Source organism: Amphiura filiformis, unplaced genomic scaffold, assembly GCF_039555335.1.
Source record: "Amphiura filiformis unplaced genomic scaffold, Afil_fr2py scaffold_116, whole genome shotgun sequence".
In the NCBI taxonomy this organism is placed as follows: domain Eukaryota; kingdom Metazoa; phylum Echinodermata; class Ophiuroidea; order Amphilepidida; family Amphiuridae; genus Amphiura; species Amphiura filiformis.
The window spans coordinates 81,405-153,493 of record NW_027305580.1 but is presented as its reverse complement, the minus strand read 5'-3'; the positions used below and the strand labels follow the sequence as shown (position 1 = coordinate 153,493).

Genomic DNA, 72,089 nt, shown 5'->3' with positions numbered 1-72,089 from the left:
ATGAACAATCAGATCCGGCCGCAGTTTCGGCATGCAAAAATTAGCATAATAACAAGTATTTTACAAAATGCCTTAAAATGCCTTTTTCTGGTAAATAAACCAGTCCAAATGGCCTAGAATTATCGCAATGACTGTAAAACATGTTATTAATAGTTATCAGGAAGAACTGGATTCACAATACTCTTTAAATTCTTTTATTTTGTTCAGGGGCCACAATTACCCCGCTTGGGGTAATTGTGGCCCCTAAAACATGTTAATTATTATGCAAATTGTAATATATTTTCCAATTATATTTATCACATCTTATAGGTACCCATTGCCTCTATCCACTCATGCAGAAATTTTACTTATCCAGTTCATACTTAAAGAATTACATGGTAAAATGCAAAAGGGGCCACAATTACCCCAGTTTCCCCTAAGCCTAAAACTAAAATTCGCGGCTCAGTTGGAAATCTGTAAAAAAATATGCTCCGAAAATAAGCAATAAACAGTTTTGATGTGTCCGGAGAATTAAAAGTCTGCAAAATGTCGTCGAGGGAGCAAAGTTATTCTGCAGCATTTAAGCTCAATTATGAAAAAGAGCAACATTTTTTTAGCATTCTCCGATTCCTCACGTTCACTAGAAAGAGTGTACCCCGAGCCCGCGATTTAATTCATAAATTGGATAGTAAAATTAGCTAGCTACAACCCTGTGATCATGCTGATTAGGCCTACTCGCAAAATTATTCCCGTTGCGCCAGTTCACGTTAACAATATCATTTGCGGCTGGGTTTTGAGACTAGGGAGTATGTGATTTATGAGACATCTTTGAATTATGATACTGTCAGGTGACTCGGCACTGAAGAGTCTTTGATATCAGAGACGTCTTTGAATTAGCAGTGCCCCCGAACTGATGTTATAAAACTTTTGCCCAAAAGCATGAGTGCAGTAGTTTCAGTGTATGGTCTTAGTGCACAATTTCATTGCCATTTCAGAGAAGTTTGGTGCAATTCCAGCACCTATACGAATTAATTTGGCTGAAATCAAGCGTGTTTAAGTTATACTTTTTCTTGTATTTTGCTGTGTGATGAAAGTTTTGCTGTGACGCAACAGATCTGTGTGTGTTGACATAAGCCATGAGTAATGCATGTCAATTCCTTTGTTCTTTTCAACCTAATTGCCAAAAGCATACATTGTATTGATTGCACAGCTGGAGTTCTGTTTATCTCAAAGTGTGTTTTTTTTATAAAAACAACTTGTGGATTTTTTGATGATGAAATGAAATATTTGTTAACTAGAATACTTTTCGGCCTTTGTGATTTTACTTAGTTGATTTCATCTCATGTTTAGACTTTAAAATATTGTGCCTTAGTCAGATGAAACTTACTTGTACCAGGCTTTGGTGTTTTATAATTCGAAGTGGTTTATGAGATTTTATTCTTCAGGTCTAGTATCTTAGTATGAATGGAGTTCAATTATAAATTTATTTGGGATATTTAGCATTGGTTATGCACGGGAGGGAATGAATGACTTTTGCTGTTAAATTAATAGGGAGGTGATCATGTGAAATTGGGCTGTCTTTCATTGGATTTGTTTCTTCATTAATATTTTTTTGGGATGATTGGGAACTCCGTTCATGCTAAGATATTTTGTAAATAATGTTTTATCATATTCAAATGTCTAAAACACTTGTGTGTTCATGCAACTTTTGTGATTCACAAATTAAAACACACTTTTGGAGGCTTTGCATTTGTTACAAACTCAGGTTTTGCAAGGTCTATCAGAGTTGTTAATAGTACATATTTCTTTATATTTATTTCCATATTTGGTATTTTTGTATTCAGACATGAGGCATTCCATTCGATAAACAAAAGCAGTATTATTATTTGTTAATTTATTTGAACCAAAGTGAAATCTTGCGTCAAGTGTGGATAGGATCTTTGGACATCATAAATTGTTTGATTTATGACAAAAACTTATTGATCTTGTTGACCAAGTAGGTATTCTTGCAGCTCAGAAACGTGTGCTTTCACATGCCAAATTGTGCCTTTTTATAGAAACTATTTTTTTGTATTCTGGACATATCTTTTATACTTTTATATTACAACAAACTGCCTCAGTATTCATTCCTGCCAAAGATTAGTGTGTTTATTCCAAACACTCAGTACTTGCCGCCTAGTATCTAGGACTGGTGTTTATTTATTATGGATGATTGGTATTGGTAAGTGTATGTTATTATGTGTTTTTATGTCTTTTCTTGATTACATGTACATTGCTTAAAACATGATACTGAGACTTCTATTTTTTAAAGTGGCAATGCTCTTCTTCCATGGTCAGTGTTAATAATGATATAAGCTGTGTGGTTAGTAACGATTTTCGCTGTGTGATGCGTTACATAACAATTGGAAGAAAACTTGTCAGGTGATCTGTGTGATGGGCCTGAACTTGATAATCGTAATAGAGAAACTGTGTGTGATGATTAATTGATAATGATGAGAGTATATATTGGAAGAAAACTTGTCAGGTGATCTAGCTGTGTGCATCAGGCCTGAGCTTGATAATATTAAATGATTATCGAAAACTGTGTGATTATTAATTGATGATGACGAGTATATATCATGGGTTGATATAAGCGACGGGATCTGTGTGTGTTGATTTATTAACCTATGTGGTTAATTTGAAAGAATGATGATCCCTGGATGTGAACATAGGCCTATTATGAATTCAATATCAAAACTGTGCAAGCGAGCGGAGTTTGTGTTTGTCACAATAAACTCAAAACGATATTGAATTAGTATAGGCCTGCAAAATTGCCATGTATTGTTGTGCAGCTGGTACCAGTGGCGTACCGTGGCCGCCCCAACCCCGGGGGCTGAAGAAGAAACAATTTTGCCGCCCCTTCCTTAACAGCCCGAAAAGGTTGACCCAATTTTTTCACGGTCGTTTGAAAAGTGAAGAGCAAAAAAAAAAAAAAAAAAAAAACGGTTTTAGGCGCTAGCGCCCTAAAAGCAACCTTTTTTAAAAATTTTTATGCTTTTTCAATTTTTGGCGCCCTTTTTTATTTGCTAATTCCTTTTGCCGCCCCATCGTTTTTGCTGCCCCTTCTTCTTCCGCCGCCCCTTCGTTTTTGCCGCCCCCTACTTTGACCCCGGGGGGCTGGCGCCCCCAAAGCCCCCCCCAAAATACGCGCATGGCTGGTACAGAAGTCTCAGTTAGTCATGTTTATTTAAAATTTATCATGTTTTGTCATTTTTTACAAGGTACTATTGATATTTTTCTCTGTGTTTTATTTCCACAGAGGTTTCGGTATTGATCGTTATTTATTGGCATTCTCGGGGTATTCTGTAGGCCCACAGTCTAGTATTATATTGCGATATTATTGATTGTGAAGAGTTTGTTGTGAGAAAAGGGGCCAAATAAAGCTACCAATTGAAATAGAAAAAATACATGTGTGAAATGTGTTGTTATCTCTAAGGTGTGTCAAGTCCACATGGTGTGTTCTGCCACACCAACGAACCTGTGGTGGTGATAAAACTAAACCAGTGGCCCGTACCAGTCTCCGGTCCCGCCACACAGGCATTCATGAAGAATTTTAAATATCTTTGATACCACATTTTCAGTTCCATATAATCATATTCTTTTCTAGATCATCAGTGAATGTGTGACGTTGTTATAGTGGTCAGTTTGTTACTGAATCATGTATTATGGGCTATTCCAGTTGAAAGCCATACACCCCCTATGACTGAACCCAAAAAATTTTGGACAGGCAGTTCTGATGAAAATGACTGTCAAATCCTTGAGCCCCTGCCATACAGCTGCATTCCTTTTTTCACTATACAGAATCAAATTGTGGATATCACAGATTTGGCTTTTTAAAAGCCATTCACTATGTGATTTCTAACCCAAGCTTAAAAAAAAAATCATTTTGCACATATTTTTTCTCTAGTTTAAAAGAACACTTCCTGTTATTTTCACACACATGGTACCATGGACAATTCAATTAGCTATTCCAGTTGAAATCCATACAACTATTATAGAAAACATGACCTTAATCATTCATACAGGGGGTGGGAACTTCAAATGGAGTTACCTGAATGAATGACTCCATTTGAATTCTACACCTCCCTGTGTGGGAGATTAAGTTCATACATGTATGCTCCATAGGGGGTGTATGGATTTCAACTGGCATAGCCCAATACACACAAGTTAAACAGCAGCATCTGTTTTGTTGATTAATGGCACATACTGTATTTTACATTTTTAGAGCAAACTGTTAAAACATTTCACTAACTACCAACTTCAATTCCAGCTCCAGTTACCTTTGGATGCATTATTACAAAATATAATTAGCATTTTACTTTTTAAAATCAATATAATGGGATGAAGTGCTAGTTTTCATGCCCTTCCAGTGAACATAAGCTTAATCCTACCCAAGAAAATATTCAAAATATGCACGAGGTGTTACTGGATTTGGAATAGAATTCGGGGTTCAAGACCAGATGACCATATCTGCAATAGCTGCAAGGTGTGATACTGTTTTGATGTATACAATATATTGCCAGGGTTGCCAAAACTTTTTAGCCCAAGTCGCGGGTATTAGCCGTGAAATGTCGCCCAAATAGCCAAAAAATCGCCCAAATTTTTAAAGTCGATTTAGGGGGTTCTACACCCCCGTTTTATTTTGAAATTTTGGAAAAATGTTAAATAAATTCTAAAAAAACAACAAAAACTGAAAAACTGAAAAAAAAAATAAAAAGAAAAAAAGCTGAAGAAAAATTTAAAGTCGATTTGAGGGGGTTCTACACCCCCTTTATTTTGGAATTTTGGGAAAAGCTGAAATAAATTATAAAAAACTAACAAAAATGAAAAAAGTTTTTTAAAAAAAAAAAATACAAAGACGGCTCAGGGGGGTTCTACACCTATCTTTCTATTTTTTTAATGCTGAAATAAATTATTTAAAAAATTAACAAAAACTGATTTTTTTTTTTTTAGGCCTAGGCCTACTGTAAGGAAAATTTATTTGTGAATTTTTGTGGAAATATTGAAATAAATTATAAACTAACAAAATTTAAAAAAAAATGTTTAAACTGCAAATTGAAATAATGAAAAACTAACAAACATTTTCAAAAATGTAAGAAAAAAATAAACTGCAAGGAAAATAAAATGTTGACTTTTGACGGGGTTCTGCACTATCTTTTTTGGGAAATGCTGAAACAAATTATAAACAAACAAACAAAATAATTATTTTAAAAAAATGCCAGGAAAACAAACACATGTATTAATAGACATGCCATTCATTGCCTACAAAAATTTGCCTTCAGCTGAGTGATAACTACATTAGCATGTACTATTTTTAATCAAATTCAAAACGGCCGGTACTTTTGGTCATGTCGTTTCAAAAGAAATGTGCGGTAGGTGTTTACACATTTTTATTTCAAAAGAACCGCCAACGAAAAAAACAACTTATGTTGAAGTAGAAACCTGGCACCCCGCTGACACTAAGAAGCTACTTAAGTCGTCTTAAACCACTTGTGAGTATTTAGATGGGAATATTCTAAGGATAATCCTCCAGCTCAAGTGGTCTTTAGCAACAACATGTGATGCGATTAACCAGCCCCCTCCCTGTGCGTCCCATTGTCATGGGAAGCACACTGACCACAGAGTGTTTTGTACCTTTTGCTTATTGAATTACCCGGTAGTTGTTTGGTGCTTTTGTTAATGACCATTGAAAGAATTGGCAATCATGATCAAAAATAAGATTTGAAGTCGGCTTTGTCACAAATCGCCCAACATTTAATAAATTTCATGGGTGAGATTTTCAAAGTAGCTCAAATGTCGCGAAATCTCGGGAGCACTTTCTTTGTCGCGGGACGGAAGTTGAAAATCGCCCAATTGGGCGCCCAAATCGCGGGTTTGGCAACCCTGTATATTGCCATAATGTCTATAGGGCAGCTCTTTCCCATAACCCTCAAACTGTCTTTCATACAGCCTTTACAATTGGTTCATTATGTGATGCATTTATCAGAGTGACCAATTGAAATACAGCTTCTAAATAATAAGCTCAATCCTCTTTCTTACATCATATCTGATTGGTTAATCATGTGATGCATTTATCTGAGTGACCAATTGAAATACAGCTTCTAAATAATAAGCTCCATCCTCTTTCTTACATCATATCTGATTGGTTAATCATGTGATATATTCATCTGAGTGACCAAATATGACTTCTAAATATAAAAGTACTGTGAAAGTGGACATTTCCATGCTAAATTTATTTTTGTGCTTTTTGCGTTCCAAGCTACTATTGTGGGGGCAGTGGCGGCACCAGTAAATTGCCGCAAAAAGCGGAAATTTACGTAATTTTGGGTGTTTTGCCTCATAACTGGGGGAAACTCGGGGGGGCAAGAAAATATTTGGGGTCAAGAAAAAAATGGGGGGGCAAATGCCCCCCCTTGCTCCCCCCAGCACTGCCACTGTGTGGGGGTTGGGAGATTGAACCCTCCCCAAATGAGTTAACACCCCTAAAGAAAATTTCAACTCCACAAACCACCCTGTCCAAAAGAAAATTCCAACCACAACCCCCCCCGCCAATAGTGCAAAATTGGAAATTGTCATGATAAAAAAAAAATTACACCTTAATATATTTGGCTAAAATAGTATACAATTGCAAAACATTTTTTTTTTGCCCCCTCAGACAACTGACCGTGGTACACCAATGAACATGTAAAATATTTAGACCTCCATAGGATTTTTACAAAGAACACACTGCAATACATGAATATATTCCTTTTGTTTATAGGTCAATGTAAAACTGCAAATTCAAAAACAAGGGAAACAGTTCAAAATTGGCAAAGCGCAGAAAATAGTTACACATAAATGTCCACTTTTACAGTAAATCACACACAAAAAAAACCATGAAAGTATTCTAATAAAGGCAACACTTGGCTATTCTAGTTGAAATACATAGAGTCCTGTCTGGAAGACAGGATATGATTATCTCACGCAGGAGTGTAGATTTCAAATGGATTCACCCATTCAGGTAACTCCATTTGAAATTCATACCCCTAATGTGGAAAATTAAGATCATGTATTCCATAGGGGGCATGTGGAGTTCAACTGGAATAGCCCATATGTGACACAATGATCTGACCCATTGGCAACAATGAAATTGAGATATAGGCAAAAAGGAGCAAAAAATCTGTTTACATAGATAAACACTTAAAGCCAGAAATAAAGAATCCAGTTTGTGTCATCCAGCCAATCAAACTCCCCACAGCCTGTGATTGGTTACTATCGCGTAACTAGGCCGGAAGGCATCGCCTTAGGTAGGTGATACTAATCAATCAGACAATGACAGGCTGTGCAGGAGTTTGATTGACAGAATCATCAGAAGCAAACTGGGTTTTTTTTCAACTTTTATTATAAAACTAATTTACACCTTTTTAACTGTTTCATATGGGTTTTGAAAACCTTTTAAACCAGTGAACCTACGTTTGAACACCCTTTGAACTGGCTTACATAGGTTTGAACACCTTTTAAACTGGTTTTACATGGGTTTGAACCCAAGTGAAATACACTACCATGTTTAACTTATCATAAGAATGCAAATACCACACACAAGTGCACATATGGAGTGTAATTATTATGCCTCATTTTTACAGCTATTTCGAAAATAACTAAACAAAAGTTTTTCTAAACAATATGATTATATTCAAGGAAACGCTCAGTAGACCTGAAATTGCAGTTATATTCCAACAGGTCATGCAATTCATTGGCTACCATACATAACAAATATGAATATCATATTAAAATCAGTATGAATACGGGTCAATCTACATAATAACATTAACTTGCAATGTTTGTAGAAAAAATAGCAAACCCTGATGAAAATGTGGCAGGTTTATCTTAATCTATTGGGCTATTCTTGCTGAAATCCATACACCCCCTATGGAAGTCATGACCTTAATCTCCCACACAGCTCGTGTGAACTTGAATGGATGAATCTGCAACCCCTTTATGGGAGATTAAGGTCATGTCTGCCATAGGTTGGTTGGTTGGTTGGTTGGTAGGATTTTCCGCCTTTAATACAGGCGCACCACAGTATACAGCTGTGTCTGTTTCAAAATGCAAATGTCCATTTAACATGAAGACACGAGAAGTGCACAAAAACGTCCGCCACCATCAGCATTGATCAGTCTTCTATCACAATAATAACTTGTCCATTCAAACACGTATCCACAAAGACAACAATTGTCAAAAGTTCATTTTCCCGTCACCGCAAAAAAATATACAAAAGTGCTCAATAGTGCTAAAAAAATGCCACACAAAATTTAAAGCATGCAAATATATATAAACATGCTGGGAAAAAAAATGCCACAATGCCAAAACTAGTTAAGGGTAGCCCACAGATTTTAAATGTTTTAAAATATATGGGTAGCCTTAAACTGAGACTAGTTAGGTATACTAGTCACATGCCTTAACCAATGTAGATGTTCAGAAGCGATGCTCTCTTCGCATGTAGACTGAAACATAAGCGCCTGGTCATAGGTTCAATGTCATCACCAGTGTGCTCAGTTGAGGAGAAATGGCATCATCAACAAGTGATTTGTGCGTACAGTCAAGAATGAACTGAAGTAGGGTCTGCTCATCACTCAATATGGCATCTACAATATCATCCTTGTATATCTTGTGGAGGTAGATCTTGATCTTCTTCATATGTACATCTCGACTGCCATCAAGATTCTTGCATCGAAGGATGAAGTGATGCCTGTCCTCTGGTTCTTCATATGCATAGGGGGTGTATGGATTTCAACTGGAATATCCCATTCTTCACATAATCATGCAAGAAATTAGCCTATTGTCAAGACTTGATTGAGGGATTAGACAGCTTTATTCCATAAGCTGTACCATCCATGTCTTGACTCTAGGCTAACTCTGAGTATGCATACATGAAGGTAATACCTTAATTTAGTACAATCGACAAATACAATGAAAGCCTCAACATGAATCAAGGTACATTTTTGAACACACAAATAACTACATTAAAAATTCACTGGCATTCATTATATACATAATGTTGAGTGGTAGGCATGAGTTGTTCATATCATTGACACAATTGCGCACAAATTTGGCACCAGATACGTGGTTTAATAAAGCATTAGGGCACAGCATCCAAATGGGTTCAATCTAGGAATCAACCATTTATGCATGATCAATCCCTCTAAAATGCTTAGATTTTAATTTATCACAGTGCACTGAGCAAATATCTGAAAATAATAATAATAACAATAATAATACTACTAATAATATTGAATGGGTATGTTTTTGTGCAATATCTTATATCTTGTGCAATATATTCATGTATCACATTCAAAAACAATTCAATATTATGAGTTGAAGAATATTTAGTAAATAAAAATATATATTTACTGATCAATACTTAATACCGCTACATATATTATGTAGTTACAATATATAGAAATATCAGTGTAAAACTTGAGTTGATAAAATGTATTGTCTTTTTTAAAGACAGATCTTGTCAGTTGTTGCGTGAGTTGATAGAGCACAATACAATTATAATACTATACGTGTTGCAAAAAAGTTAATGACCAATTACAGTGAATGGCCACATCAGAATCCACCTAAATTGATCTATTGGGCTATTTCTGTTGAATTCCATACACCCCCTTATGGAAACCATGACCTTAGTCTTTCACACAGGAGGTGTAGACAACTTCTAGTAAAGTCACCCATTCAGGTAATCCTATTTGATATTCACACTCCCTGTATGGGACAATGAAGTTGTCTTCCATAAGGGGTGTTTGGATTTCAACTGGAATAGCCTATTTGGTGTGTGAACATACTAAAATATTTAGCACTGAAATCTGATTGACTCCAAAAGGCCCTGAAAAAGAGAATATCTCAAAGCTTGTGAAGATTTATTAGAATCCAATACAGAATGCGGTGAAATATGAAATATTTTCACAAATGCTTTAGAAACATATTTTACCAATATCTTAATGTATTTTCATTTAAAAAAAGATGGGAGGAAGAATTTGCCAGTTTCTCTGAGAAAAATGGACACCGTAAAACATTTTTGCAATTTTGGATACCACAGAAATAATAAACATTTAAAAAAGCACCAGGATCCGCTGGAAGGTGCTTTCTTTGCAAGAACAACAAAAATATACAAAACACAAGTTTTTATATAAATAAAAGTACATTTTATGTGGCAAAGTCACACAAATAAGAGTTTGTTACAAAATGTATATGCATACAGAACAGGTGGGTCTTCAAGTTATTATGAAAGGGAAATAAACATGGGAATACATGTAACATTGGTTGGTTGGTTGGTTGGTTGGGTGGGTGGGTGGTTGGTTGTAACCATTATTGGTTATAAATATTATTGCAACTCTAAACCTGTCAGATATCCTGAAAATGTACATTTTGAAAAAAAAATCATGCAAGTGCACTTCAAGGAGATACTAACAAAGCTAGTTTAAGTTAAATTAGGATTCTTCTCTTCCAAAATTACAGAATTGATAATTTCAATGTGCCAATTCAAAACTCTTGGAACAGAGTTTCACATACAGCTTAAAACAAACATCATAATTAATCAAAATAATAACATTGCACTAAAATACTATAAAGCACCTGTCCTACTGCAAGAATATACATTACTATGAGCTGGCAGTTGAGTAAAATGATCATAAATGGGAAACAATATCTAACCTATATAATAGACCTATACATCACATAATACAGATCTTGTGCATGCATGTATGAACATCAACATTGTGAGAATATAAACTGTTTTACTGTCAAAATCCGGGTTCAAATTTGGCACTGAATCTTCATGAGATTGAAGATATATATTGGTAAAATCATTACGTTACTGTTCACAGGGTTTTCTTTCAGCTTTATCCCCCCAACACGAAAATCTGAACTTTTGTTGTCTTCAATATCATCATTGGGCACAAAAAACCTCTTATGTACTTGTGGCCCTTGAACATGTTTAAAACAAAACTGCCAAGAGCTTACATAGGAAGTTTTGCTTTAAACATATTCAAGGGCCAATGAATATCAAACATACTGTTAAGAATGGAAAATTTTGCCCATTCTGTTTCGTCAATTTTGAACTTTTTGGCTCGTTTTTAAATTTACAAGGCTACGCTTCCTTACATATTGGCTATAGATGTACAACAAGGAATATCATGCATTGGGCTATTCCAGTCGAAATCCATACACCCCCAGCCTGTGGAAGACATGAACTTAATCTTCTATTCAGGGAGTGTGAATTTCAAAAATGGTTAGCTGAATGAGTGATTATTTCAAATTCACACTCCCTATGTGGGGGATTTAGGTCATGTCTTCAATAAGGGGTGTATGGATTTCAACTGGAATAGTCCATTGTTATATTTGTGGGAGCTTCTTGGAATGTAGTAAATGTCCACTTTTATTGGATTGTCACAAATGGTGGCTAAAATTGTGATGTACCTCCGGCTCTTAGCAGGGAAGACCTGAAATCAAAAATGAGATGTATTGATGCATGTGCTGTTCCTGTTGAAATCCACACCCCCTATGGCAAATGGAGTTACCCATTGCAGGTAATCCAATTTGAAATTTGCTCTCCCTGTGTGGGAGATTAACGTCATGTCTTCCACAGGGGGTGTATGGATTTCAAGTGGAGCCCTGTGTAGTGCACACATGAAAGTGGCACCATGCATTCCACTTATAAATTCATGTTTTTCTGGCGCTATTGATGATATCCGTTGGTACACTTTTTCCTATCCATAGACTCAGTATACTGTGAGTATGACACACAAACATGGCGGCCATGTCAGAGCTCTTCTCCTCCTATCGGGACAATTCACAACATCACTTTACAAATATTAGACTATTCAATGTCTTGGTTTGGGTTTCACTATCATTTACAAACAAATAAATTTCGATACAAATCACTTGTCATAGAAAGTGACCATGATGTGAGTGGTACAATATGAGTTTTACAAAAGCACACACAAGTCCACATAGATCGACACCAATTTTACATTATCCACCTTTGTTGGTCTTTTATAAAAGGCATAATTGTTCACTATTTGAACCAAAATTACAATCACACAAATACATGTACCGTAATAATAAAATTATATACATGTGACCTTTCACATCACAACTTGGCAAACATCTTCAAACAATGATTGTTCCAATTAGACCAACAAAACGAAGGTTTGTCTCTCAAAAATGCGCACATAAGTATGTGGATATTAGTGTATTGGGCTTTACACTACAACTCTTAGGTGTTTTTTAAAGAACATAGTTTGAGAGGCAACCTTTTCTTTTGGCTTTAGGTCTAGCAAGCTGCAGAGCTGCTTGTAAACTGACCCTCCCAAATCAGTTGTAAGGTTATGATTTTATTTTACAATCAAGTACATACAGGGTGTGATTGACAATTTTAAAAAAATCCTGAAACCACTTTGTTACTATATATATCGAACCATATCAAAGAAAATAATTTCAATCGCTAACAGAGCAGAGCAACCATAGCAACGTGACTCACGGCAGGGGTTTTACGCTCCTGGGTTTTAGCCTATTTGAAGGCTCAAGGTGAGCTAATTTGGGCATGGATTTCATGAAATAAAAGTATTAATACACATTGCATCAAAAACTCCCTCACCTGAAGCACCAAATTAACATTAATTTTTTTTTTTTTTTTTTAAAAATCCGGGGAAAGTTTAAAAATCCCAAAATCCAGAAAAATCACACCCCTGCTTATAATTTTCTTTATTTTCCCACCCATTATACCAATTTTCATTAGTATCTACATGTAAATGCTTCCGATAACTGCTGTTTTGTTGTCATATGTCATGTTTTTAGTTCAGTGCTTCAAACCTCAAAATTGCACATTAATACTGCTATGGTGCTAATGTAGTTAAAACATTTTCCATTGTGACGTCAAAGCGTTGAGGCAGCTGTTTAGCGCGTGCATCTATGCAGCATCTTGAAGCCTGTGCATGTGTACTCCAGCGCTTTGAACGAACACTAATGATTTGTAGCTGCGCCCAATGAAATCTACACTAACGTCACTGCCACATCAGGGTTGAAAATGCTTTAGTCCGTTATTGAATAATTTGTTGGAATCCATGATATGCACCCCTATGGAAGGCAAGGAGTGTGAATTTCAAATTGGGTTACATGAATGGGTGACTCCATTTGAAATCTACATTCCCTATATGTAGGAGGAGATTAAGGTCATGTCTTCCATAGGGTGCATGGATTTTCAAAAACATGTATAGCCTACTCAGTGTTAGTATATGTCCCTGACATTATTATGAATACTGTAGTGTAGTATAAACACAACATCAAAACTAACCTTATAATAAGAAGTAAAAGATTAAAACTTTCAACTGCACTCACCAGGTTATTTTCCCAAATATTTCAGAACCAACTGGTTCCTTCCTCAGTGGGTGATGGTGTGTGAGATGTTGCTGAAATCAGTGTTTCTAGAAGATCTTCTACTAGAGTTGCCAGTTGGTTTCACTGATTTCAGCAAGCTGTTGTAAACTGGAGATAGTTTGTACCCCTGCGAGGTGTTGATTTTGGGCTACGGGTCTCTCTTAATGTGGATCGCTTCGCGAATTTTCCTTGTATCGTTCCTGCTGTCCTTTTCCAAAATAGTAACTCCGTCCCAGTCAATATTGTGACCGGACTTGGTATGAGCAGATACAGGAGAATAGGCGCTTGGAGCAACTGATTTATGCTCCTTAAGTCTGAACTTGAGTTTCCTTCCGGTTTCACCAATGTAAACAGAGCTACAATCCATGCATGGAATGTGGTATATAACTCCTGTTTGATCTTCTTTTTCAGTGCGGTCCTTAGGTGCTACCAGATTCTTACGCAGCGTGCTGCTGAAACACACATGCGAGTTTCAGCATACTGCTGAAACACACATGCGAGAAAGAAATCTCGCATGTGCAGTCCGCGCTCAGAATTGTGGATACGAAAGCGTTGGACATTTCACAAAGCTCATAAACCGAAAAAACAAACAGATAACTCTGCGGTGAATGCTAACACCAAATGCAAAGCTAATATCAACTTGCCATATGTCAAGGGTACCAGTGAGAAACTTCGCCGTGTGTTTCAGCAGTATGGGGTTTTTGCCACCTTTACACCCCTCACCACGCTACAAGAACCAAATCTCCAGTTTACAACAGCTTGCTGAAATCAGTGAAACCAACTGGCAACTCTAGTAGAAGATCTTCTAGAAACACTGATTTCAGCAACATCTCACACACCATCACCCACTGAGGAAGGAACCAGTTGGTTCTGAAATATTTGGGAAAATAACCTGGTGAGTGCAGTTGAAAGTTTTAATCTTTTGCTCCTTGTTTACTACCTGCACGTATGAACTTACACAACTGTATAACCTTATAATGTACATCGTGTGATTAGAATGTTACAAATGGTGGTATGGAATAATTATTAACAAGCAATCATTTCATTTGAAACTTAAATAAACTTAATTAAAAAAATTGGTGGGGTGTTTTTTTTCACTCTGTAAGAAGACTGGTCCCAAGGCAAAAATAAGGTTTGTATGTATTTGGTCCCATCTCAGGGGAAGTTGGACATGCAATGCAGTATCAGTGTATTTTTCTTCTGTTCTGTTCTTTCTTTTTTTCTCTTTTTTTTAAAGGATTTTTTAATTGTTTTGGGGACATTTTGCTGATTTTGCTGTATGATTTATTAAAAAAAGACACACAAAAGGTTATCTGCATGAATTCATGAATGTATGTGGCCCAGAGGCGAACCTATTTTTGTTTTAGCTAAATGTGAAACAATAAGGCATGAGCATTGCAAAGGCAGATTAAAACATTACTACTGCAGTCATATACATTACTAGTACTGCAGTCATATACATTGTACATTACTACTGCAGTCATTTACATTATTACTACTGCAGTCATTTACAGTGCTGCATTTTACTAAATATTATAAAATATCACAAACCTGTTATAAAGTTGGACTATTCCAGCTGAAATCCATGTGAATTTCAAATGGGGTTACCTGATGAATGTGTGACTCCATTTGAAATTTACACCCCCTGTGTGGGAGATGAAGGTCTTGTCTTCTGTAGGGGGTGTATGGATTTCAACTGGACTAGCCCATCCTGTGGTATTAAAATGTGAGTACAGGAATAAAAAAAATGCAGTGATAACAAATACATGATAATACATGTATTCTAGCTGCACATTTTATTATAGGAATTTGTTTGTAACACACACATGGTTGCATAAAACAAGTTACCCTGTATATCAGACAATTACAGAAAAAGTATCTTTTGATACTGGAAATCAAGTTGAATACATTTTGAGCATACAATAAAAACACAGTCATGCATATATGTGACCTGCAACAACGAAATGAGTATAGAGTATGCAAGTTGGTAATTTCAAGGCGTCCAGGCTGACTGAGTTGATGGCTTTGTTTGCTGCTTACCTGTTCAAGCCAAAAGTATGTCTGTATGTCCTCTGTGAATGGAGGCACAATGGGCCATTCACAAGGGAAACAAAGACTATCAACGCAGTAGCGTACCCAGTGGGGGGGGGGGCACCTGACAAAAAATGAAAGAAAAAAGTGCCCTTCCAACAAAAAATGAAAGAGAAAATTTGGAGGCCAAAGGAAAAGAAAAGGGACAAGGAGCCTCTTTTCCACTAGAATTCACCCTGATCATGGGCCAAAATAGTGTAAAATTTATGCGCACTCTTGCGACAACATTGTCACAATAAAGCCCTTTTCATCCTGATATTGGGTAGAAAATAGTGTCCTGAATAAACCCCGTTTTGAAAGCTCCAAGACATGTGTACAGTCTCTCTAAAAACAAAACCAGTATATGTATTGTATGATGCAACTGCAATTTTTTTTTTCGGCTGTGCCCCAAAATTTTATTTGCCCCCGACCAAGAAAGCTGGTTACGCCCTGCATCAATGCTCAATGCAGTAGCCAGGGCATTTCGAAACTACCAACTTGCGACTTCGCGCTCACTTCGGGTGGCAGGTCATGTGTATGCTATTGTACTTGTTGCGGTGATAGGCAATTGCTGGAACCATCTGCCTAAATGCTGCAAAATCGCAAGTGATTGGATTCAAGTCAAATTGATACACAAGTCAATGGCAATTTTGGCTGTGACTGACAATTGCTGGTAATATACAGGTAGCATTGCAAAGGTGGGTTACAGAGCCAATAAGAAGCAAATAGAACAAAAAACTCATTTTCTCTCCCCATAAGTAACAATCCAGCATGGCTGTGCTCACATAGCATAATAATACTAAGTACACCTTAATAATGATATTTGAACTATAATCTAGTCAACTGGACTTACTATTTTTGAGTGGGAAATTTTCACGTCCAATCCTGAACGCATCATCAGCCCTACTGATCATCTGGCGGTAAAAGTGCATTGACCTGTGCAACGGATGTTGAAATATCATAGGTCACCACCATTTACTACAACATCCGTTTCACAGGTCAATGAACTTTAACCGCCAGATGATCAGTAGGGCTGATGATGCGTTCAGGATTGGATGTGAAAATTTCCCACTCAAAAATAGTAAGTCCAGTTGACTAGATTACAGTTCAAATATCATTATTGTTTACTACCTGGATGAATAATACTCTTCACAAACCTAAGTACACCTCCTTTTCCAATGGCTCTGGATAAAGTACAAGTCATTTCTTGCAAATTTCAGTGGCATTTGAATGTATAAAACTTGAACATTAAATGCAACTCAAACATGTTCTCCACATTTGTGTGAGGCAAGAAAGTCATTTCTTGCAATTAAATTTTACATAAAGAACATACAAAATTAACTTGAACAATAAATGCAACTCAAACTTGTTCTATCACACACAAAATGGGTTATTAGATTTGAACCCCACACTCCCCCTGTGGAAGATCTTAAAAGCTTGAGTCTTCACAAAGGGAGTATGGATTTCAAAATAATTAACCCTAGCCAATTCCCTCTATGTAAGACTTCACTTAACTCCCTGAGCACTACCTGCCGATCTAACATTGCCTCAGATTGGTCAATTACGTGGAATCTTCACTTTAATCACCAATCAGAATGGAGCTTTGCAAATAATTCACCCCAATTTTTTGGTGTGGTGAAATGTTGCTGATTGGTCCAATTGATAATGAAAACTTCTTTTTGACCAATAGGCAGGTAGAGTTCTCACAGGGGTATGGCAGACTACATATGGAATTGCCATTGCAAGGTGAGACACATCATTTTCCAGTACAAATATTTGTAAAAAAATAGAAAATAACAATTAAGTACATCAGGAAAAAAAATTAAGACATCTTTGCGTTATTATATTACACAAACTTTGCATCAAAATTCAACCAGGTTTCTGACAATTTTTTTAAAAATTTATTGTATAAACACTTTCTGCTGAAAATAAAATGACATCAAACCTTTTGGCACAATATTTACTGGACAACAATTTCACAAAACTACATTTCATAAAACTTCCGAATTTTGATTGAGCTTTGCGTACTTGTAGTTGCTTTGAAGACCTGTTTTTTCACCGGTGCGACAAAACCATTGCACAACTCGACTTATTAATACTAATATGCCAGTCATCACTACTATTATAAGAATGATGCCGCCAGCGATCATCCCTAATAGTTTGGCAAGTCCGAATTCGTTCTCCATCTCTTTCCAACGTATAAGCTGCACAAACTCAATATCCGTTCTCACCAAATCATCACATATTTTGGGAGCGTTTTTCTTATGTGCAAATTTCGTCTCCCGATAATCACCCCATCCTTCCTTGTCCGTATCTATGCACATATGCAACATTTTTTGTTGGAGTTGACGAAATTCCTGCAGATCCGATTCAAAATCTGGCCCGTATTCGTTGACTTTCCTCCAAAAGGTCTTGTTGAAATGACGGTACAGCTGCACATCAGCTGCATTCCACTCCAATTTCTTGACTATTTGCGCCGACACACTGTAACGGTAAAAGGCGTCGTTTGAACTCCTTTGGGGAGGTATAGAATTTGTTCATAGCTCCAGCACATCAATTTCCGCAGCAAAATTAATGACTCATCAAAATATTCTGTGAGCATAACCAAGTCTAGTTCTTTATCTAGTTTAGTTATGTGTTTCGCTACTTTACTAGTGTCAGAGCAATAACTGTGATTCAAACCCAAGTCAAACAGCTGCCCATTCCAACTTTGCACTTTCATATGAAAACTTTTCTTATAATAATTGGCTGGATGCTTCAAGAAGACTGCAAGTGGATCAGGCTTCTTAGAGATACCTAAATTACTGGCCATTTCAAAATAGCCAAGCGCAGATTCAAATTGCCCAACGGGATCCCGAATAATCGTCACAAACTTTGCATGCGGTACAACAGCTTCCATTTCTTTGCGGTTAAACCGGCCGTGGTTTGTGATCATGTCAAAATGGTCATACCCTAAAAGTCATTACCATGTCTCGATTGAACAACTTATTCTCATCAAATATATGAGTAATCCACGGCAGAGCAAACATGAGGTTGTGACTATAGCCGTACCGTTCAAATATGGATGCTGCGGTGGTACTCGCCGTTTTGTGTGTTTTGATGAATACAGCTTTGTTTTGTGCTTGACATATATGTACTCTATCCATGGTCTTTGCATCTGTATGGATATGCTGGTGAGAGGAAGCATGGCTGATGGTGGGTTTTGTGTTGGTGGCAGGAAATTGAGCTTGGTCTGGTTCATTCTTTGATTGTTGCTGGAGAGACAGGATGACCCCAGCTGCCACACCGTTGGAGTCTACAAGGACTGGTGGTGATAGAGTCACTGGCAATTCTGTGGACCTGAAGAGAAAAATAAAATTGGGTTATTATTCAAATTGAAATACATACACCCTCTTATGGAAGATGTGACCTTAATCTTCATCACAGGGAGTATGAATTTCAAATTGAATCACCCAATCAGTGTCATATGCTCCAAAATGGGCTATTCCAGTTGAAATCTATACACCCCTATGGAAGACATGACCTTAATCTTCCTCAGAGTATGAATTTCAAATGGGACTCTTTGAATGGGTGATTCCATTTGAAATCTACACTCCCTGTATGGGATATTAAAGTCATGTCCTCCATAGGGGGTGTATGGATTTCACCTATAATAGCCAATAGCAAGGAGGAGATAGGCTAATGAGTGGCGACAAGGGAATCCAAACAACAAATATTGTTTATTGATGTAACACTCCAGATCAATAAGGGGTTGTGCAATAATTATCAGCCCTGGTGAGAGGGTAAAATTGGGGGAGGGAAGACATTTTTGGCAAGCCAAAGGGGGGAGGGGCAAGCAATTTTTGGCATACAATCATGAGGCACCTTTAAAAAAAAGGTCTTAAGGCTTAAGAAAACAGTACGGAAATATGCAAATTTTCCTGCCCACTGCACTCACAACATATATCTAGACCATTTAAGGTTTGCGGATTGGGATCCAAAATAAAAATATGCGCCAACAAGATCCCATCTTACTTTTTGGATGATTGGATAAAGGGGCTTATGTATAACTAATAACAAGTAAAAAAAGTGGGATCATGTGGCGCACTAATTCAATAGAGGTCAAAGTTCATACTTTGTGCCGAATTTTTTTTTCAATGGGGATCACCAGACATGTCTCATATAGAAACTTGTGTGAGTGCATTTCAGATGATGCTGATTCCATCATGGTAGTTGGTGAGAATAAAAAAAATTTTTGTCAAAATACTTTGATCCCACTTTTTTTTTACTTGTTATCAGTTATACATAAGCCCCTTTATCCAATCATCCAAAAAGTAAGATGGGATCTTGTTGGCGCACATTTTTATTGCGGGTCAAAGTTCCACTTTCGTGCTGCACATAGGCAAATATGCATCATTTTGGCACAAAGCGTGACCTTTGACCTCTTTTATATTATCTTTTATATTAGTGCGCCTACATGATCCCAATTAGCTGTTGCTTGTTTTTTGTCTACTGGTCGCCAAAGAAGCTAGACGATGAAAAATAAAATTGGGATCTTGTTGGCGCATCTTTTTGTGATGCAGTAAAAAGCCCACATTGTGCAGCTAAAATGAGGCTAATGAGTCAATTTTTAAAAAATCAGAAAAATATGAAGATCAAGAGATCCCAAGCTAATTTTTTCAGTTCTTGCAGAGAATTACCTCTTCTTTGATGAAATCCTATTAGGAGAGTCAGGTGACGTTGGCGCGCTTAATAATACAGGCGTGCAAAAATGTCGAAAAATAGGAAATTTTGACCTTTGACCTTTGACCTCTGTTAACTCTGTGCGCCAACGAAATCCCAAAAACTTTTTGCTGAAAAATGAAACTTGCCATGGAGGTCTTTAATTTCAAACTTGTTCGGACTTGGGATCTTGATGGCGCAGCCCGTTATGATGCTTTGAAGTTTGCACGAGGGTGCTTTTCATCAAATCATTGGATTTACTGATTTTGTGCGCCATCAAGATCCCAATTTTTTCTTGGTTTTTGTAATGTAACCATTTGGTACTTTAAAAAATGCAAAATGCAGGTTGGGATGATGATGGCGCACGATGTTATGCACCTCCAAAGTTTACCATTTGCAAGTAAGGCTCAGAGAGGCTGAAATTTCAATAATTTTTTCAAGCTGAACGAGGGCGCTGTGCATGCTCATATTTTACATGTGAGTTGTTGGTGCTAATATGTCAGGTAGTAAATTTAACTAAAATGACATAGTCTCCATAAAAGCTTCCACGGAATATAGAACAGAAATGGCAAAGACGCCATGGAAACTCCTACAGAAATAGCCAAGTCGCCACGAGAGTGATCACATGTATGAGGGCGGTATAACAAGTCCATTTTATTTTACGTTGTGGTGACTTTGTCATTTTTGTAAAAGTAGACACGGTAGTCTATTGACCCAGTCGCTTAAAACGTTTTAAAATCGTATTAATACTGGTTGCTCATTATAGTCTTCAACATTCAAGAAAATAATGTGTTATTAAAAAAATTGTCTGAAGATAAAAAATAATTTTTTAGAGACAAGTGGAACTTTGACCCGCAATAAAAATGTGCGCCAACAAGATCCCATCTTACTTTTTGGATGATTGGATAAAGGGGCTTATGTATAACTGATAACAAGTAAAAAAAAAGTGGGATCAAAGTATTTTGACAAAAATTTTTTTTATTCTCACCAACTACCATGATGGAATCAGCATCATCTGAAATGCACTCACACAATTGTTAGAGGCTCTTAAGCAAAGAACATTTTGAACTTCTGAGCTCTTCTCTGCTCCAACACATTTTGCACTTTATTAGCCAGAGGCATTTTTCAAAATTCAAAGCTCTCAATAAATTATGTGTGAAGTTCATCAAACTTTTTATGGTCTTATGAGAGAGGGTGGTGACCCAGTGATCTTGGCCTATTGTTGGTCCCACCCTCTAAATATCCCAAATACCTCATATATTTTTCTATCAATCACTACACAGTATTATTTCTTTGCTTAATGCAGTTTTCAGCCCAAAATTTCAGGCCTCTTAAGGGGACAGTTCTATAACCCCAAACATTTCGTACATTCATTGAACAACCTTTAATTTGAATGTGCTGGGTATGAAAACTTCTACTCCACAACAATCAGGTTTAATGTTGAGATATGATTGTTGAATAGAGGATAAATAGCCTGGGCTGTGCAATAATTATGAACCTGGGAGGGTAAAAAATTTTTGGCATTAAGCTATAAGGGAGGAGGGAAGTAATTTTTGGCAAGCCGAAAGGGGGAAAGCAATTTTTGGGACACATTCATTGGGCACCTTTTAAATAAAATGCTCTAAAAATGCTTAGGAAAACAATACAGAATTAGAAACGCTTAATGCAACTAAATAATTATTACACAGCCCCTAAACTGTGCATTTGTAAATGTGGAAATTAAGAGAATTGTTTTCCTTTTCTTTCAGAAATGTTGCCATATCCTGAAAAGATATTTAAATAGTTTCTTTACACTTCTAAACTGTATTAAAACAAGAATGAAGTTACAGTAATGAAAGATCCTAATTTAGTCTTTATTTATTTTCAAGTTAATTTTGGCTGTGATTGTAAAAAATAAATCTTTTTGCAAGGCAGATATTTATGCAGTTTGGAGCCAAAGTAACAATCCATAGGGTCTATGATATAGCAAAATGTTTAATTTTGTGGCTGCTTCATCACACCACATAAGGGACTGTTCAATATTTAAGCAGGGGTGGGTTTTTTAGGTCTTTGAGAGGGGAATCTGAGCTTTTACTTGAACTGTGAGGGGGAGAATGTTAAGTTTTAAAAGATTAAATCTGAACGACCGACCCTGTCTGCAACAAGGTAGTCAAGGACAACCAAGTCAACGTTATTTTTCTTGGCCCTAGCATTTACCCATTACTAAAATCCACAACATGCTCATCTATCAGGCCACATTTCTTTAACCCCAATACATTAGTACATTCATTGAATGACCTTTGAAATTTTGGGTACAACAACTCATACTCTTGCCCTACGATTGTTTCATTGAGTTATTGAACTATGTCATTGGGATAAGGCTATTGTTATTGTGGTCCATAGTGCATGTACTGGCCACTGGGTGATCAATCAGAATAAAATTCATAATATTTGTTCTTCAAGATGTCAGAATTGTGAATTGATTGTGATATATATCTCCACCTTTTCATTCTGTTTAGCTATACAAATATAAGTGAGGGTGTAGTGCAAGAAAGACATCTGCAATAGCTGCCAGGTATCGTGGTGTGATCAAGCAAAATCGGTCTGAAGTCAGTAATTTTCAGTCTCTAATTGGATTGTAACAGCTACATTTTGCAGAAATCCACATTGAAATTGGACAACCAACTCAAGAGATATGAGCAGTTATAGAGTTTCCAAAACAATAGGAAACGAGATCTGATTGCGTTCGCCTGTGACCGCGAGCATGCACAGCCAGCAGTGACAAATGAATCTGTGAGAACCGGAAGTGATCCCTTAATTACCTTTGACCCCATAAAAATATTACATAGTGCTTAGGATGTCATAAGGAATATTCTTGGTAAGGCTCTGAGTGAGTCCGGGAATTGAGTCCGCCCGATAATCCTATTACCGGGCAGGAAATTCCCTGCCGGTACCGAAATTAAAAAAAAAAAAAAAAAAAAGTTTTTCTGTTAGGTTTGCCTACTCCATAGAGTTGTACATAGAGAGTCATTACATGCGAAATCAACAATGTGTACAACTCTATGGAGTAGGCAAACCTAACTGATGTGTTAAAGACATCGAGTCCCAAAGCCAATATCTCTCAGAAATGTTGTCCATGGACATATTTTCAACATACCAGAAGTTGATGGTGGGGCATAATGTCTGACATTGGTTTTCAGGGGGGTCAAAATCTACAAAAAATGTACAATTGGGGTTTTGCATGGGTAATATCTCAGCTAATAGTATTCTAATAGGCTCAATATGGGATAAGAGTAAAGTCCCACCAAAGGGCTTTGACTGACCAAAAAATGGACAGTAAAATTATTTTTACTTTTGGAGTTCTGACCCCCCGAAGTTGGTCCTGGATGGATGAAGTTGCATTTTGAGAGCCCTATATCTTTTTAAGTAAAGGACTTACAAGTTTGCTGATGGCAGATTTGAATTCTACACAAAGAAGTACCCCAGGATACATATTTTAAAAGTTGTATGGGTTCCCTTTATACATTTATGGCCCTCCAAACATCGTCTTTCGCGTAGCGACACATTTTTTACGCTGACTCCCCTAAATTTCAACTTGCTAGGTACACGGGAAAACGAAATGGAGTATGAAGCTAACATTTTCAGCATTTTACTTTCTCACCAATATCTAGCACCACACAGAAAAAGAAAAAAATTGAAGAGGTGCTGCGGTGCACATCCCAGGAGTTGACATGGAATGGCTCAGTAGTCGAATAGGCAGCGTAAATATTCATTACACTTAATATTTAATGTGAATATATTTGGAAATGCGAATTAAACATCCACTAAACTGTCCAGAATTGATAAAATTGTAAAAAATTAACCCAGCGAAAATATCCCACTACTGTCCTGAAAGTGAATGTAAAGGCCAAAAAATTGGTGTTTCTTGTCCTCCACTACCAACACCAAATTTGACAACTGAATAATGCAAGTTATTACGGTACAAAAGAACACAGGTATTCTGGATTTTTTACAAGTTTTTAAAGCAGTTCATGTATTGCACATCCATATCAAAAGGATGCACTTGTCAGTGGCTTGTGTCTATTTTTACGTAGGGCGACGAAAAAACTCACCCTGTTCTACTAACCGACAGACATCTCAAGTAGGGTCAGTTGGTCGGGCATTTCTTTGTTTGTTTTTCCTGGAGGCTAAAATTACCCGAAATTTTCTCCAAAATCTGACAAATCTGAAAAACATTTTTGCAAACATATTTTCTAAACATTTTCAGCAAAAATTAATACATTTTGTCCCCTAAATGGCTGATTTTAAATGATTTTAACAAAATAAAAATAAAAATTCTCCAAACTGCAAATTCGGGGTCAGTCGGGCCCGTAGAAAATGTTTTTTTGTTTGTAGTCTAATAGCTAGGAATAAATACCATGGTTTAGGAATTATCTCTGTCTAAAACCATGTGAATTGGGCAGTGGTGGTGTTGGGGGGGGCAAGATATTTTTCTTGCCCCCCCCCCCCCACACACACACACTTTTGAGGCAAACCCCCAAAAAAATAATTACGTAAATTTCCACTTTTTGCGGCAATTTGGGGCAAAATTTGTTGATTCCCCACAAAAAAAAATCTTTGCCCCCCCCCCATGCCTCCCGAAAATAATTTCTGGTGCCGCCACTGGACTTGAGGATGATTCTAAGTGAACTCCACTTGAGATGAGTTTTGTAGTAATTCCTACATGTAGAAGACACATGCTACCGACAAGTACATCCTTCTGAACCAGCCCAACTTTACCTATTTGCTTGGAGGAGTAAGATAACATGTGGGCGTCCAAACTGCATAAGGCTGATGATGACGACGATGATCACCAGGAAAGGCAACACAACCTTCATCGGTATCTTGGATGTCATCATGCTCCACCTGCTGAAAAAGATAACATAAATTACACAATGGTTACCATGGTAACCGATGAATTTGATGCAGGAAGATTTGAGTACAATCAAACAAGAAACAGTGTACATGTAGACAGAAAATGTACAGCAAAAACTGTTGTCCCATGAATGGGCTATTCTAGTTGACATCCATACACCCCCTGTGGAAGACATGACATTAATTTCCCACAAAGGGAGGGTGAATTTCAAATGGTGGAGCACAGGTGGAGCTAAGTTATTGCGAGATTCCCCGCCCATGCCCTGAGACAGTGTGATCGAACCATGTCTTACATGGCATCATTATACAAATCCCTCAAAATCAATTTCTTAAATTACATTGTCACACTTTCTACATGTATTGTGCAATCACTATAAGAACATGCTTAGTACATGCACAAACATGCACAATTCTTAATATGAAAAAAAAATCAAACTTATAGGTTGCATTAATTTGGCAGGAATTGTTACACAAAATGGGTCAACATATGTTAAAATTATGTCAAAATGTAATGTAAACTCAAGTAGTGCAAGTAGTGCTACGCATAAAAGATGTGTTATAAATGTCCAACTCTGGAAACAATAATCAACTTTGATCCCGCCTGTGTATGAGATCTGTACGAGAATCAATTCAAAGATTCTAACATGAATTTTGGCCCTACATCTTAGGGCGGACTTACCTTGCAAAAGCACAACAAATTATGGTAGCTCAGCCTACATGTAGCTCTATCTTTAGCTTTTTCCATGCAATAACTTAAGTACAATAGTGGTAAGTTTCTCTAATGCACACTACACACTACTACACTAGTAAGGCTTCATGTAATTTTGCATGATTGTAAGGGCTCCTGAATTAATTTTCTTTCATCATTTAGGCCTACGAATGAAGGCATGCACTAGGATCCCCAACATGCTCATCTATCAGGGCAAAGTACTTTAACCCCAATACATTTGTACATTCATTGAATGACCTTTGAAAATTTGAGTACAAAAAACTCAATACTCTGCAACTTGAGGTCAAATTATGATTGTTTAATTGAGGTTATTGGACTATGCCATTGGGTTGAGGCCATTGTGGTCCATAGTGATGGGCATCGCCATTGTTTTCCATATATCGTGATATTGAGGGGGTAAAATATCGGGGGGGGGGGGGGTCGACTGCAGATGGCAAGTTTCAAATTTTTTTTTTTTTTAATTCAAAAAATTTCAGAATTGTTCATTTTCATGACCCTATTTGGAATCAGCATGAAAAATGCACTAAAATGAGTAAACAAGCGCAGTTTTGGTTCAGTGGTTCTTAAGATAGCTCTTGATTTTTTGAGAAAATATCTCAAAACTTGAGACTTTTATGTTGAAGCCTATGGCTAGCATGCCGAGCATTAATAATCAATGACATCCAATGATAACATAATAAACATCTCAAAAAAAGTAACTAACCCCCCTTAAATAATGACCATTATTCAAAAAGGGGCTATTGTATTTCAAATCTGTAAAATGCGTTGGAAGCAGAATTTATTTCTGCGCATTTTGACACCTCATTTGATACGATAGCCTAGAAAACAATAAAACACCGGCCAATTTAATGTAGTGAGGTCCAGATTTGAAAGTTGCACTTACATACAAATTTTTACAATACAAAAACACTCAGATATCATTACACAGATTTCCTTCCATTACACTGAATGCAAAATCAATAGAATTTACTGCAACTTTCAAATCTTGGGCTACATTGATTTAAATGTACGCTGTGACGTCAATATTTAGTCAATTGCTACAAATGAGGTGCCAAAATGTGCAGAGATACATTCTGCTTCCAACGCATTTTACAGATTTGTAATACAATCACCCGTTTTTGAATAATGGTCATTATTTAAGGGGGGTTAGTTACTTTTTTTGAGATGTTTAGTTCATGCCTGCCTGGTCACACAAAAAGTAGCTTCTTCACACTTTGCAGGGTTATCAGTTTAGTTGCATGGGAAGTCTAGATAAACATGATAAAAATATATCCATGAAGTTAAAGGTTTGAAAGAGTGTGTGTCAGTCAAGTCCAATTTTTCACTAAACAGTGCGTATGATGCAGACTACAAGGTGCTCAGGGAAAAAGGTTTGTGCTCAAAAGGGCAAGGCAGTTTTTTGCCTTTGGTTGCTTTCAAAAGGGCACCACCAAGGCAAAATGGATTTAATAAAAGGGCACCAAGGCAATTTCCTTCTCAAAGCTCTATGAATTTTTAGCCATGTTTTTAGGGAACATGAGAAATACTATCCTGAAACACCATCACCAGCGAGGGGTAGCATTAAGGCCAAAATGTAAGGGGTCCAAATTAATTAACCCTAACTGAACCAGGTCTCACCAAATCTCACTATTAAAACTACTGCTTGTGCATGCATTGTACGTGATCCAATGATGCAATCAGCCTAAGTCATATACCCAGGGAATCGTTTGCTGGGCCAACGTCACCCGTGTGGCTACAGGTTGCTGATCTTCTGTGTGGCATGCGAGGGGTCCAAGGTTCGAATCCCATGGGTACCAAGTGACTTCTTTGTTCATCTTCTCTCCTTTTTGTTTCTTCTTTCCCTTCCGATAGCAAAAAAAACCTTGTGTTCATTTAGAGATAATTATGCCATATTGTAATATTTCCATAAAAATAGATATTCTTTTCCATAACATGTTAGCTTTTATTGTCATATACGTCCCCTTTTAATTTTGAGCCGAACAACTGAGGTAAAGCAAAGAAAATTGGAATTTAATACCAACTCCAATGCTTGTTACTCCGGGATCGTTGGTTGTGCTATGGTACGGTCCATTGATGTGTGTGTATGACTGTCCCACACGCCATGTATGTACTGTGTTATGAACATCGCATACATGTTCAACTAATATTTCCATCGTATTGTAATAAACCATCTTGTTCAGACAGTTTTTTCAAAATTTTTCTCAATTTTTCCCCAAAAATAGCCCAATTTTGACTAACAATACTACTATTAGCCAAAATTTTCGAAATTTGCCAAAAAATTTGGCTATTTGCATTAAATTTAAACCATATTATTACAGCAACATTCAATTTTTTGCTAATTTGTGAACAGAAAGAAAAAATATTTGTGTGCATGAAAATTTCGCAAATCAACTGCATTATAAGTCTGTATATCTACCTCAAGTCACCGGCACTAGCTTTGAAGTTCAGCGTGTGCTGCGTTGGCTTAGTGTAGTTTCTTGCGTGTACATTATGCGGCACGTTGATCACACGCGTAAAAGTATGTACACACACCAAGTAACGCTAAGCTAACGCAGAACACGCTGAACTTCAAAGCTAGTGCCATAATGCAAGCATATCTGTACACTGACAGCTTACCGCAAAGTCAATTATATTTATGCACACACATTAAATTATAACAAATAATGAGCCTACAATGTATGGCTCATTAATTCACAATTCCCATGATGTAATTTAGGACATATCTAAAGGCTATGGAGAACGAGCTCTTAATACCTAAAAATTAGCAGAAAGTCTGACTAAAATCTTCAGGAGTCATACTGTATGCATGTGTGCAGTTCCAATATCATATCATACCATAACATTTAAGACACACACCTCATGATGACATAAGGTCTTTTTCATAGAATGTAGAAATTGTCAAATGTCTTTAGGGCAGCTATTTTAAAATTTTCTTTTACATTTGTGTAATCAGTTGAGTCAGTTGAATAGAAAACTATTCAACTGATTACAAAATTGAACAAAGAAAATTGTTATAATTCCAGCAACTATATCGCAAATGCATATCAGTCCGTTGATTTATCCCGTAGATATACACATGGATTAATCAGACGCTTATAACATAAAGAATGAACGTCCTATAGTCAATGATATTTGAAAAAACTAGAGCGGTTGTTGCATCGCAAAGCTGAACCATGCTAGGGGCTTCAAACGGCTTGGGCGGTTTGCACTTTTTAGGGGCAGCACCTATTATTTTAGGGGTGCCTATTATTTTAGGGGGCACTTTTGCACATATTTGGGGCATTTAGGGCCACTTATTAGGGGTACCTTATTATTAATTATTGATTGATTGATTGATTGATATTCATTTGGTTGGTTTGTTTGTTTGTTTATTTATTTATTTAAGATTATATTTACAAACTTGTTGCATATATTTTATCAGAACATGAAGCTAGTAAGCTTCATGGTTCATCAAAAATGAGTACTGAGTTGCTGATTGGAGTACTTGGCTACTGAAAAAGCTCTAGCATGCTAGTAATGCTATTCTAGTTAAAATCCATACACCTCCTGACCTTAATCTTCCACACAGTGAGTGTAAATTCCAAATAGGCACACTTGAATGGACCACTCCATTTGAAATCTACACCCCCTGTGTGAAAGATTACGGTCATGTCTTCTATAGGGGTGTATGGATTCTACTGGAATATCCCATTTGCAACCCTAGCATACATACAAATCAATCTCTGTATAACAGCGTTCAAGCTTTGACTTACGTTTGGCGGACAAACCGTGAAAAAAGTATTTAGGGGTGAAAACAGTCAAAATTCTTGATTACTTAAATGTTATTAGGGGTAAAATGTCACATATTTTCAGATTTTGGCACTTAAAACCCTTATTTTTCACTGATTTTGAGAAAAATTCATGTTTTGGTCCAATTTTGGCCGAAAATGGCCGTTTTGGGGTGACAAAAATTTTGACTTGCTAATTTCCTGTGAGTGTATGAACATGAAATCTATCAAATAGTGCCTAATTTTCTTTGCTAATGGTGTAACAAGGGTACAATTGTGATATTAAAAGCATTGAATGGGATCCATATATTTCTTCATTTTCGTAGCAGGGGTGACAATTGATTTGGAAAAAAGTATAATATTTGCCTCATTTTCGATTTGAAAATGCCATATCTCCACAATGGCATGAGCTATAGGGATGTTTTAAGTGTCTTTTTGCTCAGTATTTCAATAGCTAAATGGTGATATAACAAATAAGTAAGCTAGATTTACAGAAAAGAAAATAACTTGCAATATGCTACCCCCCACCCCTAAGAATTTTGAGGCGTGAAAAAAGTAATTGATTTTGTTAAAAAAATAAGTCCTTCAAAACTGGGAGGTGTAAGGCTAAACAAAGAACATGTTTTTTGTTTAGCCCTAAGCATCTCCATTTTGAAGGACTTATTTTTTTAACAAAAATTTTTGCTCAAATTTGACGATTTTGGGCAGAAATATATGCCTGTACAGTGCTATGGGGAAAATTTTCAAGTTGATAATTATGCATTTTTTATTTCAGATTCGGTTTCTACACAAAATTTCACCCTAGAAAAAGTTCTTTTAAGTAGGATATCTTTCACTTTAAGTTTCCTCCATTTTGTCCGCCAAACGCAAGTCAAAGCTTGAACGCTGTCGTATGTGATTTCATTGATTTCACTTTGATCTCTTGATTAATGAATGGATGTATGTTTTAATAATCAAGAAAATTGAACAGCTTGGATGTAGCATTTTGTCAAGCCTTTGCATTGTTTTTGATCAATTTGCCTGTGAACACAAGCTTTGCATGAGCATCCAGCGACCAGGCCTTTGATGCTTGCCCCCCCTTCGGGAAGATCTTTGTCAACTGCGAGAGTTCATTTTAAAAATTATTTAAGTTATTTACTCCCAATTCATAACTTTATATTCTCAAATTACAATTTCCCCAATGAAAAGTTCCTTCCTGTTTGCATTTTTCACACTAGTACTGGCGACTACCATCGGTTGGTTGACAGAATTCCCGCCTTTTTATCAGGCCCACCACTACTCATCAGTGTACCATACTTTTTGAAAATCAATTTTTAAATTCTAAATTAATCATAATGCGAATCTGATATTTTAGTGATGGTGTTTCTAGATAGAATATCTTTTTTCAATATTTGTAATTTTCAATTTTAAAATCATGAAAAAGAGTCCTGCTGAGCTCAAATTGAGTTCTGGTTCCGGCTTAATTCAGGTGAACCAAAACCGCATCCTATCCTGTATCATAACATCAACCTAACGAGTTCTCCAAAAAACAAATTGTAAATGGTTCTTTCCAAAAAAACACCCAATTTATGTGATTTTGGATGCATTTTCCAATAATTTGTCAAAATACCTCAAAATTGAAAATTTCTTGTTTTTCACAATTGTAAACAGTTTCACCCCTCCTAAAAATTATGGTGGGTCCAGGGTTGTACACAGCTAGCTCAAGTTGAGTGCCGGCTAATTTTACTATCCAGTTAGAGCGATGGCTTGGTGCACAATCTTTTTGTCAAACGTGAGGGATCAGAAAATAGGCTATAAGGGTATAAGCCCCTAAAATTGTTGGGTTTTCATTCGTTAAAAAAAAAAATTTTAATATAAATTTTTATTTTGAGTGCCAGTCGGTGCTGACCGGTGTTGCAACAAACCTGGGTGGGTCAACTCAAATACACTAATTATCCTTACCTTTCTGTTTCTACATGTAGCTGAGGTTTGAAACCATCTGCACATGAATAGCCTTGATTCATACAGCATTTCTTGCCACCATCCTGCAGTCTATTAGTAACATATCCCATCTTGTATAACCTCCATGCACCTAATGACTATCAGCATTTATGGTATGTAATGTGGTGATATATCGTTGCATAATCGTTAGCTATCTGTGATACATTATTAATGTATCGTCACAGCTGTTGCTCCTGAAAATTAATTGAGAAAAACAGAAATCATGGAATGAATGAGGTGATTGGAAAAAAGTTTATGATAAGAAAATTCTTCCACAGAGGGAGTATGTTTTTCAAATGAAATTGTCAAGGGTTAATAAACTCCACATATTACTACTTAGCTATATCTTCCACAACTGGAGTGAGTATTTCAAAAGGAAGTTACCCAATTGTCTATTCTATTTGAAACTCATACTCCCTCTGTGGAAGACTTGAGCTGAATCTTCAACAGGTGGAGTGTGTATTTCAAATGGAATAGTCCATTCCCACATAAAGACAAAGTATCCAGACATAGGATTTGTCATGCTGTATGGGGATTTCACAAAGACAAAGTATCCAGACATAGGATTTGTCATGCTGTATGGGGATTTCACAAAGACAAAGTATCCAGACATAGGATTTGTCATGCTGTATGGGGATTTCAAAGACAAAGTAAGACAAAGTATCCAGACATAGGATTTGTCATGCTGTATGGGGATTTCACAAAGACAAAGTATCCAGACATAGGATTTGTCATGCTGTATGGGGATTTCACAAAGACAAAGTATCCAGACATAGGATTTGTCATGCTGTATGGGGATTTCACAAAGACAAAGTATACAAAGACAAAGTATCCAGACATAGGATTTGTCGTGCTGTATGGGGATTTCACAAAGGCAAAGTATCCAGACATAGGATTTGTCATGCTGTATGGGGATTTCACAAAGACAAAGTATCCAGACATAGGATTTGTCGTGCTGTATGGGGATTTCACAAAGACAAAGTATCCAGACATAGGATTTGTCGTGCTGTATGGGGATTTCACAAAGACAAAGTATCCAGACATAGGATTTGTCGTGCTGTATGGGGATTTCACAAAGACAAAGTATCCAGACATAGGATTTGTCATGCTGTATGGGGATTTCACAAAGACAAAGTATCCAGACATAGGATTTGTCATGCTGTATGGGGATTTCACACAGACAAAGTATCCAGACATAGGATTTGTCATGCTGTATGGGGATTTCACAAAGACAAAGTATCCAGACATAGGATTTGTCATGCTGTATGGGGATTTCACAAAGACAAAGTATCCAGACATAGGATTTGTCATGCTGTATGGGGATTTCACAAAGACAAAGTATCCAGACATAGGATTTGTCGTGCTGTATGGGGATTTCACAAAGACAAAGTATCTAGACATAGGATTTGTCATGCTGTATGGGGATTTTACACAGACAAAGTATCCAGACATAGGATTTGTCATGCTGTATGGGGATTTCACAAAGACAAAGTATCCAGACATAGGATTTGTCATGCTGTATGGGGATTTCACACAGACAAAGTATCCAGACATAGGATTTGTCATGCTGTATGGGGATTTCACAAAGACAAAGTATCCAGACATAGGATTTGTCATGCTGTATGGGGATTTCACAAAGACAAAGTATCCAGACATAGGATTTGTCATGCTGTATGGGGATTTCACAAAGACAAAGTATCCAGACATAGGATTTGTCGTGCTGTATGGGGATTTCACACAGACAAAGTATCCAGACATAGGATTTGTCATGCTGTATGGGGATTTCACAAAGACAAAGTATCCAGACATAGGATTTGTCATGCTGTATGGGGATTTCACAAAGACAAAGTATCCAGACATAGGATTTGTCATGCTGTATGGGGATTTCACACAGACAAAGTATCCAGACATAGGATTTGTCATGCTGTATGGGGATTTCACAAAGACAAAGTATCCAGACATAGGATTTGTCATGCTGTATGGGGATTTCACACAGACAAAGTATCCAGACATAGGATTTGTCATGCTGTATGGGGATTTCACAAAGACAAAGTATCCAGACATAGGATTTGTCATGCTGTATGGGGATTTCACAAAGACAAAGTATCCAGACATAGGATTTGTCATGCTGTATGGGGATTTCACAAAGACAAAGTATCCAGACATAGGATTTGTCATGCTGTATGGGGATTTCATAAAGACAAAGTATCCAGAGATAGGATTTGTCATGCTGTATGGGGATTTCACAAAGACAAAGTATCCAGACATAGGATTTGTCGTGCTGTATGGGGATTTCACAAAGACAAAGTATCCAGACATAGGATTTGTCATGCTGTATGGGGATTTCACACAGACAAAGTATCCAGACATAGGATTTGTCATGCTGTATGGGGATTTCACAAAGACAAAGTATCCAGACATAGGATTTGTCATGCTGTATGGGGATTTCACAAAGACAAAGTATCCAGACATAGGATTTGTCATGCTGTATGGGGATTTCACACAGACAAAGTATCCAGACATAGGATTTGTCATGCTGTATGGGGATTTCACAAAGACAAAGTATCCAGACATAGGATTTGTCGTGCTGTATGGGGATTTCACAAAGACAAAGTATCCAGACATAGGATTTGTCATGCTGTATGGGGATTTCACAAAGACAAAGTATCCAGACATAGGATTTGTCATGCATGCTGTATGGGGATTTCACACAGACAAAGTATCCAGACATAGGATTTGTCATGCTGTATGGGGATTTCACACAGACAAAGTATCCAGACATAGGATTTGTCATGCTGTATGGGGATTTCACACAGACAAAGTATCCAGACATAGGATTTGTCATGCTGTATGGGGATTTCACAAAGACAAAGTATCCAGACATAGGATTTGTCATGCTGTATGGGGATTTCACAAAGACAAAGTATCCAGACATAGGATTTGTCATGCTGTATGGGGATTTCACACAGACAAAGTATCCAGACATAGGATTTGTCATGCTGTATGGGGATTTCACAAAGACAAAGTATCCAGACATAGGATTTGTCATGCTGTATGGGGATTTCACAAAGACAAAGTATCCAGACATAGGATTTGTCATGCTGTATGGGGATTTCACAAAGACAATGTATCCAGACATAGGATTTGTCATGCTGTATGGGGATTTCACAAAGACAAAGTATCCAGACATAGGATTTGTCATGCTGTATGGGGATTTCACAAAGACAAAGTATCCAGACATAGGATTTGTCATGCTGTATGGGGATTTCACACAGACAAAGTATCCAGACATAGGATTTGTCATGCTGTATGGGGATTTCACAAAGACAAAGTATCCAGACATAGGATTTGTCATGATGTATGGGGATTTCACAAAGACAAAGTATCCAGACATAGGATTTGTCATGCTGTATGGGGATTTCACAAAGACAAAGTATCCAGACATAGGATTTGTCATGCTGTATGGGGATTTCACAAAGACAAAGTATCCAGACATAGGATTTGTCATGCTGTATGGGGATTTCACACAGACAAAGTATCCAGACATAGGATTTGTCATGCTGTATGGGGATTTCACAAAGACAAAGTATCCAGACATAGGATTTGTCATGCTGTATGGGGATTTCACAAAGACAAAGTATCCAGACATAGGATTTGTCATGCTGTATGGGGATTTCACAAAGACAAAGTATCCAGACATAGGATTTGTCATGCTGTATGGGGATTTCACAAAGACAAAGTATCCAGACATAGGATTTGTCATGCTGTATGGGGATTTCACAAAGACAAAGTATCCAGACATAGGATTTGTCATGCTGTATGGGGATTTCACAAAGACAAAGTATCCAGACATAGGATTTGTCATGCTGTATGGGGATTTCACAAAGACAAAGTATCCAGACATAGGATTTGTCATGCTGTATGGGGATTTCACAAAGACAAAGTATCCAGACATAGGATTTGTCATGCTGTATGGGGATTTCACAAAGACAAAGTATCCAGACATAGGATTTGTCATGCTGTATGGGGATTTCACAAAGACAAAGTATCCAGACATAGGATTTGTCATGCTGTATGGGGATTTCACAAAGACAAAGTATCCAGACATAGGATTTGTCATGCTGTATGGGGATTTCACAAAGACAAAGTATCCAGACATAGGATTTGTCATGCTGTATGGGGATTTCACAAAGACAAAGTATCCAGACATAGGATTTGTCATGCTGTATGGGGATTTCACAAAGACAAAGTATCCAGACATAGGATTTGTCATGCTGTATGGGGATTTCACAAAGACAAAGTATCCAGACATAGGATTTGTCATGCTGTATGGGGATTTCACAAAGACAAAGTATCCAGACATAGGATTTGTCATGCTGTATGGGGATTTCACAAAGACAAAGTATCCAGACATAGGATTTGTCATGCTGTATGGGGATTTCACAAAGACAAAGTATCCAGACATAGGATTTGTCATGCTGTATGGGGATTTCACAAAGACAAAGTATCCAGACATAGGATTTGTCATGCTGTATGGGGATTTCACAAAGACAAAGTATCCAGACATAGGATTTGTCATGCTGTATGGGGATTTCACAAAGACAAAGTATCCAGACATAGGATTTGTCATGCTGTATGGGGATTTCACAAAGACAAAGTATCCAGACATAGGATTTGTCATGCTGTATGGGGATTTCACAAAGACAAAGTATCCAGACATAGGATTTGTCATGCTGTATGGGGATTTCACAAAGACAAAGTATCCAGACATAGGATTTGTCATGCTGTATGGGGATTTCACAAAGACAAAGTATCCAGACATAGGATTTGTCATGCTGTATGGGGATTTCACAAAGACAAAGTATCCAGACATAGGATTTGTCATGCTGTATGGGGATTTCACAAAGACAAAGTATCCAGACATAGGATTTGTCATGCTGTATGGGGATTTCACAAAGACAAAGTATCCAGACATAGGATTTGTCATGCTGTATGGGGATTTCACAAAGACAAAGTATCCAGACATAGGATTTGTCATGCTGTATGGGGATTTCACACAGACAAAGTATCCAGACATAGGATTTGTCATGCTGTATGGGGATTTCACAAAGACAAAGTATCCAGACATAGGATTTGTCATGCTGTATGGGGATTTCACAAAGACAAAGTATCCAGACATAGGATTTGTCATGCTGTATGGGGATTTCACAAGACAAAGTATCCAGACATAGGATTTGTCGTGCTGTATGGGGATTTCACAAAGACAAAGTATCCAGACATAGGATTTGTCATGCTGTATGGGGATTTCACAAAGACAAAGTATCCAGACATAGGATTTGTCATGCTGTATGGGGATTTCACAAAGACAAAGTATCCAGACATAGGATTTGTCATGTTGTATGGGGATTTCACAAAGACAAAGTATCCAGACATAGGATTTGTCATGCTGTATGGGATTTCACAAAGACAAAGTATCCAGACATAGGATTTGTCATGTTGTATGGGGATTTCACAAAGACAAAGTATCCAGACATAGGATTTGTCATGCTGTATGGGGATTTCACAAAGACAAAGTATCCAGACATAGGATTTGTCATGCTGTATGGGGATTTCACAAAGACAAAGTATCCAGACATAGGATTTGTCATGCTGTATGGGGATTTATCCAGACATAGGATTTGTCAAGATTTCACAAAGAAAGTATCCAGACATAGGATTTGTCATGCTGTATGGGGATTTCACAAAGACAAAGTATCCAGACATAGGATTTGTCATGCTGTATGGGGATTTCACAAAGACAAAGTATCCAGACATAGGATTTGTCATGCTGTATGGGGATTTCACAAAGACAAAGTATCCAGACATAGGATTTGTCATGCTGTATGGGGATTTCACAAAGACAAAGTATCCAGACATAGGATTTGTCATGCTGTATGGGGATTTCACAAAGACAAAGTATCCAGACATAGGATTTGTCATGCTGTATGGGGATTTCACAAAGACAAAGTATCCAGACATAGGATTTGTCATGCTGTATGGGGATTTCACAAAGACAAAGTATCCAGACATGGGATTTGTCATGCTGTATGGGGATTTCACAAACACAGAGTATCCAGACATAGGATTTGTCATGCTGTATGGGGATTTCACAAAGACAAAGTATCCAGACATAGGATTTGTCATGCTGTATGGGGATTTCACAAAGACAAAGTATCCAGAGATAGGATTTGTCATGCTGTATGGGGATTTCACAAAGACAAAGTATCCAGACATAGGATTTGTCGTGCTGTATGGGGATTTCACAAAGACAAAGTATCAAAGTATCCAGACATAGGATTTGTCATGCTGTATGGGGATTTCACAAAGACAAAGTATCCAGACATAGGATTTGTCATGCTGTATGGGGATTTCACACAGACAAAGTATCCAGAGATAGGATTTGTCATGCTGTATGGGGATTTCACAAAGACAAAGTATCCAGACATAGGATTTGTCGTGCTGTATGGGGATTTCACAAAGACAAAGTATCCAGACATAGGATTTGTCATGCTGTATGGGGATTTCACAAAGACAAAGTATCCAGACATAGGATTTGTCGTGCTGTATGGGGATTTCACAAAGACAAAGTATCCAGACATAGGATTTGTCATGCTGTATGGGGATTTCAATAGAATAAATGTCAACAATGTTTTGCATGCTCATGACTTAAAGCAATTGATTACTTTTCCCACCCGTGTTCATGCAATTTTAGATTTAATTATGACCAACATTAGTTCTTATTTTGAAAACCCACTTGATGTGAGTCCCATTGGTAAGAGTGATCACACATGCATTGTCTGGAAGCCTAATAAGATGTATCACCAAGATAAAACTAAGACTGTCACTAAAAGGTTCGTCCCATGAAAGACTCTCAAATTAGGGAGTTTGGAAGTTGTGACCATCTCTGGTCCCTGTGAAATTTATGAATGAACCTCTGTTCGTGGCCTCTGCAGCTCAATCAATCAATCAATCAATCAAATTTATTTCCATCAAAAATTAAAACATACAAATAACAAACATGATAAAAAAACGATGGAGGAGACACAACTAGAAGCAAAAGCCTGTAAAATGTTGTGCCCCTGAAACACTTAAAAGAAGGGCCTAAATATATAAACACAGATACACAAAATGAAAAATACAATATACCAAGCCTGAAAGGAAAAAAAAAAAGATAATACACTTAATTCTCACCTCACACTCACACCAGGCACACTCCACCACAAAAATATCATAGGCATGTAATAAAAAGGTATGCACATAAAAATAAATTTATATGTGTAATACATTTATTTATATCAAATTCAGTAGTATTAACCAAATGTTACCATATCATTGAATAAACATAATTCTACTTGTAAATATCAAAAACAGATTTCAAGTTTGACTTAAAATGGCCTAAGGTTGCTGACATTTTAACATTTTTTGGCAATGCATTCCAAACTTTTGGTCCAACCGTTAAGATACTGTTGATTTTGTGGATAGGTATTTTATAATCATTCCTATTCCGTGTATTATAGTTATGATTTTCTTTGTGAGTCTGGAAGAAATTTTCAAAAGATCTAGGTAACATTTTGTTATTATACTTAAACATAAATATAGCAACTTCCTTATTGAACATATCAAAAATATTTAATACCTTAAGGGATCTAAAATGAAGCGTTTATTGCGTTTCGACAGTATTTTTTGTGGGACATGAGAGCACCTCAGACCTATCGAATTGCATTCTGAATCTGAAGCATGTCTTTCTGATATCAAATAATTTTCATTTTTGAAAATCACAATATAATACAAATTTTATGACAAATTATAAAAATTTGATATTTTTCAAATTTTTGATATATAACAGTCCTCGAAGTAAATTATATAAATCTAATGATATATTCTTAAAGTGTATGTAGCAGGGAGGAAAAGCCGACGGTCAATTGAAAATTTTGACCTTTCATATTGAAGATATGGATTTTTCCCAAAAAACCTTATTTTTTTTGGTGTTTTGGGAAAAAAAAATCCATATCTTCAATACGAAAGGTCAACATTTTCAATTGATCGTCGGCTTTTTATCCTACTTACATACACTTTAAGTATAAATCATCAGATTTATAAAGTTTACTTCAAGTACTGTTAAATATCAAAAATATCAATTTTAATGATTTGCCATAAAATGTGTATTAAATTGCTAATTTCAAAAATCAAAATTATTTGATATCAGAATGACATTCTTCGTATTCAGAATGCAATTCGATATGTCTGATGTGCTCTAATGTCCCAAAATAAATACTGTCCAAACGTTCATACCACAGCCCTTAAATATTTTGAAAATTGGTTCAGTGTGACTAAGATAGTCACTATTGGAGATTACTCTCATGGCACGTTTTTGGAGGCGGTACATTTTATTCATGTGTTCTTTATTTGCATTTCCCCACAGTAATAAACCGTAATTAAGATAAGGTAATATTAGAGTACAATATAATTTATACATGGCGTCTCTTGGCAGGAACAATTTAACTTTGTTTAGTATACCAATATTTCTGGTACAAATTTTACCAATATTTTGAACATGTTTTTTCCAAGTCAAATGCTCATCTATAGTAATTCCTAGAAATTTTGCTTCACTAACTCTACTTAATTTACACCCATCCAAGATGATATCAAATTCTTTGTTATTTATTACACTACTAGTCTGTGCACGGGTACCAAGATACATTAAATTTGTTTTCTTTGCATTTAATGACAATTTATTTGCTTTGAACCAATTTGAAACCTCTTGAATTTCTGTGTTTACACGTTTACATAATACAGATACATCTTTATGAGAATAAAAACCGTGGTATCATCAGCAAACAAAATTGTATTTAAGATCTGTGATGTGTTGCTGATGTCATTCATATACAAAATGAATAAAAGAGGACCTAGTATTGACCCTTGTGGAACACCGCAAGAAACCATTTCATGAGGAGATTTGCTGTAGTTATATAGAACATATTGTTTTCTATTAGAAAGATAATTTCGAAACCAGTCATTAGATACTCCCCTAAAACCATAGTGATACAATTTATGCAATAAAATGTCATGATCAATCGTGTCAAAGGCTTTTGATAAATCCATGAAGATACCTAAGGTCTTCATGCCTTCATCACTGGCCTTAGTAACATCATTTAAAAAATCTAAAACCGCCATATATGTTGAATGATTAGTTCTGAAACCATATTGTTTTTTATACAGAATATTATACTTTTCTAAGAAGTCATATGACCTATTATATATTATACGTTCAAGAATTTTTGACAGGCATGGTAGAACCGATACAGGTCTATAGTTACCAAAATCTTCTGGATTATCTTTTTTATATATTGGCACAACTTTTGCGATCTTTAATTCGTCGGGTACAACACCTGAGTAAATTGATTGGTTAAAAATAAGCATGAGTGGATAAGCTATTTATTTGCAACTTGCTTTACTATATCAGATTTCATACCATCATAACCAGGACTTTTACCACTTCCAAGTTTGGTGATAATTTTTACAATTTCATCTTCATTAGTAGGTTTAAAAAAACAAGTCTTATCATTTGCCTTCTTAAGATATGATGAATAATCATTTGCCGATTGCTTAATTGTAGATGCTAAAGAAGGACCTATATTCGCAAAATATTTGTTCAATTCAGTTGCAATCGCTGATGGGCATGTATAGGAACTATTTTTTGATACAAACTTTTCAGAACATTTATTGGTTTTATTACGAATAATTGAATTTAGTACTTTCCATGTATTTTTAGTATTATTTCTCTCACGATCAAGAATTTCACAATAATAGTTTTGCTTAGCCAACCGCAAAAGTGACTTTAGCTTATTTCTATACTTTTTATATTTTTCAATATTGTTTTCTGTGGGCTTTTTTAAAGATTTTTTGTATAAAACATTTTTTCTTCTAATACTTTTTAACAAGGCAAATGAAATCCAGGGCGATTCTGGTTTCTTCACTTTTGTGTGTACTCTTTTCCTTTTCTTTGGGATGCATTTATCATAAATTTCATTATATTTAGAAATGAATTTTGAGTATGTCTCATTAACATCATCAGAATTACAAACAGAATTCCAATTGACCTTATCTAATTCCCTTTTAAAATAATCCATATTCTCATGTGTATGATCACATATTTCGATTTCATCATTTTCCTTCTTAGGTCTGTATACATTAAGATCAGTGGTAATAAAAATGGGTAAATGATCACTTATATCAGTAATAATAATACCAGAAGTTTGATCAAATTTTGAATTCGTAAAAATGTTATCAATAAGCGTTGCTGATTTTGATGTGATTCTAGTCGGTTTATTTATACTCGGATACAATGAATGAGAAGTTAAAATATCGACAAAGTCATTAGTGTGTGAATGAATATCCTCATTCAACAGATTGATATTGAAATCGCCCATGAGATAAACAAGCTTTTGATTCTTTGTAGCATGAGTCATTAATGTGTCTATAAACTTGTTAAAAACTTTCATATCTTGATCCGGCGGTCGATACATTACACCAATTATAATATTTTTGGAACCAGTTTTCTCAATTTCAATAAACAGACTTTCGACATTTTCAGGATGGTGAATTTGAGCCAGATCATCTCGCACACGATATTTTATGTCATTTCTGATATATAGACACACGCCGCCACCCTTTTTTTTGTATTCTGTTTTTGAGTTCCAAATCATAGCCCTGTAGTTTAAAATAATCATGGGGTATATCTTTCATCCAAGTTTCATCAAGTCCAATTAAATCAAACTCCATGTTGGAGCAGTGAAGAAAATCTCTGAACGAATCAAAATTTTTATTTGAACTTCTTATATTTAAATTCAGAATTGACATACCAGTCTTTGTTTTTTTCTGTAAATTGTTAATATCAATCTCAGTGAAATAAGAAGAATCACTCATATCATTTACATCAGTTAGAAATACAGTTGGATCAAAAGAACAATTTTCATATTTATTTTTGAAATTAGTATCTAAAACAGTTCTATTTTCAAAGAAACGATATAATTCTAAAAGATATTAATTCTCAATGCATATATGATTAAAAGGTAGGTTTACCTCTTCATTGCATGATTTACAATGCCAATATTTGGTATTCAAGTTTCCTTTAAATTCCTTATTTGTAAGATTACTACACTTTTTGTGGTTATACTTATTACATACAGTACATTTTAATTTCCTTTGATTACTTTTTACATGTCTATGACAAGTTGAGCAAACACACGACATAACCTTACACACACACCCCTGTTTGTAAATACGTTCAAACGAGGACCTCGACTTTAGAAGGATCTAACCGAGGACTTACACACCCGTTTTTAATCGACATACCGTGGACCTCACGCAAACACACCAGACAACTTACTATCCAACTGAGACCCGTCCTATACCCGCTATGGGGGACCTGTCTTATATGCTATCTTATATGCATATTTGCATCATTTACGTCATCCTGGGCCTAGTTTCAAACCGAGGACGTCCTCGTTTTACGGTGTGTCCTCGTTTTACGGTGTGTATCCATATGTAGGTCCTCGTTAGACGGCATTTACAAACGCACCCCCACACAACTCAATACACCAAAAAAATAAAAATATATATCAGATGAAGAAAAAATGTAATGAGAAAGTCCAGTGCAGAACATTTTCTCCAGAGACATCGAATACACAAAAATAATAGTGACCTCCTATATAGGCCAGTTTCAACACATTTGTCACGATTTGGCAATTCATATTTGGTATATACATGTAAACTGAAGAACAATTTTGACCACCTGGGTCATGTTAACCAAGATATTATCTCAATTTAGGCAGTTCATATTGGTTTATACATGTAAACTGAAGAACAATTTTGACCACCTGGGTCATGTTAACCAAGATATTATCTCAATTTAGGCAATTCATATTGGTTTATACATGTAAACTGAAGAATAATTCAGACCACCTGGGTCATGTTAACCATTAAGGCATTATTACGATTTATGCAATTCATATTGGTTTATACATGTAAACTGAATAAATAATTTAGATCACCTGGGTCATGTTAACCAAGCCATTATTACGATTTAGGCAATTCATATTGGTTTATACATGTAAACTGAATAAATAATTCAGACCACCTGGGTCATGTTAACCAAGACATTATTGCGATTTATGCAATTCATATTGGTTTATACATATAAACTAAAGAAATAATTTAGACCACCTGGGTCATGTTAACCAAGACATTATCACGATTTGTGCAATTCATATTGGTTTATACATGTAAACTGAGGAATGACTCCTCCTGCTATCTTTCGATTGGCTGCTTAAAATCATTAAAAATTATTCGAGATCTCTCATCTGTGGTACACTTGCAGTATTTAACATAACTAATCATGACCAATCCAAATTTTGCCAAAATTATGCCAATTTCTGCTCATTTTAATGCTTAATTTGAGCAAGAAAGCTGGTTAAACAATTTTTCAAGCAGAATCATTGTGTCTCTGACATCTGCTATCTACTGAAGATAGCATTGTGATTACCATGTTAAAAGTTCACCAAGACTTGGGCTTACATCAGTTTACAATCAAGAGGGACAAGCAGCCAGGCAGACACACAGAAACAAAGAAAAACATGACCACAATGCCTGAATTATAAGTGTTGAACTATATGGCCTAGTATTAGTGAAATCATAAGCCTACCCCCCCTCCCATAAGCTTACCTGATCCACAGGCCCGTTTTATGAGCTCCAACCAGTGCCATAGCCCAGAGTGCCACCATACTGATGTCTTCTCCATCTGACACTGAGACATTGCATACCATCATGATACATTATGATTGTAAACATTACATGGGTTACCAGTAGTGAAATCATAAGCTTAGCCTATCCCCAACCGTAAGCTTACCTGATCCAGGCGCCTACTTCATGAGTTCCGACCAGTACCCTAGCACTATACTGATATCTTCTCTATCTGGCACTGAGTCATTGCATGCCATTGATGATGTAAGCTTACAAAATATTATGATTGTAAACATTACATGGGCCTAAGTCACTCTACGAAATGGAATATCGCATTCAAACACACATTTCGGGTCAATACTCACCTTAGCACTTGTATATTTGTAGCAAATGTTGCAGTTCTCTTCAATTTTAGCCTTTAACACGGAATGTCTGGTAGAAGCAGACAGACCGGGGAAAACGAGGGTAGGCAGATTTCTTTCATGCTTTGATGGTTGAGCAAGTGTCCCAAGTTATGCACACTGGTGACATTGAAAAAATCTCACGACCCCTCTGGTACGAGATACAAGACCCCCCTAAAATGACCCCCGCCTCCCCCTTTCCAACAACAAAAAAGCTAGAAAATGGGTATTTTCAAGATGATCAAATATATAGAAAACCATTCACAATCAAAAATATACTCTGCAGGTATTAAGTTGACATATTAATCTTAACGGATATGAAAGAAAAAGTAAAAAATCTAATTGGGTTGTTCCATTTTTTAGGAGGGGTGTTTTCCTATTTTTCACTTTTTGAGAAAAAGTGAAAAATTAGTTTTTTACCCACTTTTTGACGGAAAAAATAAAAACCTTCATACCTTTTAATTTTTTTTATTTTCACATGTAAACTAGTTTCATACAAGACTAATTAAATAAAGAAATAAAAATCATGGAGAGTATTTTAATTTACGAGATAGAAGCCCCGGAAGTGGACTACTCTTTCCATATTCTAGCATGCAGATGTTGTAAAGATATTGAGTTTAAATGGTTTTTTTAAGTCTTTATTGTGTATTTTTAATAATCAGAAATTGTTTTTCCTTTATATTGTCTAAGATGACAATCAAAGGTATTTTGAAGCCAGGGCTATTCCATTATAATACGGAGGTATCACCCTAGAACATCTCAAGTTTGCTTATAATGGGACCTAAAAAGCTAGAAAATGAGTATTTTCACGATGATCAAATATATAGAAAACCATTCACAATCAAAAATATACTCTGCAGGTATTAAGTTGACATATTAATCTTAACGGATATGAAAGAAAAAGTAAAAAATCTAATTGGGTTGTTCCATTTTTTAGGAGGGGTGTTTTCCTATTTTTCATTTTTGAGAAAAAATGAAAAATTGATTTTACCCACTTTTTTGACGGAAAAAATAAAAACCTTCATACCTTTTAATTTTTTTATTTTCACATGTAAACTAGTTTCATACAAGACTAATTAAATAAAGAAATAAAAATCATGGAGAGTATTTTAATTTACGAGATAGAAGCCCCGGAAGTGGACTACTCTTTCCATATTCTAGCATGCAGATGTTGTAAAGATATTGAGTTTAAATGGTTTTTTGAAGTCTTGATTGTGTATTTTTAATAAACAGAAATTGTTTTTCCTTTATAATGTCTAAGATGACAATCAAAGGTATTTTGAAGCCAGGGCTATTCCATTATAATACGGAGGTATCACCCTAGAACATCTCAAGTTTGCTTATAATGGGACCTAAAAAGCTAGAAAATGAGTATTTTCACGATGATCAAATATATAGAAAACCATTCACAATCAAAAATATACTCTGCAGGTATTAAGTTGACATATTAATCTTAACGGATATGAAAGAAAAAGTAAAAAATCTAATTGGGTTGTTCCATTTTTTAGGAGGGGTGTTTTCCTATTTTTCATTTTTTAGTAAAAATGAAAAATTCGTTTTTTACCTACTTTTTGACGGAAAAAATAAAAACCTTCATACCTTTTAATTTTTTTTATTTTCACATGTAAACTAGTTTCATACAAGACTAATTAAATAAAGAAATAAAAATCATGGAGAGTATTTTAATTTACGAGATAGAAGCCCCGGAAGTGGACTACTTTTTCCATATTCTAGTAGGCAGATGTTGTAAAGATATTGAGTTTAAATGGTTTTTTGAAGTCTTGATTGTGTATTTTTAATAAACAGAAATTGTTTTTCCTTTATAATGTCTAAGATGACAATCAAAGGTATTTTGAAGCCCGGGCTATTCCATTATAATACAGAGGTATCACCCTAGAACATCTCAAGTTTGCTATAATGGGTCAATAACATCTAAAAAGCTAGAAAATGAGTATTTTCAGGATGATCAAAGATATAGAAAACCATTCACAATAACAAAATATACTCGGCAAGTATTAAGTTGATGAATGACCATTAACAGATATGAAAGAAAACATAAAAAATCTAATCGGTTTGTTCCATTTTAAGGAGGGGTGTTTTTTCTATTTTTTACTTTTTGAAAAAAAAGGGAAAATGTGTTTTTTACCCACTAGAATGCAGATGTTGTAAATATATTGAATTTAAATGGTTATTTGAAGTCTTTGTTTATCCTTTATATTGTCTAATATTACACTCAAGGGTATTTTGATGTGTGGGTTATTCCATTATGATACAGAGGTGTTTCTCAAGAAAGTTAGCTTATAATGGTCCAATAACATCAACAAAGGTAGAAAATTGGTATTTTCATGAAGAACAAAGATATAGAAAACCCTTCTCAATCAAAAATATAATCTGCATGTGTTAAGTTAAATTACTCTTAATAAGACTACGAATATAAGATAAAAGGTAAAAAAATCCGAATGGTTTGTTCCATTTGGGGGAGGGTGTTTTCCTACTTTTCACCTTTTGAGAAACAGTGAATAATGTGATTTGTAACCATATAGGCTTAGGCTACAATATGGGCTTTTAATCTTTAATGTGTGTTTGTAATTAAAATATGATTTGTTTTCAGTGTGGCGCCATGGGGGGGTGCTATCCTCAACAAATGCCCCCAGTCAGAACTCTTTCCCCATTGGTGGACATGTAAGTAAGATGCAATGGTTGTCTCAATGATATGACTGCATATTTGTGCAAACAGCAATAGTGGAATAATGTTTACAAAACAATAAAATATTTTCCTATAAAAACACACAAATTTTGAACATTTTGAACATGGAGACCTGGATATTTAAAAAACCCATTTTTTAAGTCTTTTGTTGCTTATTGTTATATATAAATAACCATATTAAAATTGACCAAGTTAATGCAACTCTCCTAATTAGCATCATATTGTAGAGATATGAGCATTTAGCATACCGCACATCTATTATCTGCTCAATATCAGCCATTTTAAACTGTGGAATATAGCAAAAACCATGATAAACTCAGTTTTCTACAAACACCCCTTTGAAAAAATGGACTAACCCTGGCTAATATCACATGTTTGTGTCACCGTAGTCATGTGGTATGGAGTGATAAACAAAATATTGCAGTTTTGAATTGAAGTCATTTCCATATGCAGTTCCTAAAATTAGGAACTAAGGCATTTTGAACATGGAGACTGGATATTAAAAAAAACCATTTTTAAGTCTTTCGTTGCTTATTGTTATAACAATATTTGTCAAGTTTGACCAAGTTAATGCAACTCTCCTAATTAGCATCATATTGTAGAGATATGAGCATTTAGCATACCGTACAGCTATTATCTGCTCAATATCAGCCATTTTACACAGTGGAATATAGCAAAAACCATGACACCCCAGTTTTCTACAAACACCCCTTTGAAATAATGGACTAACCCTGGCTAATATCACATGTTTGTGTCACCGTAGTCATGTGGCATAGAGAGATAAACAAAATGTTGCAGTTTTGAATTGAAGTCATCACTATATGCAGTGATATGGAAGTAGAAGTGTAAGTAACAAAAATACCTCATTTGACTAATTGTTAAAAGTGCCCTGAATTGGTGGATATGTAAGTAAAATAATAAAGAAGTCTCCATGATTTAGAATGCATTTTTGTAAACATCAAGAGTTGGGTAATTTATGACAAAAAATAAAAAATAAAAAAAGATATGAAGGTTTTTATTTTTTCCCTCAAAGATTGGGGAAAATTAGGCATTTTCAACATTTAAAAAATACAAGAATATAGTCTCACCCCTCATGCTGAAAATGGAACATTCCAAACATTTTTAAAGCTTGCTGTGCATTTTTATATTGTAAAAATATGTAATATTACATGACAGAAAAAGTAAAGTGATAAACCATTGTGTTATATTCAAACATGTCATCTGAAATGTGTGCAAAATTCAATATTTTCAAATTTGTCAGGGGTTAGCAGAAGCCAATTTTAGGGCGGTTTTAGGGGGGTCTGGTATCTTCCTCAGGGGGGATATGAGAATTTTTCATCACCATTTTCATGAATACTTTAGGGAACCTGATGAAACTTCAAAATATGAGTAAAAAATGCTGACCCCTCTTTTCCTAGATTTTGCTATATTGTACTGTTTTCTGAGATATGTAGTGTTAATTACATAAATTCAGTCAATGCACTTCTTCGGTGAATGCAAATGCTAATAACAACTTGTTTAGAAACAGGGTTAACTTGCTCAATCAAAAGTTCTCGCACACACATCCCATGTAAAATGCCATTGAGAGAAATTAATTTAAGTAACAAATTTGAGGAACTTACTTCTTGATAAACTGCATCTCTGGAATTTAACAGCATTGTCTGCAAGAAACACAACCAAATTCAAAGATTCAGTTTTAGACATGCATGTCATCAATCTAATGCTCTGCGATAGCCTTTCAACATAAAGTTTTGGGAAATTTTCTCAAAATATAAAGCGCTACCTCAAGAACCGCTGAACCAATTCCAGGCTTGATTGTACTAATTTTAATGCATTTTTCATGCTGATTCCAAATATGAACATGAAAATGTATTCAAAAATTTTGATTTTTCAAAGAAAATTTTGAAATTTGTTGTCTGCAGTCGACACCTGCATGGAGAGGGTTAAGTTTATTATAATGACATCTATTGTTAATTTTATGGCTTTAACCCTAACAGGACTGTGTACTACATAATACTACTTGATATATGCGCTGTTCGTGCGTGCATCCCACATGGTGTGATGACGCAATCACCCTAAGTGATATATAAGCCCGGTTTCGCTGGCCAGCGAAGCCCAAGACCCGTGGCAAAGTGTCGCCGACCCAGTGATTGGCATGCAAGGGGTCTCGGGTTCGAATCCCACCCAGAGCAAACAACTTCTTTCTTCGTTTTCTCTCTTTATTCCGTCCTTCTTTCCCTTCCCGTCGCCATAAAGCCCTTAGGCGGTTAGGGTTAGAATCAATTCACTTTTGATTAATAAAATAATAGATCTAACCACTGGCCAGATGGACTCAAAATGTGCTATTCCAGTTCAAATCCATACACCCCCGATGGAAGACAAAATAATAGATCCAACCACTGGCCAGATGGACTCAAAATGTGCTATTCCAGTTGAAATCCATACACCCCCGATGGAAGACAAAATAATAGATCCAACTGGTGGCCAGATGGACTCAAAATGTGCTATTCCAGTTGAAATCCATACACCCCCTGACATGAACTTTTAATCTTTCACACATGGAATGAGAAATTCAAATGGGGTTACCTGAATGGGTGACTCCATTTGAAATCTACACCCCCTGTGTCTTCCATAGGGGGTGTGTGGATGGAATAACCCAATGGGTATTATATAGACCTATTGAGGATGCATAGAAATGGATTTTGTAAAAAAAGAAAATTATAAAAGAAAAATAAACAAATAAATAATGTAGGCATTTATATAGCACCTTAGCAATCATTAAAGCATTTTACATTTATTCCCCTGCCAAGATGATATCACATGGCTGTCAGTGAAAAGTGTTCAGAATGTGCGACAAGTGAGATAAAAGTATCTTTCCAAAGACACAACCAGTTGGCCTTCACAGGGTTCGAATACATGTACTAGTGATCATAAGTCAAACACTGTGCTAATGAATCCCTATTGCATGTTAACTCTTCAACATGGGTGCCAACTCTTCCACATGGGTGCCGACTGCAGACAACAAGTTCAAACATTTCTTTCTTTTAATTCAAATATTTTTATGACCATATTTGGAATCAGTATAAAAAATGCATTAATATCAGAACAAACAAGCACAGGACCAACAGCTTTACATGACTTCTGAATCATGGGACGGCATGCATACACTACCTATACCTGCACATGCTAGAACAGTATATGGGGTGAGAAGAAATTCTACAATTATATTCCGTACTGCTTCGTAATCAGACAAATAGACACTGATAAATTAACTTCACAGTAACCGAACGTAATTGCAAGATTCCCAACCTTTTAGGAGAGGAAGAAGAATAAATTTCTCACCATTAGGCTCACAGATCATATTCTCCTGGCCGAGAATGGACTCTCTCTGTGCCTGAAGGTTTGAGTTTCAGCCCCAGCAGTGTCATTAATTTGCTCTGGGGGGAGGGGTGATGAGTTAATGCTCTGTGTGCTAGCCACAGGTTTCAACATATAAAGTCCCCAAGTTTCTCAAAATATCAAGAGCTATCTTAAGAACAACTGAACCAATACTAGGCTTGTTTGTACTCATCTTAATGCATTTTTCTTGCTGATTCCAAATATGGTAATTAAAATGTCCAATTCTGAAATTTTTTAATATTTTCATTTTTTAATCATTTATTTTTCTGCAGTCAACAGTGGTGTGGTGAGAACATGATATTCTCCCAGAAAAAGAACTGCTAATTGTACCTTGCAAAACTTGAGGCGCTGATCCGGCATGCGAAAGTATATTGTGGTATCTGTAGGTGTGCACTTCTTCAAAAGAATGTGGTGCAAGCGAAGTAATTGTTAAGTGCTTTAATGATAAGTGTTGTAAAGGTGCTATAGAAAAACGCCTTCTTCACTGCAAAACCCCAAGTTGTTGTTTAATGGTTTATGGAATGATTTGGGTCACAGTGTTCAGTATAGGTTTGGCATAACACACTATAAAGCAATACAATCACTACAACAAATAAGGTTGGAACTTGTCTGCAGTCGACACTAGCATGGAGAGGGTTTGAGTTTGTTGTTTTTTTCACTCACCTGGAAAACCTTGAACCAAATCTTTACACTCCTGCTCATTGCTCTGTAGTTGTAGCTCATAATTACTGCACATATCACATGGCCTCCTGCTTCTCTCTATCATTCTTGACCTTAACAAGGAAATAATGAGAGACTGATATCAGTTAAACCAACTGGCAGCTTTGGTAGTTGATCTTATAGAAACACAGTCTGTAGTTGTAACTCATAATTGCTACACATATCACATGGTCTGCCTAGCTTATCTCTAGTATTCTCGTAGGTAAATTTCATGTGCAAATAGAGAGCTCCCTCCTCTAAAATCCAAACAAGTATTAAGGTTCTGTGTCCTTATTTGCTGGTGGGAAATTTATGGGAGGGCACTTTTAGGTTGTGCCTAAACTTCCACTTATGTCAAGGGAGACCATAGCGCCATTAGGGGAATCTTTACAGTATGACAGCTAATGTTGATCTATCATCATAAATTTGAAGTTATGACCAACAGCTTGAGAACCACTACCCAATACTAGGCTTGTTTGTACTCATTCCAATGCATTTTTCATGCTGATTCCAAATATGGTCATGAAAATTTACAATCCTGAAATGTTTGAATTTAAAAAAAAAATGAAATTATAGGTTATCTAAGAACTGTTTTGACAGGTTACAAAGATAAAAGGTCTACATCATGCACTTAAACAATCAGATATATGGCAAAAGTAGTCGGCTATATTTTGATCGGATACTCAAATAATTTTATCATGTAATTATCCAATTAGGGGCACTGTAAGTAAGACATCAGGGTTAATGGGCATACTGGACATACTGTAAGAAAGCCAGACACACCTGTTCTTGTAGTTGACTCCAATCAGCCTATTTCACCCTATCTATGATTGGCTCAATACATTATAGCACTCTTTGTAACCAATCAAAACAGTTCTAAGACAGGCACACCTGTTCTTGTAGTCGACTCCTATTTTACCCTATCTCTGATTGGCTCTCAATACATGACAAAGCACTCTTTCTAACTCTTACAGCCAGACTCACCTGTTCTTGTAGTCGATTCCTATTTTACCCTATCTCTGATTGGCTCAATACATGATACAGCCCTCTTTTAGCATGTTTCTATTAAGCATCCGGAATTTTTCCAGTGAAATTGTTCACCGGGTAATAGCGGAGAATGACGGCTAACGGTCAATTTCTATTGGGGAGGTTATCCGGAAAATACCAGCCGCCGTGGCCCGATCATCACACTTGCCGGCAAAAGGTCATATTTCGTGTCATTGCAAAAAGTGTGGGTTGACCTTGGTGGGACCTATTACGATCGAAAAGTTGAACTTATATAATATATTTAGTTTTTATGCTCAGGTCGGGGCATGACTACAATGCACAAAATACGTTGTATAACCCCCCACCATAATCAAAACCACTCTCCAACTGGCCCTTTTATTCTTTCAGTTGTCCACGCGAAAGTAGGATTTTCAGCCGTTATTTCTGATTTATTAAATAATCTTACTCCTATTTTTTTGAGAAAGGCGCAGGATTGGTTGTTTTAGTAAATTTCCTATACTTAAGGTATAGGGAAATTTTACATTTCGCCACATATATAAATTGTACAAATAGCACAAATAGCTAGAAGTAAATGCAAAAGACAAGGGTTCAAAGGGCTTTAACGTACTGGCCATAAGCAATTTTGAACTTGGATTATTTTTCTCATATCCTAGTTGCTTCCAATGATCGCTATTTGTGCAATTGGTGGAAAGGGCTTTAAGGTGCCGACTATATAAGCAATTATGACATTGATCGCCAATTCCCTTCTAGCCGTCAGCAATTTGTGCAATTTATGCAATTTTGAACTTAGATTATTTTTCTCATATCCTAGTTGCTTCCAATGATCGCTATTTGTGCAATTTGTGCAATTGGTGGAAAGGGCTTTAAGGTGCCGACTATATAAGCAATTATGACATTGATCGCCAATTCCTTCTAGCCGTCAGCAATTTGTGCAATTTATGCAATTTTGAACTTAGATTATTTTTCTCATATCCTAGTTGCTTCCAATGATCGCTATTTGTGCAATTTGTGCAATTGGTGGAAAGGGCTTTAAGGTGCCGACTATATAAGCAATTATGACATTGATCGCCAATTCCCTTCTAGCCGTCAGCAATTTGTGCAATTTATGCAATTTTGAACTTAGATTATTTTTCTCATATCCTAGTTGCTTCCAATGATCGCTATTTGTGCAATTTGTGCAATTGGTGGAAAGGGCTTTAAGGTGCCGACTATATAAGCAATTATGACATTGATCGCCAATTCCCTTCTAGCCGTCAGCAATTTGTGCAATTTATGCAATTTTGAACTTAGATTATTTTTCTCATATCCTAGTTGCTTCCAATGATCGCTATTTGTGCAATTTGTGCAATTGGTGGAAAGGGCTTTAAGGTGCCGACTATATAAGCAATTATGACATTGATCGCCAATTCCCTTCTAGCCGTCAGCAATTTGTGCAATTTATGCAATTTTGAACTTAGATTATTTTTCTCATATCCTAGTTGCTTCCAATGATCGCTATTTGTGCAATTTGTGCAATTGGTGGAAAGGGCTTTAAGGTGCTGACTATATGAGAAATTATGACATTGATCACCAAGTCCATTCTAGCCGTCAGCAATTTGTGCAATTTATGCAATTACCCCCCCCCCTTGCAAAAAAGTCCACTGTTTCAAAAGCGAGTTGACTTGTTGTAAAATTCTTAACTCGCCGGCGGGACTTGCCGTATGATGCCTAGGATGATGAAGATTGATGAGGATGACAAGATGCCGATGCCTCAAATTTAGTATGACTCGGATGATGAATTGAATATAATGATGATGCCTAGGATGATGATGACTCCGATATGATGCCTAGATGATGATGACTCCGATAATGATGAATATGATGATGATGATGATGATGATGATGATGATGATAATGATGATGATGATGTTGACGACGACGATGATGATAATGATGATGATGATGACGACATACAAAACGTTTTAAAACGTTATCTTGACCTTTATATAACCTGACATTTTAATGTTATTAAAACGTTTTTACCTAAACCAAAAGCCAAAATATAACTAATTTAAAATGTTTTTTAAACGTTTTTGTGTTTGCTAGGAGAGTAAGGGGGGTTTTCGGACTTGTTTTTTCTTTCTAAACATCCTTGTACGTATCATTCTTCCTTAAATTTTCTCGGTTTGTAATAAGGCGGTTCTCGACAGCAATGGGACAGCGCTATTTTGGGAGTCTAATTACCCAGGAATAAGAGCTAAATCAACCGTGAAATTTTGTTGATGACGATACCTCGCATGATGAAGACTTGGATGATCATGATGACCATGATGATGAGGATGACAAGAAGGCGATGCCTCAGATTCATAATGAGGATGATGATGATGATGATGATTAAGGCAGCAAAAAAAAGTTCAGTGGTAGTGTTAGGGCGGTTTTCGGACTTGTTTTTTCTTTCTAAACATCCTCGTACGTATCATTCTTCCTTAAATTTTCTCGGTTTGTAATAAGGCGGTTCTCGAAAGCAATGGGACAGCGCTAAGGCGATGCCTCAAATTCAGTATGACTCGGATGATGAATTGGATATAATATCATCACACTGCCGACGCAGCTTTTGACTATAATGATGATGCCTAGGATGATGATGACTCTGATATGATGCCTAGGATGATGATGACTCCGATAATGATGAATATGATGATGATGATGAATATGATGATGATGATGATGATGATGATGATGATAATGATGATGATGTTGACGACGATGATGATGATAATGATAATGAGGATGATGATGATGATGATGATGATGATTAAGGCAGCCCCGAAAAGTTTAGTGTTAGTGTTAGGGGAGTTTTCGGACTTGTTTTTTCTTTCTAAACATCCTCGCACGTATCATTCTTCCTTAATTTTTCTCGGTTTGTAATAAGGCGGTTCTCGAAAGCAATGGGACAACGCTAAGGCGATGCCTAAGATTCAGTCTGACTCGGATGATGAATTGGATAATTATAATATCATCACACTGCCGGCGCAGCTTTTGGCTAATGATGCTGATGATGATGATGATGATGATGATGATATGAAAGCGGTTCTCGAAAGAAATGGATGCAGCTTGAGCCCTGAAAAGTTGAGTGTAACCGTACTTAGGGTGGTTGACGGATTTTTCTTTTTGCTTATAAGCATCCTCGTACGTATCATTCTTCCTTAAATTTTCTTTCCACCAATTGCACAAATTGCACAAATAGCGCTAACTGGAAGCAACTCAGATATTGTCCTCATTGCTTTTATAAATTGCATAAATTGCAACACCTGTGGCTATTTCTACAATTTGTAAAAATTGCTTACGATACATGGCTATTTGTACAAATTGCACACTTTATTGTGCAACGGTAGGCAATTTGTGCAATTGACTGACATAAATGGCACAAATTGCAACACCTGTGGCTATTTATGCAATTTGTAAAATTGCTTACATACGTTGCTATTTGTGCTATTTGTACAAATTGCACACTTTCCTGCAACTGTAGGCTATTCGTGCAATTTACTGACATAAATTCCACAAATTGCAACACCTGTCGCTATTTATGCAATTTGTCCGACATAGATTGCATCAATTGCAACTATCTGTGGCTATTTATGCAATTTGTGAAAATTGCTTAAGCAACTGGCTATTTGTGCAATTTGTGCTATTTATACAAATTGCACACTTTCTTGCAATTGAAGGCTATTTGTGCAATGACCAATCCTGCGCCTTTATGATTTTTTTCCGAGTGAAGATTGTACTTCAAAACACAATAAAATGATAAACAAATCACCTGACCATGTCAATTTCCGCTTTCTCCCCTGTATGCGCACTCTGTCGGAACGATGTCAGTTTCTATTGGCGTTACCCGGATAATTTCTCCGCCATTATCCTACCAAAAGTAGGATAACTTCCCCGGAAAACTCTCGCCACTATTATCCGGAAAATAGCGGAGAAGGTCAGTTTCTATTGGGTACAATTAATCTCTTACCCGGGTTTTTTCCGGATAATGGTCCCAATAGAAACACACTATCTGTAACCAATCAAAATAGCTCTTACAGCCAGACTCACTTGTTCTTAACCTTTTTTACCCTATCTAATTGGCTCTCAATACATGATATAGCCCTCTTTGTAGCCAATCAAAATAGCTCTTACAGCCAGACTCACCTGTTCTTGAAGTAGACTCCAATCAACCTCACTGACAATTTTCTTGCCAGTTAATGGAGGGAAACCCTCTGGTTAAAACTGACTTGATATCACCCGTCTCAAGAGTGTCACCTGCAACAGAAAATATGACAACAAAAATGTTTAATTTATAACAATATTTTGATTGACACAAGTTTAGGAAATGCTGTGTTCAATTCGAGTTAACTCTATCCACAGGGGTGTCAACTGCAGACAACAAGATTCAAAATTCAAAAATTTCAGAATGGCAACATTTTCTTTAAAATGGGTACAAACAAGCCTAATATTGGTTCATATCTCAAAAATTTGACTTTTTATGTTGAAACCAATGCATGCAAAGCATTAAACCTCTATTCAGTTTGGATCAGACATGAGAGGTAAAGTTCTATATTATAGGCATGTCTTATTCCATATACTAGTATTATGTCATTAAATAAACAAGACAACCTTTATAGAGCATCTATTATTTTGTGATCAAAACTGCAAGTCAGCTCACAATGTTGGTACATGGGCAAATTTAGGCCCTACATGTATTTTGCTTATTGACAAACAGCTTTAACATTTCACTTGAATCTGTCTAACAGATACTGTAATGGGCTATTCCAGTTGAAATCCATACACCCTTATGGAAGACATGACCTTAATCTCCCACACAGGGAGTGTGAATTTCAAATGGGATAACCTTTATGGGTGACTCCATTTGAAACCTACACTCCCTGTGTGGGAGATTAAGGTCATGTCTTCCATAGGGGATGTATGGATTTCAGCTGGAATATCCAAATCTTCAGGTGATACTTGTTTCTAACTGAACTAAATTCAAGATTGGTATTGTGTGTATATTTATTTTGTTTATCAAGCCATTCACAGCAGGTATCTAACACTAGGAAGTAAAGACAGGTTGGCATCCAGATCCCTTGTGAAACTCTGCATATCCTGATTAGACAATGTTCAGAAAGGGATTCCATATTCCGGCATAAAAGGGAGAAAAGATCTATTGTCGCTGACCAATATAAGATTAGATCTGGGAGCCTTCACAGTCAGGTCATTTGATCTAATGGAATGCAGAAGGCATACATCAACTATATGAAGCTGTGTCTGTAGCTGGAATAACAGATATGCTATAGAACAGACCTTCTCAACTAGCGGCCCGTGCACCACTTGTGGTGCTTGGAGTCAGTTCAAGTGGCGCACAGTTATTTTAATAATTTTTTCACATAAATCTTGAACATAAAAGGGGTGAAAATACCCAATCTGAGCCTTGAAAAAAAACACAAAATCCAGGAGCTTCCAGGGGTGCTATCCCCTGGAACCTCATCGGGGCTATACCTCTGGACCTCACCAGGGGCCCTAAAGTGGGCCCTGGACCCCATCTGCTATGCTCTCAGTCACGCACACACTCCCTCGCAAAGTCCTTCCGTAACATGTTGGCACCTCATGATCAAGGTTAGGCAAGCTATTTTGCATTGTGTGTTTATTATATTACACTTAAATACAATAATCCTTGCCTGTTGTATACGAGTATCTCAAATAAAATCAAGCTTGGGCAAAATGACATTATGATAATATATTGAGGGATTAGTGCCAGAAGGTTCTATCTGCAATAGCTGCCCTATAGACAATTTGACAATTTCTGCATTCTATATTATACTGTATATATCTCATAATATGACACCTGGCAGCTATTGCAGATAGGACCTTCTTGCCCTAAACCACTCAAAGGTTTCAGATTTTGTTGAAAGAATGAAAAATGATGATGTACATACATTTGTACGATGTTACCAAAGCAGCAGAAATAGATAACATATATTTGATCCATTCAATGAGGTAGTCTAGATCCTTCAGTCCTCGAATACTTGGGCAATGTAAAGGATTGTGAGTAAAAAAAAAGTTCCACCATTCGAGGGCTGAAGGATTCAGGCTATCAATGAGTACCAACTCTGCCATGTTTGTGTGTCACTCATGGAGGCCACTTATAATTGAAGACTGAATTAAAAAGACTAGTTTACGTCTGACATCAGGGCAAAGGCGCAGCGTGATTGGTTGCTGACCTGCGCGCAGTATGGCATTTTTGGTCTGGTTGACAGGACGTCAGAAGCAGACTAGTCTTTTTAATTCGATCTTCAATTATAATATACCTCCAGATTATTTTGCTATTCGCCCGGCAAACTTTGATTCAAACTGTGTGGTTGTTTGTGTTATGTGTGTATTGTATTGTGAACTTAATTCATTAATTAAAAGTAACTGTAACTTCCTAATTATTCATGAAATATGTAGAGTCCAACCCCCCTAATATCCGGACCTCTTTTATACGGATCTCTATCCAGATGTGCAAATTTCACAGCAAAATATGTTTTTAATGCTTTGACACCTAATGTCATGCTCTGAAGAATTCAGAATGACATAATGTTGCATACATGTCACTCAAAGCTCATCATTCAGTGGTATTACCTCATGTTGAGTAATCTGTTGTTGTTCCAATTTTGGTGCTTTGGTCATTCAATAGGAAATTACACATAATTCACTTATCCAGATATTTCACTTATCTGGCCAATGCGTGTTCCCATCATGGCCGGATAAGAGAGGTTGGATGCAAGATAAAAGTTTTGATGTAAAACACACAATTTGAAGAAAATTGCAACAACAAAAATTCCATCTATACAATGATCAGCTCGTAATAGGTGAGAATTATTAGGTTTTTGTCACCGCACGAAACAATGAAGTCCCAACTTACGCCAGTGTAAATTCACAAAAGCGTGCATCAGTCATGCAATATGCAGTTCGCGTTGGTGCTGGCACCCTGCTGTGTGTACCCCATTCTATATCAATCCACGATGTTATGAGTCCTGCCTATTACGAGCTGGTCAGAGTATAGACGATATAGCAGTACGTATGGTGGAATTTTGAGTCTTTGGGTATAATATCACTGGATCCATCACATCACAACTCCACAATTGGCTTTCAAAATCCTCTCACAAAGTACATTGATGTTGAATATAGATTAGGCTATTCCAGTTGAAATCCATACACCCCTATGTAAGACATGGTCTTAATCTGCCACACAGGGGTGTGTATCTCAAATGGAATCATCCATTCAGGTAACCTATTTGAATTTTACACTGCTGCAAGATTAAGGTCATGTCTTCCATAGGGGGTGCAATTTCTACTTGGTCATATACCCCCCCCCCTTCTTTTGTTTTTGACAAATATAGCAAATCCCCCCCCCTTTCTGTTTTCTTTATTACCTTTTGGGTGTTCCAGCTACTGCTGAGGTTTGAAGTGATGGGCACAAATGTAACTTTTTAGTGTGAAGGGTAAAACTTAAGATTTATAATTGATTGTGAATACCTTCTTTCACTACATGTGCAATAAAAGTAAAACAGATTAAAAAAGTAAACAATTTTATACAATAATTATTTGTTTGTGAGTTTAATTTGACATCTCTATGGTTTTATTCATGGTTTCAGTTTTCCTTGTCTATTGGGTTCAGTAGCATAGCTACTAGCCAGGATCTTAGTGTGAGGGGGCAAAGCCAAATTTTCATCCCTATTTGTTAATATTTTGTCCCCTTTTTAGTCATTTTAATGACTCTTTACTCTTTGCTGTCCCCATTTTATCCGCACAAAAAAATCAGAGGGAAGGTGCCAATTTGCCCCCCCCCCCCAAGCTCCCCCTGCGTATGCCCTTGATTGGCATCCCCGCAGTTGTTAAATGACAATTTCAAAGTCTCACTTAATTGCTTTACTTTCAAATCTGACCTACCTTAAAACAAAAACCAGGAGGCTAATAATTTTTGAAAAAAAAATTGGGGGGGGGGAAGGAAATTGCCAAGTTTGGGGCAAATATATCCCTATAAAATCCACTTCTCCCCTTGACCTTATTCTGCTGGAAAATATAAAATTAAATGAATTCTGGTGCAGACATATAAAGGGCATAAATTCAAGAATACCAGTAGCATAGCCAGCAGGGGAGATTGGGGGTCAGAGACAAATGAAAGAGAAAAGTGTTCCTCTGACAAAAAAATGAAAGAACATCTGGAAGGCAAAAGAAAAGGGACAAGGAGCCTGTTTTCAGCCAAAACTCACCCGATCATGGGCCAATATAGTGTAAAATACATCGTAAAATTTTGCACACTATGCTCGCATAAATTGTCCTAATAAAGCCCTTTTCATCCCAATCATGGACCCAAAATAGCAATTACATCATTCAATGCAAAATTTGTGCAAAATATGTGCATTGGAAGCTCCAAAACTTAACAGTCTCAGTCTCCATCTAAAAAAAAACAGTATTATATAAACAGTATATCCAACTGGAATTTTTTTCGTCTTTTTCCCTGAAATTTTTATTCCAACCCCCCCCCCCCTCCCCATGCTGGCTATGCCCCTGAAAATTACTTGAATTGATGTCTGTATACACCCTGTGATGTACTTTACACTACACAATGACATGATGAGCCACAGATAGGCAGATTGGGAGGGGTAGTCAGTTGCAAACATATCTATGGACAATAAAAACACAATAACAATAACACCAAAGTTTAAGTTCTAAAAATGTCTACATAATATCATTTGAATTTATTTATAATATTGTGCTTTTAATGATACTTCAGTAAGTCCAATTCATAACAATAATTCCATTTCAGTTCATATTTACATATGATGCAGTTTATTTATATATCAATATATTGCACACAAAGACTATTCCATTTAATATCTGCACACCCCCTTTATAAGATTTCACTACCTTCTCAATTCCAGTTATCCCATATTAGTTTTATGGTAAATTCCAGTTGAACATTGTTGAAATTTATAACACCCATTGAAATCTTGCACTTTGGCCTAAAGCCTAAACTTCCTATGACCACCATTTGCCACTAGTCTATTGAGTAATAGTTGTTACCTTTTGGTCTGTTGTGATGCAAGTATTGGCAATGGCTTCTGTGGCTGGATAGAGACCTGTCTAGAAACACCCTGACGTGCTATAGCTGCCATCTGAAAAATGAATAACCCATACGTATCTCCCGATTATCTGTTCACAAGGTTATTTTACTTGATATGCATAAATTATGCAAATGAGCTACTTAATTACCATTATTTTGGCTGATTATTTGATCAGGTTGAGGCCCTTTGTTCATGCTACCCCCACCAAGCTTCGTCATCATAGCACTTATGTTTCACAAGATAACGCACACACCCACCGGTGTAGTGAGGGGGCAGGTGGGGCATGTGACCTGGGTGCCACATTTGGGGGGTGCTGAAATAGCAATGGATAAAAATAAAGGGGTCAACAAAAATAGAACTTAACATAAAAAAAGTAGGTGTTATTATGTTTGAAGCTGCTCTGGCCAATCCATTTGTGTAAAAGGTGACATGTGATCATTGCCCGGGTGCCACAACCGCTAGCTACGCCACACACACGCCATAGTGATCACTAAATCTCTCTCTGAACATAGTTCAGGCAAGACAAAAACAATCAAAAACAAAAGTTTGTTTCTACTTGCAGAATGAAAATACAGACTTTGTTGTACTCTTACCAACACACCTTGTACCCATAGCCAGGCATGCATCCAGGCTGTTTCTACTGAGAGCACTTTACCAGTACATTGTATGCTTAGCGGCAAAAACCTACATTAATTTTTGCATGCCGTGTCAATAGGAAATAATGGTATGAACAGTTTCTACTAAGCTGGCTAACAGATCACCCCTTGGTTAATATGGTTATTATTCTCAGAACAAACATGCCAATCTATTTGCCATCAAAGTGAATACATCATACCTTTAGTTACTGGTTCACACTTGGTTTGCACTTCTGTAAGCAACCCCTTGACTTTGTGTTGTGATCATTTTGATTGTGGTTCTGAGCAGTTACAAGTTGACCTGGCAACGGTCAATTTTGATGTCACACTACGACAGCGAATATGAAGGTGGTATATTGGTGGGTGTACATAAACTTTATTTCGGTTCTTAAGTTTCAGTTTTAGATTTATGATGGTCAATATTTACAAAAGAAACTGAATTCACAATGTTAAGTTTAAAATCAGTCAATGATAGTCTACTGGAAGGAGGAACACCTCTTTTTGAGAGAAATCTAACTTCATGTTTCACCATATCAATCTTCATTTAACTTTTTTTTGGACAAATTGTGTCACAGTTCTCCTTCATGGTAACTAATTGGGTTAACTTGACTTACTGCATTAGACTGCAAGCCATAAGCCTTGTCTATATTCTCCACATGATTCAGCTGTCCTCCATTGCCTCTCTCTGCTACAAATCTGAGTATCTGTTCACTGTAGCCTGCTATGCAGACATCATTTGGATGTTGGTACATGTCAGATGAACTAGAAACACTGAAAAATTACACAGAAATAACAAATAATATAATCTGTTTAAAAACATTGAAGGATTTTTGTGATTTTGTTCCTATAAGAAAATTAAACTGGCCAATAATTCTGTTTGTTACATTTAAGAAGCAGTCAAGTTAGCTCAATCGATAAGGCATTTGAATATGGTGCAAGAGGTTGCGGGTTGTAACCCTGAGGGTGGTTTAGTACGCTCTTGTGGAAAAATTGAGTAAGCTTAAAATTCCCATGGACAAGGAACATACAGCTAATTGTCTCATTGTATCCAGTACGAAAATCGGGAGCTGATACTGGCTGCGAAGGTCAATTGTGAAATTTCAAGGATGTGCGCTTCTAAGCATCAAAGAATGATGTGGGGCTGCAGTGGTCAGCGACAACCTGTAAAGTGTGCTGAGGCTTGTGGACCAACGTGATAGGAAATGCTGCGTGTGAATACCGCACTATAAATATTGTACTTTTCTGTCTTTTTTTTAATGTTAGAGATAATGAAATTGACCATGTTATCATGTGGTCTGACTATTTGGTACTAATCAGTATAAATGTTGGTTTCTGAGACAAACATTGCCAACTTTGGTGCATTGGGCTATTCCAGTTGAAATACATAATACCCACTATGGAAGACATTACCTTAATCTCCCACATCCCATTCACACTCCCTGTGTGGAAGATTAAGGTCATGTCTTCCATAGGGGTGTATTGATTTCAACTGGAATAATCCATTAAATACATACATCTTAACCACATTGTGCACCGTGGGATGAAGGTGGAGGAGGAAGCCTGCCTCTTAAGAAAAAACTATTTCACATGAATGCGGTGGATTGGAAGCTAATTGACTTTGTTGTCCCTGTTTCCGCTCTAACTGGGCTCTTGCTCCCTGAGAGCAACCAGGCTGGTAAGTACTATTCCACTTGAAATCCATACTGTGGAAGACATGACCTTAAACTCCCACACAGGGGGTGTAGATTTCAAATGGAATCACCTATTAAGATAACCCCAATTACCCCATTCGAAATTCACACCCCCTGTGTGGAAGATTAAGGTCATGTCTCCCACCTGGGGTGTATGGATTTCAACTGGAATAGCCTTCTGAGATAAATCAAAGATCCTAATACTGCAAAGCATGAAGTGTCTGTGTGCATGAAAATGTCATAAATTTTGTAAGTGCAGTTGATTTGCAAAATTTTAATGCACATGAATATGTTTTCTTCCTATAGCTTTCAGGAAAATTTCATGTTACAGAACCATGGGTTTTCTCCAAAATGTGAAATTTTAAAGCTGTAAAAATAACATACTTTATTGTTTACCAGACATCAGTATTTCTCCCAAGTATCCCACTTGGATGTAGATATATACAACATTATTCTCCGATTGGCAAGATCATTACTATGATATTTACCTGCATTTTGCACCACTGAGATCAACGTTAACAAAGAGTTAGAAAATACCATTGTGACATAATGCTTACATCAACGTCAAGGGCATAGTCTTAGCTCTCAAATGCCATTTAGTCTGTTCAATTTGCTTGTTTTAATCTCGAGATATGCTTACTTAACAACGAAAGGGTAAAATCACAATTGTGCCACTTTTACTAGGGAATAGGGCTGTACATGTAAATCAATGATAGCTGATGTTGATGCGTCTAATGCACTCCTCCCTTCGGGGCTGGTGCATTAGACGCATCAACACCAGCGTGCGTGCATTATTTTGCCTAATTTCATTAATTTGTCAAATTTCATGAACTTGTCAAAGTTCATTAACCTATAAGTGTGCAATATTTGTTTGTCTTTTAATATGTCTTGAATGACAAAGAGAACAGTATTTACCACATGGTAAAATCATTGACATGCACATGTATTTTATTTTACAGCAGAATGTGAAATATTTATTTATCGTTTAATTTGTCGTAAGTGGAAAAAGAGAATCATTATACCTTTATCATGATAAAACACTAAAAACAATTTTGTATTGTTGTGTAATTGATGCATTCTTTTGATTTCACGAAGGAACTCTTGATAAACTTGATGCTATCATTGATTTACATGTAAAGCCCTCTTCCTAGTAAAAGTGGCACAATTGTGATTTTACCCTTTCGTTGTTAAGTAAGCATATCTCGAGATTAAAACAAGCAAATTGAACAGACTAAATGGCATTTGAGAGCTAAGACTATGCCCTTGACGTTGATGTAAGCATTATGTCACAATGGTATTTTCTAATTGCCACAGAGGGCGCTTTTCACTTGCACAATTTTTTTTGAGACAGGCTGTATACTGTGTGTAAATTGCCAAATGTTTTGAGCAACAAAAAAGTTAGATATATGTAAAGGTATCCTGCTATCATGTCATCAGTGAACCACAAGAAATTGTGCGCTGGTAAAATTTGACCAGTCATATCCACATCCAGGCATTTCACAGTTGGCCACACATCACCCTTGTACATTATCCAAGGGTCTAAATTAAACAATGTCAAAGGTGGATAGATACAGATCCATTTGTTTTATTCTGTTGAGAGGAAATTGCACAATTATTCACTTAATTTTTATGCTGGTTTCAGCACAACATGTGCTTGATCCTGTCATCCAAGATTTAAGTCATAATTTTTATTGTTTTATGCATAAAATATCTTTTCTGGTTTTCATTGTGACATGATCAAGGGGAATTAGTCTAATAAGGCTAATATTGATTTAGAGTTGCTCAAATTCTTTTGCTTCCTATTGTCTTCAGCAACTGACAAAATGCCTATGACATATGGTAACCAGAATCTTAATTTTCATGGGGTGTGCATGAAAATGTAGTATTTCCGATGGGCTAGTAACTACATTAGACTCACATGAATCCGTATCATAAACAGGTATAACTACATTAGACTCATGTGAATCCTTTGATCGTGTCATAATTAGGAAAATATGTCACCAAAATGTTGCATTTTTTCATAAATTTTCAGGGACAGATCTCATATGGATAATAAACAATCTCTGCCCAACCCACCCCACCCCAAATTAAAACAAGGATGAGATGCAAATGCATGTGGGGGCAGTCAAATGTTTACTGAATGAGGAGGAGGGATTTTAATGAATTACTTACCATTTCCAGGAATAATCTGCATTAGCAAGAGAGGTTCTATGTCATATGAGGTTGCTCTATTGATGTATCACAACCAAGACTGCTTGTTTTTTGGGAACTGTAAATAACAATAAATTCAATAATAAATATTTAATTACAAAAAGTGTACCGGTAATGATGATAACAATATGTGACATAATCTGATCCACTCAGACCAAAGTAGGACATTTTTGAAATTTGAGTTATTACCATTACTATCTTGCTGAGTATCTAAGCTTCAACTGGTGTTGAAATCTCAAATAGTCCCTGACATGTATATTTGGTTGCAATCAATGAACTTTTTATGCGTCAATTTTCTTATATTTTTGTTCTTTATTTTTGCCTACATACATGAGCAGTATCTCAATTTCATTCTTGCAGACTTTGGTTTGATATGATCAGATTGTGTCACATAAAGCAATATTTTATGGAGAAGAAACTGCATGGTTCTCAACAACAAAACAAATCAGTGTGGTGGTGCAAACAGTATTACTATTAGGTGGAAGTCCCGGGTGGAAGTACAAGAGAGGAAATAAATTGGGTATGCACTCAGATCTACAACATTCCAATCTATCAGAACACAGATTTTTAACCTCAATTTGTTTGTACATTAATCAAATGACCCTCAAATATGTTGGGTACAAAAACCATAACTTGATGTCAAGATTTGAGCTATGATTAATGAATGGAGATTATTGAACTGTTCCACTGAAAGTGAGAGCATTCTGTTTGTGTTTTTGTTCTTCTGAGCTACATGTATAAATGACAGCAATAAATATGCACTCCTGATGGAATAAGTTGATGTAGCAACGCACGGTTAAAAGCATTTAAACCACTTAAAAATGCACAATAGACAAATCCTTTTTAAATACGCATCAACAGCATCATATTCATTATGTATTCTGCCACCCCGTATGTAGATTAGCAGTATATTAAATACAATCACCACCGAATCTGTCACAATAAACAACACAGTAAGTCATATCTTTGCAAATCTCATTTATGACCAGCAAGCCATCACATCAAACCAAGCACACCTCTGACCAGGTTTGTCAACCTTCATATCACCCTTAAACATTGGGGGAAAGAGAAAACTGGGGACCTTAATATTAACCCTACCCATGGTGAGTTGATCACACTAGTGATATCAAGGTCATCCACACCTACTTACCTCTAGCATTCGTAATGACTTAAAATACAGGAATTTAACATTCCTGACGAACGTTCTGTCTAGCTACAGTTAATGAAACAGGTGAGTATAAATGCATCTTTAGAAATGACCGGCAATTGTGTGTTCTCAAGTGGGTTTTATCATGTTAATTAGTGACCTGGCACACATTTATATTGGTTCGATCAAGCATTGAAATGCTTTCATTTTTTGTACTGGATCGTTCAAGCATTCCCAACAATTTTTTCAATGTAAGTGCCTCTGGCCCTAGTGGAAGAGTTCTAGGGCTAGTGACGATTGCTACGGTCACAAATTTGGTCATTTTACAGTCTTCAAATGTACCCAAAATTTTCACACATGCACCAAATATTTTTTGTTTAAGTCTTATTTTCATGTGAGGAACGGTAAGAAGTGATATTTTGTTAATAAAATTCGATACTGTGTACCCTGTACCAGATAGGCTCAGAAACCTCAGACCATCGAGATAAACGGAGCAGATCAGTGGAAATCATAGTGATGGAGGTGTGTGAGTACCTCAGGCTATTCTGTCGGTCGGACATCCGGGCATGAACCGGCTGACAAACAACATTCACTGGAGTGAAAACAACATTACAACATTCGCATTCACTGAACTCTGGAATGAGCCATCACACTATTGTGCCAGGTTCGACTCTCTGAAAATATAAAAATATGCGATAAAGTTGTTTTCAGTCCAATGCAATTTGTTTACTATGTGCTCAGGTAGACTGTTCCAATTGTTTATGGTGTCTGGGAAGTATGAAAAGTTATAGTAGTTGGTTCTGCCACTTAGTTTCTTGAATGATTTGTTATGGTTGAGCCGAGATGAACTGCGCGTCTGGACTGGCTGCAAGAATGTTCGCGCTGGAATGGCGACCTGACTGCTGTTGATTTTATGTAGCATGGTGAGTCTAGATGTTTCCCGTCTCTCCTTGAGTGGTACCCATTCCAATTTGGTCAACATATCTGTCACGCTGCTTGTCCACCTGTAATCTTTGAAAACAAAGCGTGCCCCTCTTCGTTGAATGGATTCGATTTGGTCTACCAGATCCTTAGTGTAGGGATCCCACACCGTGGAGCAATACTCCACGTGTGGGCGTACCAGAGTCTTGAAAGCTGTGGCTCTAAGGTCACGTGGGCATTGGCAAGAATGGAGATTTCTCCTTACAAATCCAAGGACCCTACTAGCTCTAGCAGTGATTTTGTTGATGTGATTCGACCACCTGAGGTCACTAGAGATCTCAATACCCAAGTAATTATGTGAGGATGTTTCTTGTGAGGATGAGGACACTTGCATTGCCCAGTGTGTATTTATGTTGTTTACGTTGTCTTGCACGGGATAAAAAAATAAAAAATGTAGATATTTATATAGCGCTTTATGCCGTAAACAGCCTCAAAGTGCTTTACATTTATTCCGCCGTCATTAGAATATGTCGGAACCACGTTTGCAGCCTGCAAGTGGCGCAGGGTCCATCAGTACAACGACTGTGACTACCCCTAACAGCTTCCCATTGCACCTGGGTGGGGTGAGGCAAGCGAGGCAAAGCGCCGTGCCCAAGGGCGCAACACGGTGGTGGGACGGGGAATCGAACCCACGCACGTCGAGCAAGCTCTCGGATTATGAGTCCAAGGCCGTAACCACTGAGCCACCGTGCACTCAAAGGTGTAGCATTTGTCTGTATTTGTCTGTATTAAATGTCATTTGTCTGTATTAAATGTCATCTGCCAGTTATTTTGCCATGTGGTTAAAGTGTCGAGGTCTTTTTGAAGTTGTCTAGCGTCTGTGTCGTTTTTGATGGGTCTATATAGTACGCAGTCGTCTGCAAATAACCTAACTGTTGATGTGATGTTGCGAGGAAGGTCATTGATAATAATATGGAAATTTATAATGCGCAAGTATCCGTCAGAGCCGCTCACTGCGCAACAACAGGAATATGACCACAAAGGGGAACAAGATGAACAGAGCAAAAACAGAAGGGGTCCCAAAACCGTGCCCTGGGGCACTCCGGAGCGCACATGGACCCAATCCGAGTGCTCCCCATCATTGACCACCCTCTGCTTGCGTGTTGTTAAAAAGTTGGTGAGCCATGAATGTATGTTGCCTGTGATACCATATTTGTCTAGTTTGTAAAGGAGTCTGTCATGGGGTACTGTGTCAAACGCTTTGGAAAAGTCCATTATAATGATGTCTGTCTGTGTGTTGTTGTCGAGTGTGTAAAAGTCATGAACTGTCTGTAAAAGTTGTGTCTACTTAAGAGTGTTTATACGAAAACCATGTTGTTTGTCTGTCAAAATGTTGTGTTTTTCAAGGTGCTTCATAATGTGACTATGTAAGATATGGGGTGCTATCATCTTCAGTAGTAGGGAGGACGACACTTTTTAGGTTTTTTCAAGGAACAAATTTGGTATCACTGTAAAGAGCATTAAAAAACTTAGACAATGATACCAAAAACAGCTCTATAGCTCAAAGTATGGGGGAGTTATACCTAGTTGAAGTTGTGAAGGGTAGCGTAATTTGTCTGTCATTTTTTGTGTACTGTACCTTGGATTTATTTGTCTAGCACTTGTATATTTTTACAAGTAACACTTACAAATCTGGTATCACTGTAAAGGGCATTAATAAAGAAAGACAATGGTGCCAGAATCAGCTCTATAACTTAAAATATGGGGAGATTATGCCTATTTAAAGCCATGTGAAGTTTACTGTTTTTTGTGTCAATTTTTTGTGTACAATACAGGAGTATTTTAGAGATGATGATATTGCCTCCACTAAGAAATAAATATTGTTAGTAAATAAACAAGTAAATTTAGGAATAAATAAAGGAATTTAAAAAAATGAAAATTAATAAAAAAAATAAACAAATGAATATATGTAATCATATATAATCTGATGTGACCCATGCAACACATGTTCTGCCAGTGATGTTACTTGAGAACCTCATCTGACACTGCACTACTCAATTTTAGTATTGAAAAAAAAAATACAAAGGAAGTGAAAAAAAAAAATGAAAAAATATTACACAGATTCTTAAAGTATCATAGAGTTGATTAAAATTAGTAACAAAAATAATATCACTTGAATTAAGTGTGTGTTTTGCATTTTACCACATACGACATGACCCGATGTGCGCTACATCTCCCACCCGGCATCAGCCCGACCACGAACACTGCATGCACCGCCGCCTCACCACTTCTCCCCGTACTGTTGTATTTTTACGGCCAATTGCCAGTACGGGTCATCACAGTAATTCCCTTTGCGCATTTATGCGCAATGGATTTCTGCAGAAGAATGACCACAAACATCTTCAAAATACTCCAAAATTTCATATTATATAGGTTTCATATAGGTTTAATGACCTCCTTCTGCTCCATTTCGGCAACTTTTTACGCCAAAAATCATGAAAATCTTACCTACAAAATAGACTTCAAAAACCTAGAAAATTAGGGGCTTCCCCCAAAACAAACCCCGTCGTGTTTGGTATGAGTGCAAAGGTCACAAAATTTCCTATAAAATGATGACATCATCCAGGTAAGTCTCGTGAAGTCTCGTGGATAAATCCAAGTCGAGATTTCGTGAATTTCAAGCAGACGAAAAAATGGCGTCCCGTCGATCGAGTCGCTACGGTGTAACTCCTGAACTTCAACGATTTCACGACGTTAAAAAACATGCTTAATGTTCTTTTTTTTGTGGGAAACTTTAAATAATTGGAAAATTTCATCTTTAAACTAAGATTTAAACTATGAAAATAATTTCCTTTTGTATTTTGAGTTTTGAAAGGATGAGAAATGGTGAGTTGTTTTCACTAAGTTTCACACACAAACAGATACAAATGCGTAAATCATTGTATGCGCTGGACTCGGTATTTCTAATTGGTGCCTTTTATCGCCCACCGAGTGAAAAAACTGCTACCAGTATTGTGAACCTGAATGAAAGTTTGACTAAGATCAACAGCACTGTTAAGTCGCCCCACATTATCCTTGGCGGTGATTTTAACGTACCTGGTCTTACCTGGAAACTCGGAGAGACTACTGAAACTGGTGGCTGCTTACAGCGTTCGCTAATGCATTTTATAAATGACAACCATCTGACGCAAATGGTCACCTTCCCCACCCGACGTGACGCGAACGGGACTGAAAATACTTTGGATCTGCTGATTACGACACATCCTTCTCTGATTTCTGATGTTAAACCGCTAGCAGGAATCAGCGATCACAGCATCGTCCAGGCAAGAGTTGCCACCAAGACAAGACTTTCCCAAAAACCGCCCCGTAATATTCCTCTATGGAGGAATGTTGAGACTGGAGAACTTTAAATCAAAGGCGGACGAAATGAAGAATGTCTACTTTGAGCGCTCACCTGAATCAAAGACTGTGGAAGAGAACTGGAGTTGGTTCCGTGACTCATTATGCAGCATAGTTTCAAAGATTGTTCCCCACAAACTGGTCAAGGGAAATACACGGCCACCATGGTTTTCTTCAAAATTAAAGAGACTCTGCAGCAAGAAAGAAAAGCATTATAATAAGGCAAAAAACTCAGGTAAAAAGAGTGATTGGGCCAAGTTCAACATCATCATGAAACAAGTCGATAGGGCCATTAGAAAAGCCCATAAAGACTACGTAAATGATATTATGGAATCGGACAACTCCAAAACTTTTTGGCATTACATCCGAGCCCGTAGGAAAGACAACACTG

At 36.6% G+C, this 72,089-nt stretch overlaps 1 protein-coding gene across 1 annotated transcript; it reads right to left on the bottom strand.

The window, feature by feature from the left end:
• Window positions 1-18,462: 18,462 nt before the first annotated feature.
• Window positions 18,463-64,541, bottom strand: LOC140145019 (uncharacterized). Its single transcript, XM_072166810.1, has 8 exons — window positions 64,509-64,541; window positions 62,944-63,100; window positions 61,654-61,745; window positions 51,526-51,635; window positions 49,086-49,124; window positions 31,537-31,769; window positions 24,964-25,092; window positions 18,463-18,843 (listed from the first exon to the last, which is right to left on the bottom strand). Exons 2-6 carry the CDS (start codon window positions 63,079-63,081, stop codon window positions 31,744-31,746), a joined length of 405 nt encoding a protein of 134 aa, XP_072022911.1. The 5' UTR covers window positions 63,082-63,100; window positions 64,509-64,541; the 3' UTR covers window positions 18,463-18,843; window positions 24,964-25,092; window positions 31,537-31,743.
• Window positions 64,542-72,089: the final 7,548 nt, after the last annotated feature.

Excerpts from the sequence above, each read along its gene's own strand:
- LOC140145019 (XM_072166810.1), bottom strand. The coding sequence starts at position 63,081 with ATGTACCAACATCCAAATGATGTCTGCATAGCAGGCTACAGTGAACAG. Across the intron at positions 49,125-51,525 it reads TTTGGTTCAAGGTTTTCCAG|ACAATGCTGTTAAATTCCAG; the intron begins GTGAGTGAAAAA and ends TGTTTCTTGCAG. Across the intron at positions 31,770-49,085 it reads GAGATGCAGTTTATCAAGAA|GAGCAACAGCTGTGACGATA; the intron begins GTAAGTTCCTCA and ends ATTAATTTTCAG.